Source organism: Rhinatrema bivittatum, chromosome 8 (assembly GCF_901001135.1).
Source record: "Rhinatrema bivittatum chromosome 8, aRhiBiv1.1, whole genome shotgun sequence".
NCBI lineage: Eukaryota > Metazoa > Chordata > Amphibia > Gymnophiona > Rhinatrematidae > Rhinatrema > Rhinatrema bivittatum.
Genome location: NC_042622.1, coordinates 41,363,963 through 41,434,455, shown reverse-complemented (window position 1 = coordinate 41,434,455; position 70,493 = coordinate 41,363,963). Strand labels below are relative to the sequence as shown.

The window sequence follows — 70,493 nt, the reverse complement described above, 5'->3', positions numbered from 1 at the left end:
GGGTATTGTGATCTTCCTGCACACAGTGCCCTATCCCTGATACCAGGGGTGTTGTGATCTTCCTGCATGCAGTGCCCTATCCCTATTAATACCAGGAGTGTTGTGATCTTCCTGCATGCAGTGCCCTATCCCTGATATCGGGATGTGTGCAAGAAGATCACAACACCCCCGGTATCAGGAATAGGGCACTGTGTGCAGGAAGATCACAACACCCCCAGTATCAGGAATAGGGCACTGTGTGCAGGAAGATCACAACACCCCTGGTATTAGGGATAGGGCACTGTGTGCAGGAAGATCACAACACTCCTGGTATTAATAGGGATAGGGCACTGTGTGCAGGAAGATCACAATACCCCTGGTATCAGGGTTAGGGCACAAGTTCTAGTCACATTGACTGATCACATTACTTGTTTTGTCAAGCTACCAACTGTTTCCATTTCCCATCCCCCATATACTGTCAGTAGGAAACTTGGTAACATGAATAAATAAGAGGGCAGCCAATAGGAATACATATTCATTCCTAAACTGACCTTAACTGACCTGAAAAGTGTCAAATTGTATCATTTTCAGTTAGTGCGCACTAACTCCCAGTTAGTGCGCACTAACTCCCAGTTAGTGCGCACTAACTCCCAGTTAGTGCGCACTAACTCCCAGTTAGTGCGCACTAACTCCCAGTTAGTGCGCACTAACTCCCAGTTAGTGCGCACTAACTCCCAGTTAGTGCGCACTAACTCCCAGTTAGTGCGCACTAACTCCCAGTTAGTGCGCACTAACTCCCAGTTAGTGCGCACTAATCGGAAAAAACGATTTTTAACGATTTTTTAACTAAAAAATCGTGCCTAAGACGATTTTCTTGCCCTGCCACACGATTTCTATCGTTAAGACGATATGGAAAACGATTCACATCCCTAGTCATTTTACCTTTTCAAGTAATACTAAAACAAGGGGACGATCCAGAAACTAGCAACAGATTTAAAACAAATTGTGGGAAGCATTTTTTTTTTCACTCTGTGCACAATCAAGCTGTGAAATCTGTTGCCAGAGGGCGTCGTCAATGCGAGTAACACAGCGGGGTTTAGAAGAGGTTTGGACAAGTTTCTGGAGGAAAGGTCCGTAACGGATTTTTAGCCAGGTAGACTAGAGAAAGCTATTGCTGTACCTAACAGGAATTAGATCTACGCTATGGGATCTGCCGGGTGCTTGTGACTCGATTAGGCCACTGTCTGAGTCAGGATGCTGGGCTCGATGGACCTTGGTCTGACCCAGCTTGGAGGTTCTTATGTTCTAATTTCAACTAATACAGCAACAATAAAACCTTACTGTAATACATTAAAAGATGTTACTAGCGCCTCTCCCTCCTTCCCCACCAATACAGCAGACTATTTCATGTTCAATAATACAATGAATTCATAAAAGTCAAGTTATTGTAATGTTGATGAACCTTGGAAGCCACTTCTGTGCTGGGATAGAATGACAGGAGTTTCTGTCTTGGTTGACTGAGCTGTACAGAGTACATCTGAATGAACATATCTGGGGAAAATTATTATATTTTATTATCCATCTTTTTTTCAACGTCAGTCTCTATATATTCCTCCACTTCACCTCTGAGTCTTTAGGAGAAAATATAAATTGGTATTCTGTCATTAATATTTAAAACATGACTTGTCCTCCCATTTTACCATATCTGCTATATTTTCTTCCATTTGCATCTTGGCTCTCCTGACTACTTTGCTATTCCTTTTAAGCTTTTTCCTATCGATCTGTTTGCTTTTTTTTGACCACCACCGCCGCGCGCTGAGCTGAGATTTTCAGTGTATTGTCCATAAGGACTCTGCTGCCCTTTTCCTGGGCGATGACTTCTAATGCAGAACTCGGCCTCGTGTACCTGGGGTTGGGATTATTTTTCCTTATGTGCATCGCTTTGCACTCTTCCACATTTAAATTTCAACACTTGAAAACAAGGTTGGATTATGAGCCTGGACACACTCTCTCTCATAAAAAGAGAGAGCGAGGGGAAATTGCACCTCCCTATTTCCATATAGCGCCTTTTCCACCCACTTCATATTCTGCAGTAAAAGAATCCACAGCCTCTCTTTCTTTCCTGCAGACATAGCCTCTCCCTCCTTCCTTCCATAGATCTCTCTTGCCGAGACGAAGGCTACGACGACTTCATGGAGAACCTCTACAACCACTCGAGCACTGAGCATTTGTTCCTGTGATGCGTCTTTGTTTGCTTAGTGTGTTACTTACCAAGCGTGAAATGTGTGGGGTTTTTGTTTTTGTTTTATCTACAGAGCCAAGCCCACAGGAGCCACAACAGAACAGGCCCCTCCTAACGAGGCAAATTCAGGAATTCTGGAGGAAGTCGCAGACGCGGGCCGTCCCTGAAAGGCTCATCTTTGAGGTGACCAGTGCCAACGTGGTTCGCGATGGCTCCTCCAAATATGTGGTAAGTTGGTGCGTGGGAACAGCCCAGCTCCTGCCTCACCCCCTCCCTCCATGGTACCGGTCATAGCCACTTTCTTCCATAGTCCAGGACACCCCTTGCCTTCTGTTCCCTGCCACTACTGTTCTTGTAGGATTCCCAAATCGGACCCTGGGGTGGGGGGCAGAACGGGGGAGCATGCTTAGAGTGGCCATGGGGGACAAGCTGAGGCAGTCCTGGTCCTGGGCTACTGCCTGCATGTACTTTAGTTCAGATGTTCCCATTAACCCAAGAAGTGCCATGCTGGGCTTGACCGATTGCTCATCCTGTCTCTGCCAGGGGCCAGTTCAGGCTCCTTGGAAATACCTAGGAGGAGAGTCCATTCCATGGTGCTCCCTCCCTGAAGTAAGAGGGAGACAGCCCAGCCCATCTGGCTAATAATCGATTCTGGACTTGTCCTCCAGACCCCTGACCAAACCTTTTTTTAAACTCTGCTGCCCTATTAGCCTTGACCAGATTCTCTGGCAACAAATTCCATAGCTTTAATTGTGCGCTGACTGAAAAAAAAAATTGGTTTCTTAAATTTAGTTTTAAATCTTCTACTAATTTAGTTTCATGAAGTGTCCCTCCGTCCCAATACTATTTAATAGAGTAAATAACCATTTGCTAATAATGTTTCACACCACATATAATTTTATGGCATATCTCCTCTCAAATTCTCCTCTTCAAGCTGAAGAGCCCTAAGCTGTTGAGCCTTTCTTCATAAGGGAATCACTTTTTTTTTTGTCCTTCTCTGCACACTGCACATGGAGTTGATGACTTCAGGGTATTGCCCATGATGGCTCCGAGGTCCTTTTTCCTGGGTGGTCACTCCTAATATGGGACCCAGCATTGTATACCTAGAATGAGGACTATTTTCCCTATGTAAACCACTTTGCACTTGTCCACATTTAAATTTCCACCTTCCATCTAGTTGTCCAGTTCCTCAATTTCACAAGAGAGACTCCTGAAATTCCTCACAAGCCACTCGTGCTCTAACTTCTTTGAGTGATTATTTTTTTCCTCTGCATATTTGATCTCCTTCCTTTTCCAGATTGTTACTGATCTTGGGGCCATGCCACTGTTCACCTCACTCCCTAGGGAAAACCGATCATTTAGTCTTTTCACCGCAGTATGACAGCGTCTCCTATCCCATGACTTTGCAATTCCCTGAGGAGCTTCTCGTGAGGGACTTCACCAGATGGCATTGACTTCCTTAGGAAATTCATAACTAGTGGAGGAGTAGCGTAGTGGTTAGAGCAGCGGGCTGCAAACCAGGGAAGCCAGGGTTCAAATCCCGCTGCCACTTCTTGAGACCTTGGGCAAGTCACTTCACCCTCTATCGCCTCAGGGACAACCTTAAGGCCTGATTTTCAAAAACATTTACCCACTTAAACCTGGGTTGTACATGTGTAAGTGCCCTTGACAAGGGTAAATGGATTTTGAAAATTGCTACGATAATTTTGCATGCATAACTCCTTTTGAAAATCCACCTGTTAGATTGCAAGCTCTCTGGTGATATGGAAATACCTACAGTATTTGAAGTGTCTGAAAAAGGAGAATATAAATCAAATAAATATATAAAATACCAAAACACTACACGTTCACACATACAGAAAAGGAGGAAAAAAACCAGAACTGGATCAGCCTGTCCCCTTTGACATGGAGCTGTATGGTTACCTAAGGCATGCTCTGCCCTAGCTGGTAGTGGGGGAGGGGCGGGTGATAAGGAGGAAGAGGGATTGCAGGCACGAGCACCAATGATCCTTCCTTCTAGAGATTTAGGCCACAGCGTTCTGACCTTTTTGTCTCTCTCTCTCTCTCTCTTTTCTGCTGCCTATCAGAGGAAGCCATCTCTCAGGTAACATGTTCAAGCGACTTTCTGACCAATTCTCCTTTTTCTTTTCCTGAGTGCTGATATTCCGACCTGCACTGGGGAGACTGGCCATGCCTATTTTACTTTGGATTGTGCAATTGTTTTGTTTTGGTTTACTGGGCCAGAAAGGCAACAAAAGTCATCAACTGTGCAAACAAAAAAAAAAAAAAAACAACTTGTAAAACTGTAAATAAAAATCTTCCATGTGTCTTATAAAGTGCTACCAGCCTCTTTCTGTTTTTTTCTTACTACAGACTAACACTGCTTCCCCTCCTCACTTAAACTTACTACTTGTAATGGCTGCCACTTCCTGCATTATTTCTCTCTTTCCCTACCAGCTCAGTGCGCATCTCTTCTTGCCCTGCCAGCTCCTCGTGATTCTCATCTGATCACCTCCCTGCTCCTGATTTGCAGCGCTGCTGGGCTAGGTTGGAGCAAGGCTGTCCCAGCATTAACACATTTTGCACTGCCTCCTTTAAAGGTTTTGGTGGGGGCTTTTTTTGGTTTGTTTGTTTTTTTCATGCTGGGTCTTTCTCCCCCTCCTCAGCTGTACACCATCTACCTGATAAAATCCGGCCAGTTTGACAAAACGCCAGCCACCATCTCCCGCCGCTACTCTGACTTTGAGAAGCTGAACCGGCACCTGCGCAGGCGCTTCGGCTGTGACATGCATGGCATCTCTTTCCCCCGCAAGAAACTGCGCAGGAACTTTGCAGCGGAGACCATCGCCAAGCGCAGCCGCGCCTTTGAGCAGTTCCTGTCCCACATGTACTCCTTCCCTGAGATCCGGAGGTGTCGGGAATTCCTGGAGTTCTTTTACCTGCGGGATGTGCAGGGGGCCCGGCAGCTGACCTGCACTGGGCTGTATCAGGATGCCGTCGCCCTGTGGACCAACGCCTGGCTGCTGCAGAATAAGCTGCACCCTGGCAGCAGTGGGAAGCATGCTCTCCTGACGCTGGCGGGCTTAGCGGTTTGTCACCAGGAGCTGGACAGTCTGGAGGAGGCACAGAAGTACTGTGAGCAGGCCCTTCGGCTGCTGGAAGCGCAGGCCGCTCACCCCTTCCTGATTCCATTTCTCCAAGCCCACATCCACCTGTCCTGGAAGGTAGGGAAGGACAAGCGCCTGTCCGAGGCGCGCCTTCAAAGCTTGCAGGAGGCCGGAGTTAGCATTCAACAGCTGCCCACCCTGAAGGAGTGTTTGATCAAGGAGATCTTGACCTGAGCTTGTCCTGGGTCCTGAAGACATTTTTTGTGTTCTAGCTGCAGCACCATGTCTATCATCGATCCCTGGGACTGACAGACAGACTTTATACGAAGCGCCCAAGACCTCTGCAAAGGGAAGGGTTTTGTTTTTTTTTTAATTGGCAGGGGGTTGGTGCTGCTGAGCTAGCACTCCACACACTACTTGTCTGTGGTGCCGCCACCCCTGCAGCACTCGTCCAGACCTTGAGGTAGTGCAGCTTCCCTGCCACTTTATAGAAGCTATAGTGCAATACAGTAACCTTATTGTCACTGCTATAATCTCAAGCACTGTACAGTTACCTCCTTCATTCTTCCCAGTACATGGTGGTGGTGGTGGTGGTGGTGGTAGCCGAGTGCTACTGCTAAATGGGAATTTTGCCCAAGTACGTGGCACAGGCATCAGCTGAGGCAGGGAACTGGCTAGGTAGGCAGAGCTTTTGGGTTGAGGTGCTTGATAAATGGGCATTTTTTTTAATGTGGGGCTGCTGCTGAATTAAATAAAGTGCTGTATAGACCTGGCCCTTTGGGGATGATCTCTTTGGCACTTGTTAAGGGAAGAGCACAGTGATCAGGAGATGGGACATCCCTGCTAGCAGAGTCTGCTCCCTTTCGGTGATCACGTACAGTATGTGGTGCACAAGTTACTCTCCTTTGTACCCTTTGCACCAGTTGTTTAAAGTATTTATATTTTTATCTTACAAAAAGATTTTTTTTATCATCAGATTACTCTTTATCTTTTGGAGCTTTTAAATAAAGTCTAAAATTGTCTCTGTGCGGAGGGCTGAAAAGGGAAGTGTGAGGAGGTGGAACGTAGATTACCCTCTTCTTGTTTTTTATTAATATTTCATTAAAAAAGAGTGACCCTGGTTGCCGTAGACTGAGCTGTGATTTTATGGGATCTGCCTCCCCCCCCCCCCCCCCCCCCCCCACGCTGAGCTGGTAAGAATGAGAAATACCTTACAGTCTCCTTTGAGGAATGTCACAGCGTAGCATGAAAAGGGACACAGTCCTGTAGTTCTTGCTCAGTAGTCTTTCTGTAACTTGTTACGGCATCCTCCTGCTGACTGGGCACACTCGAAGCCTTCAGCCTGAGCCAGCACGGTGCACCGTCTCGGGGAGAGAGCTGGGTTTGACCGCTGCCTCGAGATGGTCTTCCCGTGGCCAATTCAGCCGGGACTGGGATGCTGTGGTGGTGGTGGTGGTGGTGTTCGCAGTCCCTGATCGGTGAAGTAGGTCGTGGCCACCATGCAATGGCTAGTGGTTGGATTTAGGGGGCCATGATTGCAGAGGTGCTGGAAGGAGGCCTGGAGCATGGCACTCACTGCAATGAGGAAATATAAATAAAAGACAGGAGAAACCCCACAGCTGGTATAAGTGAAGGTTTATGGTACCAGGTCCCAGTCCTGGTTCTGACTGAGCTGGAAGCCCAAAAGAGGAGGAGAAAAGTGGTGAGTCAAAAAGGAAAAAAAATCCCAAAACACCATCCCATACCCAGCATCGCTCTAGCTTGGCAGAAGGGTCAAAGGCATGAGTCAAGCACAAGCCAAGCCAGGGGCTCTTTTGTCTAATGCTGGGGTTCTCAATGTGGGCTGCACAGAGCTTTGATTTTTTTTTTTAATTTAAGATTTTGTATTGGGGAACACGTCTACAGACAAAACCCCCAGTGCTTGGGTCAGTTTGTAAATAAACTTGTCCATAGAATAGAGGAGAATAACTTCTATCCATTAGCTTGCTCAGAGCTGTTAATGAATACTCATCACATGCATTGACACATACATGGGTTAAGAAGAAGGCTGATAGATAGACCTCAGGTACCCTGAAAACCAGCCCTATTCACGGCTCTTGAGAACTGCAGTTGTGAGCCCTTGCTCTAATGCATCTGTTGGTAAGTTGTGAAAGACCCATTCTGACGCCACCCTTCATATCTAACATAGAGACCTGGATCATAGCTTCTGCTGCAGGCCGCCTGCACATCTTACAGTCTGAACGGCAGGCGGGCTTGATGGACCCTTGGTCTGACCCATCATGGCAATTTTTCTTTTCTTTTTTCTTTCTTTGACGCAATGCAAATATTACGAAAGGCATTAGTGGTGAATTTGAGAGACTGAGATCATCCCCCAACATGCGCTGGCTTATGAGTGAGGTTCATTCCTGTCAAGATATGCACAAGAACTGCCTCAATAGGAGACACTGCCCCAAGTGATGCCACGGTTGGGGTAGATGAACGTTTGAGGTCCCTTCTTGAGGTGTTAATATCTTTTGTGAAGGGTCCTTAGGTCCTTGAAAATTCATGTAGGTCTGCCTCATGATCATCCTTGATTCTTTTGATTCAGATCAAGTCCAGTGCATTTAGAAAGTATTCAGACCCCCCCCTCCCCTTTCACTTTTTTTGACTGTTTATGTTACAGCCTTATTCTAAAATGGATAATATGCAATTTTTCTGCCTCAAGTCTACACACAACATCCCATAATGACAAAGTAAAATCAGATGTGATATGCAAATTAATTGGGGGAAAAAACCTGCAGTATCACATTTACACCGGTATTCAGAATCTTTGCTATGACACTCAAAGTTGAACTTGGGTGCATCTGTTTCCATTGATCATCCTTGAGATGTTACTCCAACTTGCTTGGAGTCCACCTGTGGTAAATTCAATTAGTTAGACAGGATTTGGAAGGGCACACTCCTGTCTATATAAGGTCCCACACGTGACGGTGCATGTCAGAGCAAAATCAAAGCCATGAAATCAAAGGAATTGGCTGTGGACCTCTGGGCCAGGATTGTGTCAAGGCACAGATCTGGGGAAGGGTACAAAATGATTGCTGCAGCATTGAAAGTCCCAAAGAACACAGTGGTCTCCATCTTTCTTAAGTAGAAGAAATTCAGAACCACCAGGACTCTTCCTAGAGCTGGCTGCCCGCCCAAACTGAGCAACTGGGGGAGAAGGACCTTGATCAGGATGGTAACCAGGAACCTGATGGTCACTCTCTGACAGAGATTCAGAGTTCCACTGTGGAGATGGGAGAAACTTCCAGAAGGACAACTATCGCTGCAGCACTCCACCAATCAGGCCTTTATGGTAGAGTGGCAAGATGGAAGCCACTCCTCAGTAAAAGGCACATGACAGCCTGCTTGGAGTTTGCCAAAAGACACTTAAAGAACTCTCAGAGCATGAGAAACAAGATTCTCTGGTCTGATAAACCAAGACTGGAGGCTTGGGCCTGAATGCCAAGTGCTATGTCTGGAGGAAACCAGGTGCCACTCATCACCTATCCAATACCATCCCTACGATGAAGCATGGTGGGGGCGGCATCATGCTGTGGGGATGTTTTTCAGCTGCAGGCACTGGGAGATTAGTCAGGATTGAGGGAAAGATGAACGGAGCAAAGTACAGAGAGATCCTTGATGAGAGCCTGCTCCAGAGCGCTCTGGGGCAAAGATTCACCTTCCAACAGGAAAACGACCCTAAGCACACAGCCAGGACATTGCAGGAGTGGCTTTGGCACAAGTCTGTGAATATCTGTGAGTGGCCCAACCAGAGCCAAGACTTCAACATGATCGAACATCTCTGGAGAAACCTGAAAATAGCTGTGCATTGACGCTCCCCCATCCAACCTGACAGTGCTTGAGAGGATCTGCAGCGAAGAATGGGAGAAAATCCCCAAAGCCAGGTGTGCCAAGATTGTAGCATCATACTCAAGATGACTTGAGGCTGTAATTGCTGCAAAAAGTGCCTCGCCAAAGGACCAAGTAATTATGTAAATGTGATATTTCAGTTTCTTTTTTAAAATTTGCACAAATTTCTACAAACCTGATTTGTTTTGTCATAAATGGGGTATTAGTTTTAGACCTGAGGGGGGGGAAAAATGCATACTATCCATTTTAGGATAAGGCTGTAACGTAATGAAATGTGGAAAAAGTGAAGGGGTCTGAATACTTTCTGAATGCACTGTATAAGGGCCGAGCTGTAGCGAGCCCGTCCCGGCCTTTTTGCTACCATGCCATGCTCGTGGGAGCACTGTGCCCCAGCGTGGGTGGACATGGCACTGCTGCCAGTGTTAGGAAAGAAAGCAGGAGCTGTCGGGGTTGCCGCAGCGCTAACATTACTTGCATACTTGGTAAGATGGGGAAGTGGAAACACTGCTCCTTTCTTTAGGGCTCCAGGCTGCTGAACTATTTTGAGCCTTGCTTCCTTAAACAAGAGAAGTCATTGAACGAGGAACACAGCCAAGCACAGGAAGTGCGTTTTTTTTTTTGGAGGGGTAAAACAAGAAGGGAATCTTCTCCCTGTCCCTGCTGGTTACACAGCCTGTCAAAAAGGGTCTGTGCTGTTCCATGGCTTCCTGTTGATTGTAAAACGACCTAGGGACAGACTGGCGCTGCTTCTGGTGTGCTGCAGTCCTGTGGATAAAACAGCGTGAGGGTGCTACTGCTGCCCAACCTCTTCCTGAGAATATTTTCATGTGGACACTAAATAGGTCATATATTTATTTTGCACTTTGAATGCAAATCTCTACTCCTCTGCCCCGAGCGGGATAGGCTCCCACAAGGCTGCTCTTCGGCGCCCCCTAAGGATCGCCGCTTGCCTAGTTCACCTAACAGGATGCGCAGGACCTGCTGCCGTGGCTGGACACCGCTGACCCCTCTTGCGAGAGGAGGCCACCGAACGCCGCCAGCTCCTGCCTCTTCCTGCACCCTCTCCACGTCCGGCTTCTTAAAGGGACCACGGTGGGAAAGTCCCCGTGGCCCCTACTAATGACATCATCCTCTTTACCCTTATCCCAACACACTGTGCCTCAGCAACAGGTCCTCCTACGTTGTGTAGTGCATGTTGCTTCCAGTCTGTTCCAGTCTTCATCTGCCCAGCCTGCTCCAGCGCTATCCTTCCCTCTTCCTCGGATGGATATACTTTTTTTTTTTTACATTTATTTATAAGATTTCAATCAATAATACAAATAAAATATCTTTGCGCAGAAACATCATGAGGGATTTAAACATCCAATTGAATTTAAGTAATAGCAGAACTGAGATTCTTCCTCCCATTCTATCGTTCAACAAGGTGGGGGGAAGGAGAAAAAGAAAAGAGGAGTAAAGAACAATAATTAGAGGAGGAAAAAGCTTTAACACAAGCATTTGCCTAGTCCCACTTGACAAATGACAGACAAATGAACTTGAAGCTCTAGGAAGGTGGAAGCATAGTCCCTGTGCTTCCGTCTAAGAAAATCCTTAAGCTGCTCCGGGAGAGAAAAAAAAAAATCGAAACAATCTGCATTTAGCTTCACTCTACATTTACAAGGGCATCTGAGAAGGAAGGAAGCGCCGGATTCTCGATGCACCTGATCGCTGTCCATCTCTGACCCTCGCCTGGACACGCGAAACTCCTGTATGCTGCCTGTCTACGACCTTTAGCCTGGCCTTGGACCACGTCCCTTGTCGTCAGCAGAGACCCTCGCCCAAGTCCTTACTGGCTCTGGCACCCAAAGGCCAAACCCCGGGGGAACGTGGGCTGCTAAAGCTTTGCCTGGGACCGCCTGCTGGCGCCGAAAACCTGCAGGGCTCCTGCCTGCAAGTAGAGCCAATCTCACCCCAGTCCAAGGGTCCACAGATACAACAAAGATACTAAATTTGTAGAGTTAATCTCGAAACAGGATGCCTAATTCTATCCAGGGCAAGCATTGGAGACACGCAGGCATGGATTTTTCTAGATTAATGAACAGAACATGCAATATGAAAATTATGCTTACAAAGCATTTCTCAGAGGTGAAGTAAGTTACTCGGCACCTGGGCTCCCCAACCTACAGCCCACAGTAGCCGCTGCAGCGCAGGAGGAGCAATGACAGGAACACATGCCCCCGCTGCCACCCATGCCATGACCCTGCTCAAAGCGTGTGGCCACCTCATCCTCTTCTTGCTGAATTTGCAATGCATGAGATTAATGAGGAAAGATGTGCCGACCGCAAGTTTTGAATGTGGTCATGGTGCAGGTAGCAAGCATCAGAGTGGGTGGCAGAGCTGGAACACACTCCCATTGCTTCTCCCGCAGCCACCACTCGCTACAGCCCAAACAGCCTCTGTTCATGTGGCCCTTGTTACCCCCAAAATCCAGCAGTCCCTCTTCTCTGGGTAAGGGATCAAGGTAGGAGACAGATGCTGGGGAAAGGGATAGGCCGGGAGAGGGAGGGGGCAGACACTGCAAAGAGGGAAGATCCCTGGGGTGTATGGCAAAAATACAAAAATAATTATCATAAGAACATAAGACTTGTCATCCCGAGTCAGACCAAAGGTCCATCCAGCCCAGTATCGAACAGTAGCCAATCCAGGCCACTGTTGGATCCCGACAAGGTAGGATCCCAAAAAGGTAATGTGCTACACCCCCAGGGCCCTCCCCTCTCCCCAGCATTTCAGATCACTAAGACTGCTCCTCCCCTCCCTTGTGCTGAGTGAACTCTCTCCAAGGGGATTTGAAATGTTCAGTGTGATCTTTTCTTGCCAAATGTTTGGGGACCCCTGCTCTGCACCATAAAAAAAAAAAACCCCAGCAACTTTAAGTCTGTGCAGGATTTAAAGGTTGCATGGGCAGCCTAATGATGATTTCACTATTATACAACAGTTATCCCGGCTGAAATTTCAGTATCATTCCATCCTTAGTCAGATCATGGCCGGAAGAGCTCTCTTTGTGGTGATTCCAAAATATTATTGTGATGCAAACAAACAGGCCGATACAGTACAGTGCGCTCCGGCAGAGCACACTGTTAACCTGCGTTTGGATGCATGTTTTAGACGTGCTAGCTTTACCCCTTATTCAGTAAGGGGTCGAAAACGCGTGTCCAACCCCCCCGAAACTAATAGCGCCCTCAACATGCAAATGAATGTTGATGGCCCTATTATTTCTGCACAATTCACTAAGTAAAATGTGCAGCCAAGCCACACATTTTACTTTCAGAAATTAGCGCCTACCCAAAGGTAGGCGTTAATTTCTGCTGGTGCTGGGAAAGTATACAGAAAAGCAGTAAAAACTGCTTTTCTGTACACCCTCCGACTTAATATCATGGTGATATTAAGTCGGAGGTCCCAAAGTAAAAAATTTAAAAAAAAAAAATTAAAATCAGCCCGCGGCTTGCGGATTGAAAACCAGACGCTCAATTTTGCCGGCGTCTGATTTACAAACCCGTGGCTGTCAGCGGGTTTGAGAACCGACACCAGCAAAATAGAGTATCGGCTGTCAAAATCGCTGACAGCCGCCGCTCTTTTTACCACGGGCCCTCATTTAAATACTGAATCGCGCGCACAGGAGAGTGGCCTGTGTGCGCACCGGGAGAGAAGGCGCTCGCCCGCTCTCCCGCGACTTTAACTGAATCGGCCTGAAAGCTGGTAGAACCTTTTTGCCAATTATTTGAAAGCCAAGCGAGGTGGAAGCAGGATTCACGCCAGTCGTAAATGGGAGGTGCTTTTACTGCAGGATTCAGATATAATCGGATCAGTGGAGGTGGTGGAGACTAAGGGCAGTCAGTACCTGTATGCAAGAAAGCCTGGGCCAAGCATGGGGGATCTCTGAGGGAGTGGTAGGGGTTGTAGTTGGTGTGTGGACAGGAGGACGAGACAGGCCGGATGCTCGTCTTCTGCGGGCAAGTTTCTAGTTTCTGGAGGATTATTCTGAGCTCTACGAGTCTGACGGCCCCATAAATCAAACAACCTTCAATACTTTTCATGGTCTTTCAAGGCCGACCGTTTGAATCAGCCCATTACGTTGCAAGAAGGGGCTGGTGCTCTTAATTTCCTTAATATTCAAAAAGCTCTCCTGGTGGTGATGGATTTAATGCCAAATGTTACCAAAAAAAGGTATGAAACTTTCATTTTCTAAATTCTGGCATCCGAAGCTGCAAGCACTTTCTCAGAGGACCCTAATCATTTTATTGGATATCCCTGGGAAAGATTTATTGGACTGTTAGCATTGTCGGCCTGCTGCTCTTATTAAGTCTGATTGCACAATTTAGGATAAGAATCTGGCTCAGAGACTATCTGATGTACTGGATAATATCATTCATCCCGATCGAGCAGGCCTTTTGAAAGGACAACTGGCTGCAGATTAACACCAGACTTTTTATTTGTCACATAATACTTGTGGCTCAGTCTTTGTCTTCCTCTGCTGTAGCCTTGTCTCTGGCTGCAGAGGAGGCACTTGCTAGGATCCAGTGGGGGTTCTGGTTTAATGTCCTCCATTGGTTTGCGCAGAAATAAGTCCACACAAATATATACCTATATATGTATGTAAGGTGATACCTTTTTATTGGACTAGATATGTTTCTTGGCAAGCTTTCCAGAGCTAATACGCTCTTCTTCAGGTGAGAATTCAAATAAACAAAAAACGTCATTACCAGGAAATACAGTGTAGTGTGGCTGCTGTAAACGAATCATTAAAGGCGTTCCAGTGAGGTGGGGCTTCATGGGTGATCAGAAGGTGGCAGGCAGCATATTTTTATGGCTCATAATGTGATAGGAAACCTATGTCTCAGTGGGTGGGTTTTTCAGTTCCTAAATGTTTGATTTCAAAAATCTTGCATTCCTGGATGGTTTTAAATTTTTCTTTGATTATCCTGAACATAAGGTCATGGGGTTTTGGCTGGATCCTAATTTTCTCAACATGGTTAAAGTGCTTTATTTTCTTCTCCGACAGGTAGGATTATAATAGTTTTGCACCACCGGCCAAGGGTGCTCTGTATCACCTTTATTATTTATAAGCGCATTGAAACCCTTGGCAATTGCTATTAGAGATCAGATTTCTGGAGTCAACTTTCATGGGAAGTGCTGTAAACTATCTATCTACCCTGATATTCTTTTATCTCCTACCCAGCCTCTTTCTTTCATTCTAGCTTTGTGTCTATTATGGGACAGTTCTCACACTCCTCAAATTAATTGGAATAAATCTGAGCTTATGCCTTTAAATAGTTACGGCTCACTGATGCCCAGATGGATTGAAAAAGTGAGGGATTTGCTTTCAGGATAATCTGGATGATACTATTTTTTGTAATAAGGAAGATTTATTAAAGATCCTGTTCGCAGTAGTCCCCCCCACTTTGTTTATCATGGTAGGGAACAGCTGAAGTCATCAAAATAGTTATCGCTCCTCCTGTGAGTTACATCTTGGGGTATGCTGAGGGCTTTATAGGAGGATTCACTGTTTTCTTTCTGAATTTTTATGGAACTCTAAATCCCTCCAGATTCCTTTAAATTAATAAAAATTAGATGGGAGGGGCGGGATTAGGTTTCCAAATTTTTCTACATTTCTTATGAGCCAAGAATGGCAATAGGTAATAGATGCTCCAGGCTTGGAGCTTCAGTGGTGGCAATTGGAAAGCAATGCCATGATTGATTTCCCTAAATCATGCTCTGTCCTCCGAGACTATGTGAATGGCTTGTTATATTGCAGGGATGGCCAACTACGGTCCTCAAAAGTCACAAACAAGCCTGACTTTCATGATAATCATAATAAATATGCATACAATAAAGGCAATGCGTGCAAATCAATCTCATGTATATTCACTGTAGATTCCCTGAAAATCAGGACTGTTTGTGCTTCTTGAGAACTGGAATTGGCTGCCCATGTTATATATATAACTCACTGACAACTGGGGAAATTCTCTGGAGGCTCCTAAGAATTGCCCAGTGCCAGCACAGCCTTCTCCCCCCCCCCCCCAGCCACAGGAGCAGCACGGCCTGCCTCCAGCCCAGGCTACCCCCCTCCCAACACCAGCTACAGCGCAGTTACCCGTGGAAAGTCCCTAGGCTATTTATTGCCCTTCTCTCTCCAGCCCAGTCTGCCCCCCTCCCACCCCTGTAACTCCAGCATAGCCTGACCTCACCCCCAGCCTCAGTACAGCCAGCACCCCCTCCAGACTGATCCCCTCCCCCAACCACCACACAGCCTGCCTTCTCACCCCAGCCACTCTAGCCTCTAGCTATCAGCCCTGTTCTCCGAAGGCTAGGAGCTCTTTGCACCAAATGCACATACAACCTCTCACCAACTGGTAGATAATTATACATGTGGCACTCCATACAAAAGACTGGATAGCTTCCGTTCATTGCTGGACCACTCTCTGCCTCTTAATTTTGTTCGGTGATTTAAAATTTCTAACGGGCCGATACAGTACAGTGCGCTCCGATGGCCAAGCCGCATGTTTTGCTTTCAGAAATTAGCACCTACCCAAAGGTAAAACTGCTTTTCTGTGCACTCTCCAACTTAATATCATGGCGACATTAAGTCGGAGGTCCCGAAAGTTTCTAAAAGTAAAAAAAAAATAAAAAAAAAAAATGAAGTCGGCCCACGGCTGTCGGGTCGAAAACTGGACGCTCAATTTTGCCGGCGTCTGGTTTCCGAGCCCGTGGTTGTCAGTGGGCTCGAGAACCAATGCCGGCAAAATTGAGCGTCGGCTGTCAAACCTGCTGACAGCCACCGCTCCAGTCCAAAAGGAGGCGCTAGGGCCATTCTAGTGTCCCTAGCGCCTCCTTTTGCCTGTTTTTACCTCCGAGCCTAATTTGAATAGTGAATTGCGTGCACAGGAGAGTGGTTTGTGCGTGCGCTGGGAGAGCGGGCATTACTGTAAAGTCCTCACATATGGGTGACATCGCAGGATGGAGCCCAATCACGGAACACTTTTGGCAAAGTTTCTAAAACTTTCGCTGGCACCTACTGGACATGCCCAGCAAGGCACTAAACCTGCAGCCAGCAGGGGTCCCCCTTCAGTCTTTTTTAAAGCTACAGGAAGTGCCAAAAAATAAAATAAGAAAACGTTACGAACCCAACCCCACGGGGCAGCAGGCAGGTTTCATGAGGACTAACATCCTGCTGTCCTGTGAGAACACCTGTTACAGGTAAGCAACATTTGCTTTCTCACAGGACAAGCAGGATGGTAGTCCTCACATATGGGTGAGTACTGAGCTGAGGATGTTTGAGAAATGCACTAAACGTACCCAGATGTGCAATAGGCACTAGGACTGGGGTGGGATTTGGTAGAGGGCATCCTGAACCCTAACGGGCAGGTGGAAGGTTGTTGGTAAGTCAAGTTGTAAAAAGGTTGCGCAAGACAGATTGGCTGAAGATGGAATCTTGTCTAAGCTATAATGGGCTGTAAAAGTATGCAGGTAGCAGCCCTGCAAATGTCAGGAAGCAGCACAGAGCGTAAGTGTGCTACTGAAGTTGCCATGGCCCTCACAGAGTGTGCTTTAACACGGGCTTGAAGTGGAATACCTGCTTGCTGATAGCAAAAGGATATGCAGTTCGCTAACCAGGAGGAGAGAATCTGCTTACCCCGAGGCTGCCCCAATTTGATGGAATGGAAAGAGCCAAACAATTGAGTGCTTTTCCTGTGGGCAGCTGTACAGTCTAGATAGAATGCTAGAACCCGTTTACAGTCAAGGGTATGCAGAGCTTGTTCTCCTGGATTGGATTGGGGCCTGGGAAAGAAGGTAGGTAGTATAAAGGATTGATTGATGTGAAGGTCCGATACTACCTTAGGTAAGAACTTTGGGTGAGTGCGGAGTACTGCCCGGTCCTGCAGAAGTTTAGTGTAAGGCGGATAGGTAACTAGGGCCTGTAACTCACTAACTCTGCGAGCAGATGTTATTGCCAAAAGAAAGATCACTTTCCATGTGAGATAGCGAAGATCACAGGATTGGAGAGGCTCGAATGGTGGTTTCATGAGCCGACCCAAAACCAGATTGAGGTCCCAAGAAGGGGCCAGAGGGTGCAGATGAGGCTTGAGGTGAAGCAAGCCCTTCAGAAAACATGTTACGAGGGGTTGTACTGAAATAGGAACATCCCCGACACCTCTATGGAAGGCGGCTACCGCTCTGACATGCATTCTGATGGAGGAGGTTTTTAGACCTGATTCTGACAAGTGCCAGAGATAGTCTAGAAACTTCGTGGTGGAACAAGTAAAGAGATCAAGGGATTGAGAAGAACACCATGATTTAAACAGTTTCCATTTGTAAAGATAAGATTTTCTCGTGGAAGGCTTCCATGAAGCAATCAGGACACGGGAAACTGGCTCCGAAAGGTTAAGTGGCTTAAGAATTAACCTTTCAACATCCAGGCCATCAGAGACAAGGCCTGAAGATTGGGGTGTGTAGGCACCTGTCGTTCTGAGTGATCAGAAGCGGGTCCTTTCCCAAAAGAATGTGCCTGCGAATGGAGAGGTCCTGAAGTATTGGAAACCACACTTGGCGAGGCCAGTGAGGTGCTATCAGGATCATGCGTCCCTTGTCCTGTCCTGTTGCCCATGAGAGGGAGAACGCATCTCTTGGCTGCGAGTGAGAGAGCAAAAGTTCTCTACTTTGCAGTTCTGAGGTGACGCAAAGAGGTCTATGTGGGGGTAACCCCAACCTTGGAATACTGAGTCTGCTACAGTGGGGTTGAGGGACCACTCATGCGGTTGAAAGGTGCGACTCAGCTTGTCTGCCAACACATTGTCCACTCCCGGCAAGTAGGTGGCCCTGAGGTACATCGAATGGGAGAGGGCCTCCGCCCATATCTGTGCAGCCTCCTGACCCAGTAGGTAGGAGCCTGTCCTTCCCTGTTTGTTGATGTACCACATGGCCACCTGGTTATCCATCTGAATGAGGATGATCTAGTTGGAAAGGTGATCCTGAAATACCCTGAAAACATATCTGATTGCACGCAGCTCCAGGAAATTGATTTGGTGTTTGGCTTCCTCTGGAGACCAAGTTCCTTGTGTCTGCAAATTGGCGACATGGGCTCCCCAGCCGAGGTTGGAAGCATCGGTGGTGAGAATTATTTGAGGGTCTGGAGCCTGGAAGGGCAGGTCTTGGAGGAGATTGATCTGATTTTGCCACCAGGCTAGAGCCTGACCAAGTGTCAATAGAGATTGGATGGATTGAGTCCATTGTGACCTTAGAGTCCGCTGCATGACTCTCATGGCCAAGCGGGCCATTGGGGTAACCTATATTTTATTTTATTTATTTATTTAAAGCTTTTCTATACCAGCATTCATGATGCAATCATAGCATGCCGGTTTACAAATAACAGGGGGGTGCAATAACTTTGTTCTTTTTTAACCAGTGCAGAGGAAGTAAAAAAGTTACAATATAACAAGGTTGTTGAAACTGGGGGAGGAAGAAGACAGGAATAGACAAGAATAAATATAAATCTTTACAGAGGTAGATTATTTACATTGTGCAGTAATGTCTCTTTATAGAATTTATTTACATTGTGCAATGGATAATACATTGTGGATAATACATTGTGCAATGGATAATAGACTCTGGAGTGCTTGAATGCTGTAGGATCTCTCCTTGGATATAAGTTTCAGGAAAGGCTTGTTTAAATAGCCAAGTCTTAAGCCTTTTTCTGAATGTTAATAGGCAAGGTTCAAGTCTGAGATCAGGTGGTAAGGTATTCCAAAGAGTGGGTCCCGCTGTAGAGAAGGCCCGGTCTCTGAGTGTAATATGGTGAGTAGATTTAATTGGGGGAACAGTCAGTGATCCTTTGTAGGCTTCTCTGATAGGTCTGGATGATGTGTGTAGTCTGAGGGGTATTTGGAGGTTGAGGGGGGCTAGGGCGTGGATGGATTTATGGATGATGGTGAAGGACTTGTGTAGGATTCTGTAGTGTATTGGCAGCCAGTGTAGGTTTATTAGAATGGGAGAGATGTGGTCTCTTCTTCTGGAATTTGTAAGGATTCTGGCTGCCGCATTCTGGAGCATCTGAAGTGGTTTAATGGAAGAGGACAGGAGGCCCAGTAAGATAGAGTTGCAATAATCTATCTTGGAGAATATAACGGATTGTAGGACTGTTCTGAAGTCCTGAAAGCGTAGGAGTGGTTTCATTCTTTTGATTACCTGCAGCTTATACTGAGGACGCCATGTGTCCTAGCAGGATGAGGAAGTGGCGTGCAGTCGTGTGGTGCTGAGACTGTAGCTGGTGTGCGAGAGAGATGAGAGTGAGAGCTCACTGTCGAGGCAGAAATGCCTTTGCCTGCAAGATGTCCAAGTCTGCCCCTATGAATGATAAAGTTTGAGATGGGACTAAGCAGGATTTCACGTAGTTGACGAGAAATCCTAGCGCAATCAGTGTGTGTAAAGTAAGACGTAGGGACAACAGAGCAGCTTGCTGAGTGGGAGCCCTGATCAACCAATCGTCTAGATAGGGGTAGAAGTGAACACCTTGAGTCCTGAGGAAGGCTGCTACTACTACGAGGCACTTGGTAAAGGCTCGTGGTGCAGATGCCAGGCCGAATGATAGCACTCGGTACTGATAGTGCTTGGGGCCTACCAGAAATCTCAGGAACCTGTGATGAGATGGAGTTATCACAATGTGTGTGTACATATCTTGGAGATCGAGAGAGAAGAGCCAGTCTCCTTTTTGCAGAAGAGGAAGGAGGGAACCCAAGGTCACCATTTTGAACTTTTCTTGGTGGAGGTACTTGTTGAGGGCGAGTAGGTCCAGAATTGGATGAACGCCGCCTGATTTTTAGGGGGTTAGAAAGTACTGGGAATAGAATCCCAGGCCTTGTTGGAAGTAGGGCACTGGCTCTATTGCTCTGGACTGAAGGAGGAGGGAGACCTCCTGCTCCAGGAGAAATGAGTGGTCTGATGTTCTCCACGTCGGTAGAGGTGGGGAGTCCGGTGAGATGGAGAGAAAGTTCAGGTGATAACCTTGCGAGATTATGGCAAGGACCCACTGGTCAGAGGTGACCATGTGCCACCTGTTGTTGAAATGGCACAATCGACCTTACAGTGGTATCTGAGGCAGTGGAAACTGGCTGCTGCTCTCTATGCAGGAGTCAAAAGCCGGAAGCAGGGCCCGGCTGAGGAGCTGCCTGCGGCTTTTGTTTCCGCTGTTTTTAAAAAAAACAAACAAACAAGGTTTGGATAAGTTCTTGGGGGAAAAGTCTATAAACCATTATTAAGGTGGAGTTGCAAAAATCCACCGCTTATCCCTGGGATAAGCAGCCTGGAATCTATTTACTCTCCCTTGCGATCCTGCCAGGTACTTGTGACCTGGTTTGGCCACTTTTTGAAACAGGATACTGGGCTTGATGAATCTTTTGGTCTGATCCAGTATGCCACGTTTTATATTCTTACAATGCAATGCTAGTATAAGGCCAAAAACAAATACCTTATGTAAATGACGAAGCAAGCGAATCAGTTCCCGCATTGTCCAGTCTGTGCATCGCCTTATCGATGGCCTCCTGAACCATCCAGTCCAGTTCTTCACGGAGACCTGGAGCAAGCAGCCCTGGCTCCGGAAGGGAAAAAGGAGGCAGAGGCATAGCCGGAGGGATCACCAAGAACTTATCCAAATCTTTTTTAAACCCAGCTACACTAACTGCACTAACCACATACTCTGCCAACAAATTCCAGAGCTTGATTGTGCATTGAGTAAAAAGTAATTTTCTCCGATTAGTTTTAAATGTGCTATTTGCTAACTTCATGGACTGCCCACTGGTCCTTCTATTATCTGAGAGAGTAAAGAACAGATGTGGGGGGGGGGGGGGGGGGGAGCGAAAAGAAAGTTCCCTCCGAGGCCGCTCTGATTTCGGAGCGGCCTCGGAGGGAACGGGGAAAGCCATCGGGGCTCCCCTAGGGCTCGGCGCGCGCAAGGTGCACAAGTGTGCACCCCCTTGCGCGCACCGACCCCGAATTTTATAACATGCGCGCGCATATTATAAAATAGGGTATACATTTGTGCACGCCAGGTAGCACGCATAAATGTACCCCACACGTGCTGTTTTAAAAATGTATTTATTTTATTTTTATTTAAGGTTTTTATATACCAGCATTCATGATAAATCGCCAAAATAGACTACTGCAGCGCCCTCTTCCTAGGCCTCCCCAAATCTACCACCAAACCACTGCAGATGATACAAAATGCTGCAGCGAGATTGCTGACCAACACCAGCCGTGGTGAACACATCTCACCCATCCTCAGAAACTTACATTGGTTACCAGTGAATTTTAGAATCCTATACAAATCAATCACCCTAATACACAAAACCATCCATCATCAACTTCAACTCGACCTGGAAATCCCCTTCAAACTTCACTCCTCCAACAGACCAACTAGAGATATTCACAAAGGCACTCTGAAATTTCCCCCTACTGAAGCCACACGCCTCTCCTCGACCAAAGACCGAGCGTTTTCGATAGCAGGACCTTCTATCTGGAATAACGTCCCATCAGACCTCAGATTGGAACCCTACCTTTTAACATTCAGAAAAAAACTCAAGACGTGGCTCTTTCACCAAGCCTTCTCTGATCCGCCAGACAATCACTAGTTGCCCTTATTCTTACCTGGACTATGGTCTTTTATCTTCATGAACGATGGACTCTGGCACTTCCAGGTTAAAGCACTTTAAGCCTTAACCCGTATTCTCTATTGTATCACTTTATAATTACTACCTGCCTTTACCTTCCTTCCAGCTATTTAAGCTTCCAAGTTCTTTACTCCTTGTTGATTGTAACTTTGCCTTATTCACATCTATTGTTTAATTTACTTTAGTTGTCGCTTCAGTTATACCCTTGTTAAATGTAAACCGATCCGATATGGTTATTACTATGAAGGTCGGTGTATAAAAAAAAGTGTTAAATAAATAAATAAATAAATAAATAAAATCACATCATGCTGGTTTACATTAAAACAGTGGTGCATAAAAAAGAAAAAACAAACTGGAACTGTAGTGCAGAAGAAAGCAGTTACAAAAAACAGGGATGCTTAAACTGGGAGAGGAAGGAAAAAGAAAAGGTTAATAGCATTTTAAATATTTACAACGAACAGTTAAATGAGCTGGTTGTGTTATAGAACTTGAAATTGAAGGACATCTGCCCCTATATCTACTGGTTCACCTTTATCCACGTTTATTAACCCCTTAAAAAAAAAAAAAAAGAAGATTTATGAGGCAAGACATCCTTTGGGTAAAGCCATGCTGTGTTCCATTAAACCATGTCTTTCTATATGTTCTGTGATTTTGATCTTTAGAATAGTTTCCACTATTTTTCCCGGCACTGAAGTCAGGCTCACTGGTCTATACTTTCCTAGATCAACCCTGGAGCCCTTTTTAAATATCGGGGTTAGATTGGCCTCCGTCCAGTCTTCAGGTAAAATGGATGATTTTAATGATAGGTTACAAATTTTAATTAATAGATCTGAAATTTCACTTTTGAGTTCCTTCAGAACCCAGTGATTTGCTACTCTTTAGTTTGTCAATCTGGCCTACATCTTCCAGGTTCACCCTTGAAAACCATCTCCAGAACTGTATCTCCCCAACATCCTCATTAGTAAACACAGAAACAAAGAATTAATTTAGTCTTTCTGCAATGGCCTTATCTTCCAGTTAAGTTTGACTGGGTATTCCCAGCAGCACCGAGCTGGCTTTAGTGAGGCTGTCATCTTTAAAATTGTTAGCTTAAAACAGAGCTGTCTAATTTTAGTTGCTCAGCAGATTTTTCTTTTTTAATATTGACATGGCATTTATACATAAATTTTGGTATTTTTATGGCACCTTAACCACAGCACTCTCAAAAGACAGTGATAAAAATATATGATTAAACAGAAATAAGTGCTGAAAATAAGTTACAAGAGATCCAAAATGTAAGACAAAATTTGAACAAGTAAATCAAATACAATCACACAAAAAAAATACAGAACAGAGAAAATAAAATACTGTGACTATGTACAAGCTGGACCTTCAGATGCTACAGCGATCTATGGTCCTTGGATACGGTATATAGGACAGGAAAGGATGCAAAAAAAACTTTCCTGCAGGAAACAGTTGTTCTGGTAAAGGCCAATGAGAAAGTAAACTCCCAGAGAAACAAATGGGTTGATCTTCAGCTGTGAGAAAATAAAAGGAACTCAACTATATTTTGAAACTCACAATATAACAAGATGCCTGGTGCTGCAGCCACCTCCGTAAGCACTTGTACAAGCCAGTGCCATGGACCTCAGTCAATATGCCTTATGTAAAACTATAGTGCTCCAAACTTCATTCGCCATCCTCCACATGAAACTGATGAACATTGTCTTGCTAAGATACTCAGCATAAGAGTTGAAAAAGCAGCAATTAAATCTGATGCAAGACAGAATGCAATCCTCCCTACACAAGAGTTTGGGATGGGTTATCTAGCAGTAACTTACCTAAACAATTCAGGAATGAATTATAAACAGGGAAGAGGTATCATTACTGCTCTTATCAAAAAGGAACTTGCCAGTCTTGTCTCCCTTACAGATGTGACCCCCAGGCAGGAGCTAGAACAAGTGGCTCAATTACTCAACAGGCTCATAACATTCAGGATAGCGCATGGAAAGCAGCAGCCGAGTCTTCAAGTTTCAGTTATGTATCTCAAAATATCTTCAGAACTAAAAAGGCTTTTGTTTCCTCGTGGCATTTCTTTATGGGCTAATGAAAAGCTGAAATCACATTGCATATTTGCAGGCAAGATATGATTTTCTGCTTCTGTACCTTCACCAGAAAGGGCATTTGTATCAGAAGACCAGGTTTTCAAACTGGTTAGCCCAACCCTCCCCCACCCCCATTTACTAAACACCTGACTTTCAGATGGATTTATTGTGATGGGTACATTTACAAGGAAGAAAAAGGTAGGGTTAACTCATCACCAAACCATCACAGTAAGATCAAGAATCCAAGAAGAAATGTTTCCATTACATGCAGAAGCCTCAGATGATGAGATGGAGATGGGGACTGAGCCTTTCCCAATGCATTTAAGGTTTTTTTGGTCTTAATATACAATTGGTGATTTAAGATTGGGAGCGAACTGATTTTAGACCAAAGAAGGGTCAATGATTTGGTTAAGTTCCAGTTAGTATGGCGGGACCCCTTTTCTCATTTTAGCCCTTACTGTAAATACCCCCCCCAAAAAAAGGATTTGATTTTCAATCAGTGCAATATTTATACAAACAAACAGTTTTTTCATGGATTCAGTCAGATGGTTTTCCTCAGGAACCTAACTAGCGATTTAATATTTTAACCCACAGATGTTGTCAGCTGATTCATCTACACATCATTTTTTAATGTTATTCATAATATAGTACTGTAAGATTTTGCAGTGGCAATTTTACATTTTATAAAACAGAAAATACAGACGGTTAATAAAATGCATTTTGATTTTTGCAGCAAACAGCAAAAACTTCTCTTGCAGTTTTTTAAAAAAAGCAACTGAAATGTTTCCTATGGGTGAAAAGCTTCTACAGTGCACCACTGTGAGATGCAAATGTCTCTCCAAGGGATCTGGGCAGAAGCCAGCACAGCTGGGCTTCCCGCACCATTCAGTCCCATGACTCCCGCGGTGACTACATTTTGCTCTTGAGATCATTCTCCTGCACCCTGAGCACACCCTCCTGTGCGCAGCTGGCGGCAAGGACACCATCCCTGCGCCAGAGGCGTCCGTGCACCAGGCCCCGGCAGGCACCTGCAAAACACAAACCATGACAGAAGCTCAGGGGAGTATTCAGCTATCAGTGTGCTTCTTACAAAAAACCTGATTCAGCCAAAGATTCTTCTCCTACCAGCAAAACATCTATTTCCACGCCAAAGGATTTAAACATGGGGGTGGGCAATTTTTAAAGCAATATACATGGCTAAGAAGTGTTTCACCTGCATTCGGCCACTGTCTGAAAGAATTCACCTTCCCTCAGTGCAGTTAAAGTTTCATGCACAGTCCTCGCCACAGAAAAGGGGAGGAATTCTTAGGTGGCAGGGAGGGACAGAATTTAGGCTAAGAGAAAAAAAATCCATGGCATTTTCAAATCTAAGCACCTACTTTTTGAGAAAAAGCAAGTAGGACGTGCACTTTGACCCTGTGGCAATTTTCAAAAAAAGGAAAGTGGGCATGGGCATTTCCTTTGAAAATTTTACAAAGCCCACGTGTAAAAAAAAAAATAAATAAAATAAAGGACACAGACGTTTTCAAAAAGTAGACAGTTGAAAATTGACCCCCCCTCCCTGTTAATGAGCCAGTGGGGAAAATCATATGGATTCCTGTTGTTTCAACCCAAGACACTGGCCCCAAGAATAACCGCCTCATTGCCAGTTGGGATAAGAGTGGCATACTCAGAGCACAAATCCCAACATCTGCTGCTGTTTGTCCTAGCCCACTGCTGCAGAGCTGCCAGTGTCCAAGCTGGCTACTTAACCCTGGCCATGCCACTACTGGTGAAGCACTCACCTGCCCAGGGACTTTCACACTCGTACAACATCCAGTCGTCCGAGCGGAAGGGGGCATGGAACCACATAGAGTGATCAAGGGAGACCATGAACTTGATGGAATGCTGGAGGTGCGGCAGCAGAGCTGTGCCCAAGAAGGCGTAATCGGAGATGTAGGCAGCAACACAGCAGTGCAGCTTCATGTCACCTGGACCTGAAAAACCAATGCACAACTTCTCCATTAGAGCCCCTTCTTACGCAGAGAAAGCAATCCATAGACTACAACGATCTCTGTAGGGGACAGCTTCAAGGAACATCATTGTTCAGGTATTTTATGGTAAAGTAAAAATGCCCATAAGGGCTTTTATTTAAAAAGGACTTTTCCACAGTCCGTAACTGAGAAAAAAAAACTCTCTCTCGAAAAAGGCCATATATGTTTTAATAGTTAACACTTACTTATAAGAGAAGATAGTTTCATTATGTTTAAAATGGTAAGATTACTATGAAGTTTAAAAACGTACGGCTGTTTTGACTATTAGAAGTTAATAACTAGCGGAAGTGCCCATCAAGATTACAGCAGAGAACTGCCACTGAGGGAGGCACTGCCTGCCAGACTGCAACCTGCCGTACTGCTTAATAGGTCACAGACTGGCAAAGATCCCAGCAGCAGGGAGAAAAGTACAAAAGCTTTAAGGAGAAGAGAATCATAATGCACGCAAAGGAATTTACCAATGTAACCTCTGGCCCGGACCCAGAAAAGCTGTTTAGGATCCCGGGGCTCGCGGTGAAACATATCAGGGGGATTTACCGGTTTGATCTCAATTGGCACCTCCTGAGCAAGCATTTTGGTCAGACCCCGACGGTACTTTTCCACTAAATTGGGATTCCTTAAAAAAAAATAAAGAAAAATTATTGCTTTAAAATTTTTCATTTTCAGCAGCCCAAGTTGGACCACTCAAGCAGCTCAGCAGGTTGGGTCCCCACCCAAATCACAATCTTCTTCCAGTGCTAGTAGCAGGAGAGAAAAAGAAAGAGCGGGCAATCTCACAGGGTCTTCTTTGCCCTAGTTCTCTCACTGTAAATACTTCTCAATCAGTTGCTCGTGGGTGAAAAGCTGCTCAGGTGGCGGCACCGAGGGCATTGGGAACTGGTGCTGGAGGGGGCTGGGCTGCAGCCTCTGGAAGGAAGCCTGGCAGATGAAGATGGGCTGTCCATGCTGAATGGCCTTCACTGAGCGGACTGAGAAACTTGCCCCATCGCGGGTTCGGTCCACTTGATAAAGAACCGGAATCTTTGGATCTCCTGGAAATAGGGATCACCATCAGGGTATGGAAGTTTGACTTTACAGCAGCCTTATATGTCTACATTACAGACCTATCATTAAATACAGAATTAGTAAGTAAGCAAAAAAAAAACAAACAACAAAACCCATTTAAGGAAAAAAAAAAGACATTTTCTTTGAACCACACCAAAACACAATACATGAAAATATAATAACTAAAACCTACTTAAAGCCTGGTCCCTGTGACCCAAGGTGTAGTGCAGAAGTTTGCAACATAAGTTATGGGGCTTGGCTGGCACTGGGCACACGCCTCAGAGGAGGCACCCCTCGGGCTAGCATGAGTCCCCCAAAACCGCTTGGGTAGGCTGCCTTGGGATGGAAGGGGAGGGTTGAAGATGAAAATAAAAAAAAAAAAAGAGGGAGAAAGTAAACATTAAAAAAAAACAAAACCCCTAGTTCACAACAATCTTCCTAGGTATAACAGGAGTTGTACTGGGATCAAAGTCTGCTGCAGCAGGTAGCCTGGCATCCGGCTGCTTTTTAAACAGCACTGCACGCATCACGGAATGGGGAAGTACAAAATACGTCTTATGCCAAAACAAATGTTGGATGAATAGAGAATTAGAATACAAAATAGTGGCGTAGCAGCCTAGTGCTTACAGCAGTGGGCTATGAAACCGGAGAATCCAGGGCTCAAATCCCACTGCCGCTTCTTATGACCCTGGGCAAGCGACTTTACCCTCCGTTGCCTCAGGTACAAACCTAGAGCCAGATTCATTAAAGCTTTTCTCCCATGTTGTGTCCTATGGAAAAACCCTTAGTGAATCAGGTCCTTAGACTGTGAGCCCTCTGGGGATAGAGAAATATTTACAGTACCTGAATGAAATCCGCTTTGAAATGCCAGAAAGCGGGCTATAAGTCAAATAAATAAATGCAAATTTTTTTAAAAGTGCAGACGAAACTTTCTTCTTTCAGCCGGCACTCGGGTTTACCTGCTCGGACAAAGTAGCAGTGCAGTGAGTGAGCCTGGACGTCGTCACTCACTGACTTCGCAGCTGCAACCAGAGCCTGACCCACGATCTGCCCTCCAAACAGCCTCCGAGTGACAGGAACCCAGTGATGGGTGCCTCTGAGGGAAAGCAGAAAAGACATGATTTCACTGACCAGGATGACAGGGCTCCAGCATCGCCACCCGGATCCTGATGCCAAACTCACCCCCCTGACCCCCAAATAAGTCCCCAGGCCAATTTCAGTTGTCATTTTTTTTTTTGTGGAAATGCCTACTTGTGTGGGTCCCCCATAACCAAGTGAGCACTGCACATGTTCTGTGGATGCCAAAAGAAAATCTGTCACGGCCCACACACAAAATTCAGTCCTCTGCTGAAGGGGAGAAACCAGTCAAGAACTAGATCTGACCAATATCTTCAGCATTAGCAGAAATCAAGAAGGAATTCTATCTCTGGAGCACTGCCGCATTCCTCAGGCCTTCTTCCTGGAGTTGAAAAACTTTGCTGTTTCCTTCTTGTGTACAGCATCCTGGAGGTCTTTTAACATTTATTTTAACTTATGTAGCTGGGTTTTTTTGTTTTTTTTAGTATTCATATTAAACAAACAAGAAAGAACTGTCATATTCAAGTTTGCCAGACTCCTAATAACTGATGGTTCAATTAATGCACTATAGTCAACCATTTTAGTTACTTGTGTATGCTTCCTATAGCGCCAAGTCCTAAAACTTCCACACCAGGACAAATGAGGGATGTTCACCAATAGCTGACATATACTCATGCCATGTACGGTATATCATAACATACTTCTCAAACTCCAGGGGTCTCCCTGGGATCTGCACTTTTGCAGGGCACAGTACAGCTTCAAATGACATTCGGTTTATAGTCACTAAAAATAGGGACAATATTCCCAATGGAAAAGCATGACCTAGTTAACACCTATGTAATGCAGCTCCCCGACCTTTGTCAGAACCAACTATTATCTATGCATTCCACCAAGCCTGTAAAACCAAAGGCTGCAGTTCACTACAAAATCTTGGGTTTGCATACAATTATGCAGGCTACAGTAATTTGTTTAGTCTTCTTTAAGATCTCCATTTGAGTGGACAGAAAACAGAATCTTTCAACTCAGAAACAGATCTCAGACAAGTCAGACTTTGAATCTGAGTCAGGCCAGAACTGGAGAGAATTCAGTTTCTGTCAGGTATTGGTGGGAGATTTTTATCCCATGTAAACTAGTTCACCCAGTTCCACTACAAATCAAAGTCTAGCTAAGTGCCATACTCCCATTGGGTGTGTGTGACTGCATTACCATCAATAGGCACCGCCAGCTGGCTATTTACAAGCAGAACTGTACATTTATTTTCCTGACGACAATGGGCATAAACCATTGAGGGTGTGTGTCCTTATTAAATGACATACACGCATGTGATCCAGGCCACACGTGATCAGTTTTGTGGCTTCCTTAGCAGCCAGATACTGCCAAGGCAACAGTGGAAAAGCAGAAGCACAGCAAAACTGCAACGTTTACTTTTTTTTTGGTTTACATTTTAACAGAAAAATATCCACCCACTGGACACACAGCAACAGAAACATAAAGGGCCGGATTAGTAGAAATCTGAAACTTGTCAGCAGTGGCATCAGCTGGTTGAAGTTCTAACTGTGGCATAATTCTTTCTTTTTTTTTTTTTGGCAATTATTTGTCTAGCCTTTTGCCACAATCTGTCGCTTTGGCAGCTTCAGCGCATGTGCATTGGATCAGACTTCACCTAAGACAGTTATTCAAGGTTAAAAATATTTGAACTGTGAGGCATAGGAGTGATTCTGGCTCTGAAGGAAAGACTCAGCAAGAAATGGGTGTAAAGCAATCCCTACAATTTTAATACAAAAATGTACCCTCTGTCCTAGTGACTGTGAACACTGAGAAAGTGGCCACATGCAGACCCCTTCATCCTCAGACCCTGCCTCTAGGTCGTTCAGTTCCCCTTTAGTGCAATTTCAATACACCCACAAAGAAGGTGTGGCCCTTTTGTAGGTGCAATTTTAAAAGGCGTTGCCACCCCCCCCCCCCCACCCCAAATTGTGTGATTTCCCAATTGTCTTCACTTTACGCCACCAATGAGAGCTGAATAAATTGGTGGCCAGTGGCTTCAGTTTCAGGATGCTGGTCCCCAGCGAGCTGCAAAGATCTGGGAAGGGCAACTTTAGTTCCGCCACTGGGCTCACATCAGCTTGGGGCTCCGGTTTTTGGAATTCTTTCATCTCAACTACGACATCACCCAATATGGTCACATGACCAGAAACCGGCAACAGGACCATTACCTAGGTTTGACCGACTGCTCCACTAGGATTGCCCCTTCACGTAGCAGCACACTAGGCTCCACCCCCCACCCCACCCCCTTTCCTAGTTCATCCCTAATGCACGACGTCCATGGATACCTGAACAGGTCCACATCCAGCGGCTCCAGATTCAGGACGCTGGTCACCAGCACACTCCGGAGGTCTGGGGAAGACGAAGCTGCTTCCGTCGCCAGATCGGTTTGAGGCTCATCGGGCTCTTGCAATTCTTCCAAATGCATGGAAGCTGCCATCCTAACTAAAACGGGAGGTGATTTAAGTCATGTGATTGTTGGCCCTTTCCCAGAAACTGCTGCTGAAAGCCATTTCCCCCTCCCCTGGCTCATGCAATGCTATGAATCCCTAACCGACGGTGCTGGAAGGGAAAAAGTCATTAGGGGGTCAGTGACTCCGCAGTATCCAAACCTGAACTGCTACATTATTTTGAGCACACAAAACAAGGGAAGGCTTGCCTTTGCCCCCTACCCCTTGCCTCACCCCTTCCCGCTCCACACCCACATTACAAAAACAAAAATCATTTCCCCCAAAATTGCTTGCACTTCTATTATTTATTTTGGTATTTTGGGGATGGGGAAAAGGGATCTTAAGTATCAGCACAGGGAGGGGGTTCTCAAGGATGGAGAGAGTGGACCAGAAATGGGTAGAGGAGGAGAGACCGAAGATTGGAGATGGTGGAGGAGGAGGAAGAGACAAGACTTGGGAGTGAGGAGAGAGAAGACCAGAGATGAAAGGGGAGAGAGCTTGCACCCTTCTCTGCTGCTGTTAAGGCCCCAGTCTAACCATGCTGCACCAAGCTGTCTCACGTGTTTCAAATTGTCAATTAGACCCCGAGATGTAGAGGAGGAAGGCAGGGCCAGAGACACTGCCAAATCACTTCCTTCTCTCGCCAGCCCAGATCAGCGGTGGCGAGAGATTTGTGGATCTGTGGGAGGCTTGGGGACTCGGTTAGAAGAGCAAGTCTAAGTCTTTGGCTCTGCAGGCCACATTGGTTGGACGGGGGAGGGTGGTGCATACTTTGACCGGGTGGACCACATCGAAGGGGGAATGGCATTTGTATCACACGAAAGGAACACACACAGGTGGTTGCACTCTTTAGGCCCTTGTGAGGCCATGGCATGGCCAGCTCCAGAGCAGCAGAAGATGGAAAATCTTCCCAATGTGTTACCCCCATATTAATTTTTTTTTGCCCTAAGCAGACCTGAAGAGCACCCCCTCCTGCATCCCCTCTCCCCCCCCCCCCCATATACACATCTTCTCAAACTGAAGTTGCCAGCTGCCCAGTTTTGAATCAGACTGTACAGTGTTCAGTCAGAGCTACTGACCAGACATTAAAAAATCTCCCCCAAAAGGCGAAGGCAGGATGACAGGGGAGGCACCTCTCAGCAAAGACCTGTGCTGCGTCCCTCTGCTCCCTGCCTCCTTTCAATATGCTGACACTGGACATCATGTGAAGGGGAGGCAGGGTACAGCACAGCCTTCAGCTCCCCAGAAGCAATGGCCCTCTGGCTCCTACCTTCTCTCCCTCAGCGAATGCTGGGCCAAGATAGCTGCTGAAGCAAGCCAGGAGAGAGACAGAGAGAGGGGGTGCACGGTCAGAGGAGGAGGAGGAGACGACACACACACGGGAGGGAAGGAAAGATACAAACATGGGAGCATGGTAAAAAAAAAAGAGACAGAGGAGGCATAAAGGGGAGGAGGGGGACCTGGAGTGAAGGATTTAGGAGAAACAGGATGCGGAGGGTGCATGGAGGGAAAGGCGAGATATACAAATGGGGGGGGGGGGGGGGGAGGGCAGAGGGTGGGGAGAGAGACAGAAGAGGCGTAGGGGAGGGAGAAGCGGGGAGACACGGGAGGGAAAGCAGAGAAGGGCACCAGGAAAGAAAAGGAGAGGGAGGCAGGAGGGCACAGGGAGGGGGAGAAAGAGGAGGATATAAGAAGATGGGGGTTAGAGACAGGATAGCACAGGAAAGAGGGGGTATGGAGGAGAGAGAAAGAGGAGGGCATATTGAGAGAGGTGTCACAAGGGAGACAGAGATGAAAGACTTGGAAAGGAGAAAGAGCTCAGGGAGGGGTCCGAGAGAAAAAGAGAAAGAAGGCTGATCCAGAGACACTGGAGAAAGAGGGCTGGGATGAGATGATGTAAGAATAAGATAAGAGATATGGGAGTGAAAGATGAAATAGATGAGACAGCAGAATGAGAAAAGTGACATGATGGATGGAAAACAAAAAGAGAAGAGATAAAGAGAGAAGTGATATGGGGGGGCGGGGGAGGGAACTGTCAGCTGTGGGTGGGGCAGCTGGAGAAATAAGGAGAGCCATAGAGAGGAAAAAATAGGAAAAAGACTCAGTAAAGACAGAAGAGTGAATGAAGAGAACAGGAAAATTAGTTCTTATCTACTAGTTTTCGTACCTGGAATACCACAGATCAGTCCAGACTCCTGGGTTTTGCCTCCCTGCCAGCAGATGGAGTTAGTGAAACTTCTCTCTGACACTGCCATATAACCTAGTGTGCCTCCTGCAGTCCCTCAATATTTCTCTGTACCCAAGCCAAGATAATAACAATCAAACCAACAGTAAGAATCATGAATCCAAACTCCCATAATGAGCAGTAGGCATGTGAAGTCACAAACAATAAGGAAACTCATTCCAAGAACCCAAACTGGAACAGCATTGAATTAAACAACTCTGCATTATACACAAAATCATCATTACGAGCAGATTACTCTCCCCACCCACTGGATGGGTCTCTGGACTGATCTGTGGTATTCCAGGAACAAACATTAGCAGGTAGGAAACAATTTTCCTTTCCTGTTCATACCCCAGATCAGCCCAGACTCTTGGGATGTACCTAAGCTCTCCTAAACAGGGTGAAATCATGAGAGTCCCTCTCGTAGAAAACTCTCCCCAAAGCACATAGAGTCCAGAGCCCAATCATCCAAGCGATGCCTGGCGAAAGTGTGCAATGACTTCCAAGTTGCGCACTGCAAATCTCTTGTGGAGACACTTGTTGGGATTCGGCCCAAGAGGTCGCCTGTGAACGCATCAAGAAAGCCCTTAATCCTTCAGGCACAGGATGACCCTTACCCTGCTTTGAGGCACATGAGCAGGAGTTGGTGACCCTTGGTGGAAGCTCGGTACTGGATCCTGTGCTGGTGTAGATCTGGGGGATCCCTCACCCTTCACAAAGCAGCATCCAAATATCCTGGTTGAGCAGAGAAGTACTTTGCTTTCTTTTCTGTTTCCAGTGCTTGTGGTAGCATTAAAGTTTATTTAAAAAAAAAAAAGTTTGGCTGCTTTGTTGTATGTTTGCTGATCGAGCAATCATAGCTCTTGACTCTTATATCCCTTCTTTGGACCACTCCAGAACACACAGTTCTGGAGACCGTATCTACAAAAAGACAAAGACAAGATGGAAGCGGTACAGAGAAGGGCGACCAGGAAGGTGGAGGATCTTCATCGCATGACGTACGAGGAGAGATTGAAGAATCTAAATATGTACACCCTGGAGGAAAGGAGGAGCAGAGGTGATATGATACAGACTTTCAGATACTTGAAAGGTTTTAATGATCCAAAGGCAACGACAAACCTTTACCATAAGAAAAAAATCAGCAGAACCAGGGGTCACGATTTGAAGCTCCAGGGAGGAAGATTCAGAACCAATGTCAGGAAGTATTTCTTCACGGAGAGGGTGGTGGATGCCTGGAATGCCCTTCCGGAGGAAGTGGTGAAGACCAGAACTGTGAAGGACTTCAAAGGGGCGTGGGATAAACACTGTGGATCCATAAAGTCAAGAGGCCGCCAATGAAGAGTGGGTGACTCGCCAGAATGATGGCTACTGCCTGGAGACAATACCCTTAGTCAATAAACATACACATGGTTACTGTGACTCCAACATCACTCTAAGATTCAACAGCAAGAGGAAATGTGGAAAAAAGGATTTGCACTCACAATGACGGGAGTAGCTGGCTTGTTACGGCGGTTACTACCCCAAACCAAATATCCAAATTACTACCTCCACCTTCCTCTATTCCTGATGCCTTTCAACTAGCTTGATCACTCCATTCTTATACTTCACTTTCAATGCATATCCAGCATAGTTCTCTGCTTCAACAGCAGGGGAAAAGAAAAACTGTTACTTCACACATCCAGCAGAGCTCTCTGCTTAAACGGCAGGGGAGAAGAAAAAAGGGTTCGCACTCACAAAGCGGGGAGTAGCTGGCTTGTTACGGCGGTTACTACCCCAAACCAAATGTACCTGATACTTCACTCTCGACGCATATCCAGCATGGCTCTCTACTTCAACGGCATCGGAGAAAGACTGATACATCACGAATTTCCAGCATAGCTCTCTGCTTCAACGGCAGGGGAAAAGAAAAACTGATACTTCACGCATATCCAGCATAACTTCAACGGCAGGGGAGAAGAAAAAAGGATTCACACCCACAAAGCGGGGAGTAGCTGGCTTGTCACGGCGGGTTACTACCCCAAACCAAATGTGCCTGATACTTCACTTTCGATGCATATCCAGCATAGCTCTCTGCTTCAACGGCAGGGGAGAAGAAAAAAACTGATACCTCACGCATATCCATCATAGCTCCCTGCTTCAATGGCAGGGGAGAAGATAAACAACCAATAAGGGCTGTATAACATAATCTGGGTAAAAACAAATAAGCATGGGTGTAGCTTGCTTATTGCGGCGGTTACTACTCCTACTACCTCTAACTAATCAAGCTAGATATTTCACTTGGATGCAGCTCCTCCACCGCTCTCTACATTAATGGCGGGGGTGGAAGGGAATTAGAACCAAGAGCTAAGAGAAACAGATAAGTATGGGAGAAGAAATGAGGGAAGCTTGCTGGGCAGACTGGATGGGCCATTTGGTCTTCTTCTGCCGTCATTTCTATGTTTCTATGTTTCTATGAGGTAATCTGATCTGCGGAAATCATTAGCAACCTTTAGATAACTCAATAATGCCCGCCTTACACCCAGTACTCTAAGTTCCTTCGCGTGAGGCATGGACACATCGAAATCCAGAAAAGCCAGAAGTTCCACTGTTTGGCTAAGATGAAACGCTGAAGCAACCTTATGCAGAAAGGTTACACACCCTACATAATGATATCCCAGATTCTGAAATCTGTAGAAAAGGATCTTGACATGACAAAACCTGAAGTTCCAAAATTCTCCTGGCCAAATAGCCACCAGAAAAGTCACCTTCAGAGTTAAATTTGTTATGGTTGCTCTCTTCAGCAGTGCAAAAGGAGCCTCACGTATTCCTCTAAGCACCAGATTAAGGTTCCAAGATGGACAGATTTTCTGAACCAGAGGATGCAAATTCTTCATTCCTTGAAGAAAATGCATCACATCCGTATTCGCGGACAGAGGATATCCCCTGTACCTTACCCAGAAGACAGCCTAAAGCTACTACCTGCACTCTCAGAGAGTTAAAGGCCAGGCTCTTAATCAAACCCTCCTGCAGAAAGCCCAAAATATGTGACACCATAGGCAGAACAGGTTGTAATCTATTAACAGTATATTAAGACTCAAAAACTCTCCAAATCTGCACATACGCCAAGGATGTGGAAGGTTGCCTGGCTTGCAATAAGGTGGTAATGACCTCATTGGAATACCCCCTCTGCCTCAGCCATTTCCTCAAACACCAGGCCGCAAGACAGGTGAGCCACCTGATCCAAAAATATTGGTCCCTGGCAATTCAACAGATGGCCAAACCATAAATTGTCCGTCTAATACCATGTTGACCAAGCCTGAGAACCATGGAAGATGAGGCCACTCTGGAATCACCAGAATCACGTCGCCCGGATGTTTCTTTATCCTCTAAAGCACTATGCCCATCAGTGGCTATGGAGGAAAACAAAGAAGAATGCCTCGAGGCCATGGGAGAACCAGAGCTTCGATTCTCTCTGCCCCATGTTATCTTTGGTGACTGAAAAACCGAGGCTCTTTTGCGTTTTGTCTGGACGCCATTAAGTCCATGTGGGGAAACCCCCATTTGTTATAATGAGATGCATCGCCGCCTCTGACAGCTCCCACTCCCTGGGATCTAACTTTTTCCGACTAAGAAAATCTGCCTGAACATTGTCCACTCCAGCAATGTGAGTTTGTCAGTTGATTCAAATGTTGTTCCCCCGAAAGAATCAACTTCTGAGCCACTGTTTCACTCTTGGTTCCTCCTTGCTGGTAGATGTAGGCCACTGTCATTGCATTTTCTGACAGAACCTGCACTGGATGGTTACATAACCATAGCAGAAAGGCAAGTAACTCAAAATGCACCACTCTAGTCTCTAACCGATTGATAGACCATAAGGCTTCTTGTTTTGACCACTGGCACTGCACCAACTGATCCTGGTACACCACCCCCAACCAGAAAGGCTGGCATCAGTGACGACTATCACCCAATCCAGAATTTCCAGTTCCACACCATGCTCAAGTGGTGTGAATAAGCCACCATGAAAGACTGTCTCTGCATTCCTCACTCGAGCGGTAGGGTAAGATGGAAGTCAGACAACAACGGATTCATTGGGAGAGAAGAGCTCTCTGAAGAGGCCTCATATGCACAAACACCCAAAGCACCAGCTACAATGTTGATGCCATAGATCCCAGAACTTGCAAGTAGTCCCAGATGCTGTGCATCTACCGCCCTAACAGGCAACCAATCTAACACTAACTTCAGTATCCTCTCCTCCATGAGAAACACATTCCCTTCCTGCATGTCAAATTGAGCCCCTAGATACTCCAAGGTTTGCGAGAGAATGAGATGGCTCTTTGCTAGATTTACTACCCAGCCTAAGAGATCTTAATTGCTGCAGTACACGGTGAACTGACTGCCGATAGTGGTCCTCCGACTTCGCCTGAATGAGCCAGTCATCCAGATATGGATGTACTAACACACCTTCTCATCTGAGGGCTGCCATCACCACCATCACCATGGTGAACATACACAATGCCATTGCCAATTTGAAAGGAAGGGCCCAAAACTGAAAATGTTCCCCCTAGGATCATGAACCACAGAAACAGCTGGTGCTCTGGCCTGATGGCTATGTGCAGATTTCCTTCTGTCAAGTACAGAGACGCCAGGAGCTCTCCCTTGTGTACTGCTGCTAAGACAGACCTCAGAGTCTCCATGCAGAAATGAGGAACCTTGAGGGCCCCATTTACCTTCTGTAAATCCAAAATCGGCCGAAACATTCCTTCCTTTTTGGGCACCACTAAATAACTGGAATATCTTCTTATTTAATCCATTCAAGGAACTGGGGATATAGCCCCCAGGCGCCACAAGCAAGATATCTGCTTGGTGTTGAGAATGCAAGGAGAAACAATGTAAGCCTCTCATATTGGCTGAGCAAATTCTAACACATAGCCATCTCTTATCACACTTAGGACCCACTGGTCTGTTGTAATTTTGAACCACTTCTTGTAAGAGAGCGCTAATCTCCCTCCAACAGCCAGAACAGAAGGGTGGGCCTGCCTTGACTCAGGGCAAGGACTTTGTACCCCCAGTTCTCTTACTGTCTCGAAATCGTGCATTAGCAGGAAAAAACGTTTCTGCCCCTTGGTTTGTCCTCTGGAAGCTTCTGCCCTTTAGACTCTCCCAGATGTTTCATTATCTGTTCCAAATCCTTGCCAAACAAGAGCTTATCCTTAAACGGAAGAGCAACCAGCTGAGAATTGGACCAAACATCAGCCGACCAATTTTGTAATCACAGTAACCGCATGGCCAACACCACGGACATCATAATCCTAGCAGATGTCCTAATCAAGTTATATAAGGCATCCACCCCATATGCAATCTCCACTTCCAAACATTTCTCTACAGCCGGTGACATAGCTTTCGCCGCCTGCACCTGTTGGACCCACGTAAGGCATGCTCTTTGCAAACAATTGCTGTAAATCACAGCCCATATGCCCAGAGCTGAGATTTCAAAAATCTTCTTGTGGTGGACGAAGTTTGAAGGATACTTGGTTAATTTGCCTGTCAATATGAAAGGGTCCGATAAATCGAGGTGCAAATTTTTGGCATGGAGTACGTAATTTGAGATTCCGTGTACTCAGCCACACTAAATCACCAACTTTTAACCGTGGTTCTGGTCTTCTTTTCTTGTCAGCTTGAGTTTTCATTTTGCTGGCTTCCCGGCACAATAAGCCTTGTGTCTCGTCCCATAAAGTTGTCATGGAACGAACCGTTTGTTCAACTGCTGGACAGGCAGAAGTGGTTGGCATAGGAAGTGGAAGTCTAGGGTGCCTCCCAAAGACCAAAAAGAAGGGTGATGAATTAGAAGCCTGGTGGACGTGATTATTATGACAGAGCTCAGCCCAGGATAGTAAGGATGCCCAGTCATCTTGACGTTGATTTACATAACAAAGCAGAAATGTCTTTAGAGTTTGATTTGTTCGTTCGGTTAGTCCGTTGGACTGGGGATGGTAAGCAGAGGAAAAGTTGAGGTCTATCCCAAATTTTTTACAGAGATCCCTCCAATACCGTGCCGTGAACTGGACTCCTCTATCCGAGACAATGCTGGAAGGTAGACCATGGATTCGGAAGATGTCCTGAAGAAATAACCGACTTAACTCAGGGGCAGAGGGTAATCCTGGCAGGGGAACGAAGTGTGCCATGTGAGAAAACCGATCAATAACGACCCAGATTACGGAATTCCCCCCTGAAAGAGGGAGATCTGTAATAAAGTCTGTGGCGATGTGGCTCCATGGTCGATCTGGAATTGGAAGAGGTTGCAAAAGTCCACTTGGTCGTTTGTCTAGACTACTTTTGAGCCGCACATGTAGGGCACGAGACCACATACTTTTTGACATCGGCCGCCCAATGTGGCCACCAATAATGACGGGACACGAGATTCTTAGTTCCGAGTTTGCCGGGGTATCCGGCAAATAATGAATCATGGGCCCAGCATAACACCTTTTGTCTAGAACGTTTAGATACTACTGTTTTCCCCACCGGAACAGTAAAGGTGGCTGCCAGTATTATGTGGGCCAGATCGATTATATGTCGGGGTGATTCAGGAATGTCATCAGGAATAAAACTTCGTGACAAGGCATCAGCACGAACATTCTTCTCGGAGGGTCGAAAATGTAACTTAAAGTTGAATCTGGTAAAAAAAAGTGCCCACCGAGCTTGAAGTGGATTAAGACGTTGGGCATGAGATAGGTAGGCCAGATTCTTATGGTCCGTATAGATCTCGATGGGAAATTTAGCCCCCTCCAAAAGATGTCGCCATTCCTCGAGCGCCCTTTTAATAGCCAAAAGTTCTCACTCCCCAACGGTGTAATTTCTTTCTGCTGGAGAGAATTTCTTGGAAACGTATGCACAGGTACCTAATTTCCCTGAATCGGAAGGTTGTAAAAGAACTGCCCCAACTCCTAGGGCTGAAGCATCGACCTCCACAATAAACGGTTTCTCCAGGTCAGGACGTCGTAGACATGGATCTTTCACAAATTTGTTCTTCAAGCTTTGAAAGGCCTGGGTTGCTTCAAGAGGCCAATTACGATTTGGGGCTCCTCTCTTGGTTAAAGCCGTCAGTGGAGCCACTATCGTAGAGGATCCGGAAATGAATTGACGGTAATAATTGGAAAACCCCAAAAATCGTTGCAAGGCTTTTAGTCCCACTGTTTGCGGCCAATCCATAATGGCTTTAAGTTTTTCAGGGTCCATGCGCAGGCCTTCACGAGACACAATATACCCTAAGAAGGGTAGTTGCTGCTGGTGAAACAAGCAGTTCTCCAATTTGACATATAATCTGTTCTCCCGCAGTCGTTGAAGGACCTGTTTAACCTGAGTTTGATGTTGAGTCTCATCTTTAGAAAAAATCAGGATGTCATCCAAGTAAACGATAACATGAGAGTAAAGAAGGTCTCTGAAAATATCATTAGTCATAGTCTGAAAAACTGCTGGAGCATTACATAGTCCAAACGGCATTACTAGATATTCATAATGTCCGTCATGAGTGTTGAACGCCGTCTTCCATTCGTCTCCCTCCTGAATTCTGATTAAATTATACGCTTCCCGGAGTTCCAATTTGGTGAAGATTTGTGCTCCTTTCAATCGATCAAATAGTTCGGAAATCAGCGGAATTGGAAATCGATTTTTCTTAGTGATAGCATTAAGCCCCCTATAATTAATGCAGGGTCGTATTGATCCATCTTTTTTTTTTTAACAAAAAAAAAATCCAGCCCCTGCCGGCGAGGAGGAGGGTCTGATAAACCCTCTATCCAGGTTTTCCTTGATATACTGTTTCATAGCTTCTGATTCGGGTTCTGACAAGGCGTAAACCCTGCCCCTGGGAGGTTCTTTCCCTGGAAGTAGATCTATCCCACACTCATAAGAGCGGTGGGGTGGCAATATCTCCGCTTGTTTCTTGCTGAATACGTCCCTGAATGCTGTATGAACTTGTGGTAATCTGGATGAGATGGTCAAAGAACAGGAGAGCATGGTGGTAAGTGGGAAAATCTGTTTTACACAATTCTGATGACAGTACTTGCTCCAAGTAGCAATTTGTGAGGTACCCCAATCAATCTGGGGTTGATGAAGTCTCAACCATGGTAAACCAAGGATTATCTGGTTGACTGATGAAGATAGCACATATAGTTGAATAGTTTCTTGATGAAGAATTCCGGTGGTGAGACTGATAGGTTTAGTGATTTGACAAATTCTTTTTTCCAATGGTTGTCCTGAAACAGATGACACGGTAAGAGGAACTGGCAGTGTCTCAATGGGAATCTGGTATTGAAAGTTACCAGCCGCCCCCGAGTCCAAGAAGGCTTGCAGATGAACAGTCTTATTAAGAGGCGCTATGGAAACTGGAATTAGAATTTGTGGAGAGGACACAGCATGACCCAGGGAGGCCTCTCCTACCAAGCCTAGGTCCGGGAGTTTCCCGACTTGTTTGGGCATTTATTGATAAAATGTCCCGTGCCGGCACAGTAAAGACAGAGGTTGTTCAACCTTCTCTGTCTCCGTTCTTCAGGAGTTAAATGACACCGATCAATCTGCATAGGTTCCTCCTCGGTTACCTGAGGTTCTGAAGCTCTTGAAGTTAGAAAAGGTCTCTGAAACGATGGTGCTAGTCTCATAGGCCGCCTTGCGAGACGTCATTCTTGAGATCTTTCCTGAAATCTTAGATCATTTCGGATCGCCAGCCGAATTAATTCCTCTAATGAATCTGGGATTTCACGGCCTGATAACTCATCTTTTATAGCATCAGAAAGACCTTGTTGGAAGATAGCAGTAAGGCTGTCATTACCCCAGTGTAATTCTGCTGCTAGTGTTTGAAATTGAACTGCATACTCTCCCACCGATCGGGACCCTTGTTTAATCTGTAGTAATTCTGAAGCTGCTGAAGTCGAGCGCCCAGGTTCGTCAAAAATCAACCGGAAGTATTTTAAGAATTGTTCTAGATTATCCATTAGTGGGTCCTCTCGTTCCCAAAATGGTGACGCCCATGCCAAGGCTGGTCCCTCTAAGAGTGATAAGATAAAGGTGACTTTTGTTCTATCCGTGGGAAACGATGCTGCCTGAAGTGAGAAATGCATTCGGCATTGATTCAGGAACCCCCGACAGAGCTGAGGATTCCCATTATAACGTGGTGGGGGCTGCAAATGAATGGGAGGAGGCGGAGATGAAGGAGCGGGATTTGCAGAAGCGGCCAAAGAAAGGGCATCCATTCGAATCACCAGTCTCTCTAGAACTCCTGAAACTTGGTCCAATGTTCCTTGTTGCTGTTGGATTCGTGTAGCTAGCCCTGGGATGGCCTGTAATGCTGAGAGATCTACTGGATCCATGGCCTCAGCTATCTGTTATGGTTAAATGTGAATCCCAAGTAGTCAAGGATCTTACCTTGCGAAATGGTAGATCTGAGGGGTTCTCAGCCAGTGGAGATGACACACTGAGCACAGACCGTACTCAGAGCAGGCTGCAGACAAGGCGGTTCAGGAGCAATCCGAGTCAGTAGACAGGCAGCAGGCAACAGGTCCAGGAACAATCTGAGTCAGTAGGCAGGCAGCAGGCAACAGGTCCAGAAGCAGTCCGAGTCAGTAGGCAGGCAGCAAGCAACAGGTCCAGGAGCAATCTGAGTCAGTAGGCAGGCAGCAGGTCCAGAAGCAGTCCGAGTCAGTAGACAGGCAGCAGGCAACAGGTCCAGGAACAATCTGAGTCAGTAGGCAGGCAGCAGGCAACAGGTCCAGAAGCAGTCCGAGTCAGTAGGCAGGCAGCAAGCAACAGGTCCAGGAGCAATCCAAGTCAGTAGGCAGGCAGCAGGTCCAGAAGCAATCCAAGTCAGTAGGCAGGCAGCAGACGGGAACCAGAGTACACACAGGAGCACCAGCACAAGCAAGCCTGTAGCCGAGGCAATGCTGTGCTGGGCTCAGCTTGTTAAATACCCGAAGTTCCCGCGTAAACGCGGGGACTTCCAGGTTAAGGTCCGGCGTGCCGCGGGGGGGCGGAACTTGCGACTGCGTCGCATTGACCCGCACTGCAGCCAGAGAACGTCGCCGAAAGAGGCCGGAAGCCTGCGCCCCTGCTGCCCTGACTCGTCGCGAGGTAACAAACTCCTTTGAACACTTGTGGACCGCTTTTCCTTTGTAAGCCTGGATCTCGTCACCTTCCTAGAACCTTTGGTGGACTGAGGATGGACATCCCCTGCAGCTCTCCTGGCTAAATATAACCTGTGCATCAATAGCACAAAATCTGCAGAAATGTCCTAGGACTCATCAGAATCCTGGTCCAAAGGATCGTCTGTGCCAGAGCTACTCTGACCCTCCCAAGAATCGGATACTGCAGGCAACAGCTGAGGTGGAGATCCCCATGTTTCTCCCACTGACTCTGTCGGTGTCTGAAGGGAATTCAAAATGTCCACCATTCCTACGCTAACAGGGAAAGCCTCAGCAGTAGAACCCGACACCTGTAGGGCTCATTTAGGCTGTTTTCCCTTCTTGCTTTGCTGACCTGATGGACCTTCACCACCTGAGATGCAGTGAGTGCATAATTCGGCTTGCGATAAATTGCGAACGTGGATTCCTACAGGACTGGCAAGCCGCACACCACATTAATTATGTGGCACCAAGAGCCACGCACCACTGGTGTTACCTCTGAGCTTGTAGAGAATCAGAAAATTAGAAGGGGAGAAGCTCTGCACACCTCGATCGCCCTCACCAGAGACCCAGCGGCTCGATCAGCAAACATACGACAAAGCAGCCAAACTTTGTTTTTTTTTTTAAACTTTAATGCTACCACAAGCACTGGAAACAGAAAAGAAAGCAAAGTACTTCCCTGCTCAACCAGGATATTTGGATGCTGCTTTGTGAAGGATCCCCCAGATCTACACCAGCACAGGATCCAGTACCGAGCTTCCACCAAGGGTCACCAACCCCTGCTCATCTGCCTCAAACCAGGGCGGATGGCCCCCACCAGGACCTTACAACCCCCTGGGAGGAACTGGAAACCTTTTTTTCTTGTTCCTATTTTTTCTCTGGGTTTGCTTTTTTTCATACTGCACCATTACCATCTTCTGGAGACAGAGAAATACTGAGGGACTGCAATTGGCACACTAGGTTGTATGGCAGTGTCAGTGAAACTTCTTGTCTCCATCTGCTGGCAGGGAGGCAAAACCCAGAAGTCTACTCTGGACTGATCTGGGGTATGAACAGGAAAGTATGATATGGGAGAAAAAGGTAAAGGTATCTTAATTAGGTATGTGCATTCGTTTATGACGAAATAGGAAATAGAGACGATATTTCCTATTTCGTCATGGTTCAGGGGGCGAAGAAACGATGAGAAGAAAACCACACGAAATTCGTGGGTTTTATCATATATCGGGGGGAGAAAGGGCACATTAAAAAAAAAACCCAAAAAAACCCCAAACCCACCCCTTCAAATTTAAGTCCATTGCCCCTCCCATGTAACAGAGGCCAGCCAATGGCACCAATAGCCCCTGTCACATGGTAAGGGCAAAGGGCCATCGGCGCCATTTTGATTAGTGGCAGCCGACAGCCCGAGAGAGGGAGATCGCTCCCAGGACCACCAGTGATTTTCGGTAAGTCTTGGGGGGGGGGGGGGCTGCAATTAATTAAATTTGAAGGTTTGGGTTGGTTTTTTGGGGTTTTTTTTTACATTTGAAGGGCCAGGGGGCGGGTTTCGTGCTTCGGTTCAGGGTCAGACGAAATAAAATCAGCCCGAACCACAGGAAAACAAAATTTCCCACAGCGGGCTGATAACAAAGGTCAAACCAAAAGTTTCGGCTGAATCACATCTCTAATCTTAATTTCAAATTATCTGATTGGAAAGATGTTAATGATTTATAAACTTTTTAATTCTAGCTATAATTTCCAACACCTGGCACTGGTCTGCATTTTAGCTTTGTCCTGCCATTTAGTTGAGGAATGTGGTGCACTCTAACTTTTGCTCCCTAACCTTGTTTTCCTGAGGCTTCTGCGGAGGGGCGATTTGGAAGGCAGAGGGAGAGAGAAACATGTTGGATGTGCATTAGACTGTCAGAGAGGAGGCTGAATGTTTGGCAGTGTATATGTCCTTTTTTATTTGATTTATAGCTACTTTTCGGGCACTTCCAAAAGGAGTTAAGGAGTTTGTACATTTGAAAATGTAAAATGGGTGTGAAGAGGCTGTGTATATGCATTAAAGAAGCTTTAACTGTGATATAAAAACTGTGTGTAAGAGAAGTTGTGATTACTGTACTTATGAGAATTGTTAAAATAATTAAAACAACGTTAGGAGCCTTCGTTTTCAGTTTTTATTTTGCCTGGGAATTTTATTATAACAAAAATAGGTCAATGGAAAAATGACTTTGATGTAACACGGGAGAAAAAGAAGTGTAAGAGTATTTTTCCATTGATTTATTTTTTTGTTCTAACACTGAAATTTCCATAAACTGAAAAAAGGCTCCCAAAAAGAGCTAATGGGGGGGGGGGGGGCGCGGTTGCTTGGAGCCCAAGTGATGAGAGGGCTATGGATGGACAACTGACAGGTCCTCAAACTCGGAAAGCAGCAACAACCCCTCAAACCTGCTCTCAAGTTTAGTGGGGTGCTCAGGTAAGGTTCACGAACAAGCTGGTCGCCTTGTCAAAAACAGGAGCCATTCCTAAAACGCTCCCCCTTTCCCTGGACCGAGCCACCCACCCTCCACAGTCTCTCCCCCGTGATCCATCACTTACAGAGACCTCTACGTACATATCGCTCTCCCCCCCAATTCGGGCAGGAGGCGCATTTTAGCCTTTACCTGCTTCACTGGCATGCACTCTCGGCTCTAGAAGTTAGTAGCAGAAGACCGAGAAGGAGGAAATGCCAAGCCGACCCCCACCGCGATTTCCCACTCTTTTTGAGCTCAGGAAAAGCTTCCGCTTCTCGCGGGCACAATGCAGCAGCAGTAGCACGTGACCTGACGTACCGTACGCCATCACGCTCCTCCTCTGCGGGACTCTGACGCAAACGGCAAGCCACGGCCCCTGCCACACCGTTATGGAGGCGGGGTCGGCGACGCGTACCCATGACGTCCGAACGTGTACCGCTGTGCCTACTGCTTTGACGCCCGCGCTATCCTGCACCGTTTAAAACCGACAGCCGCACCAGATACCCACTTTTTAAGCTGCCGTTTTAAACCTCTGCCCGTAGCCGAACTGGCCGGAGGAAAATCTGCCATTTGCCAAGTCTATTCGTTGCCTAGAGCCTCTGATGTTTCCGATCGTGAGAGCAAATTGGAAGATTTACCTGTCAGTTACGCATGAGGTTAACGATTGGCTCCTAAATGCGCCTATCTGCGCTCCTTTGCCTGCGCCAAACCAAGGGGCGGAAGGTGGATACCAATTGGCCTGGTCTCCGATCAATCTCAAGTCACAAGGTTCTCTGAGCGCGCTGATGATTTGCTACCGGGCTTGTCATTTTCCTTCTGTTGTTTCTGATTGGTTTTTGGGGTGGGCGGGCGGTTTCACTAGCTAAGATAAGTGCTAGCTGATGAAGGGTGAGGAGGCGCTTGCAGGGTTTGTGGAAGGGAGTAGCTGGGTGTCTTATATGATTGTAGAGTTTTTAATTACATAAAATCCAATTAAATTCTGTTGTTGTTTTTAGATAAGTTGCTAGTGTTCAATTAGTATGTTTTGTGCTGGGGAGAAGTAACTAGGCAAAGAAGAAAAATCTGCCAGAGAAAGAGGTGACCTGGCCCTGGAGAAGAGGCTGCAAGATGTCTCGTGAATGGTTTAAAGGCAAGGGAGAATCATGAATCTCTAGTGACAATCATCAGGAAGCATGACATGCTAACAAAAAGGTGCAAGAGTTGATTTATTCACTTCCTTAAGAGAACTTACCAGAGGTGGTAGTTATGTGATTTCTAGCCTTGTGCCTAGTGTACTAAGGTGGTGATAGTGATGGAGTTTTTTTACATCATAACTACATTCCAGATCTTTTAAGGCTTGGGTGAATCTTTCACCCAGAATTCTCTTCTGTTCCCAGTTCTGTAGGACTTTCAGTGTTATATATTGTATAGCCATGGAAGCTGGCAGCTGTTTCCGGAACTACGAAGACTTCAAGGAAAGTTTTATTGCCTTCAAGAAGGAAACCAAATATCATTATGGCTTAAAAAACTGCATATCTGTCCGATTCTACAACAGGAAACATGGAGCTAACATTCGTGAAGATATCACGTAAGGACTACTTGGTATCGTATTTGTGCCCATGGGAGCAATCCCTATACACCTGCATGAGAGCATGTGTGTACATGGATATCTCCTGTGTGCGTGTGTGTGAAAATGTTCACCATGTGTGGGTGAAGGACTTATTTTATTCTCATTTTTTTCTTCTCTCACTTGCTCAGACAATATGAGTTACCTTAGACAAGGGACATCTACTCTGAGGCTGAACCAGTAGTAACTGGTTCAGCCTCAGTAGTAACTGGTTCAGTCATGAAACAGATGGGGTTGATACTTGTAGTGTTTTAGTGTTTTATCTTATTTCTCTCCTGTCTTTTGCATCATCCCTCTTTCTCTCTTCTACACCCCCCATCAATCTCCTACCTTACCCTCACATCTTCACTTTTTCCCTGTCCCCCTTTCTGGTATAGTTCTGTCATTCTCTCTATTGATCCCTTCTATATATCTCTTGCTCTCTCTTACCTTAACTAGATTTCAGTAACAGGCAGACAGGACTGCTGAGGTTCTCTTCTATATGTGCTCAGTTAATTCCTGCTCCCTTCCTACTTCAACCTCTCAAACTTGGGTCATTCCTCCTCCACTGCAGAAACCTGATAAGGTAGTAGCAGCAGCAAAGGCTTTGTTCTTTGCTGCCCCCTCTTTTACCATGGGGCCCCAGTTAACAGGCCTGGTTTTCTACTATCTCCCCCATAGAATGGGTCAAGGCCCCAGAGCAGCAGTAGAGCCTCCTGTCCTTCTGATTTTCTTTCTCTTCTGTCAGCTCCATCAGCCTTCCTCAGTGTCAGCAGCTTTTCTGAGTACACTTTGCCACACTTCTTCCTTTCCCTCATGCAAGACAGTTTGGTTTTGCTTCTACAGCATATAAAAATCGGAAGGAACTGCTGATCTCACCAGAGATCCCTATGACAACAATAACAGTATCTATTGGTCTCTCGCATCATTTTTGCCCATGTGACCCTTCTCCCCCACAGTTTGACACAGCAGCTCAAGGAATGCTTCTCAGCATTGCTGCCATATGGGAGAGATCTTGGGCTGTCTCTATGGAGAGCTGTTCTATCTAATTAGGAAATGGCTGGGTTATTTATGGTGGTGCAATTTCACCCAAGTACCAGCTGCCACCAGGCTAAACCCTTCATTGCTGTTTGTATGCCAGCACGCCCAATCCACAAGAGCCAAAGTGCCTTCAGGGAGGGAGATGACTGGAGATAAACTGGTGACTAGGGTGACAGTAGGCAGGGAAACTGAATAGAATGAGTGGTCCCGGAGTTATGGGGATTTTTATGGAAAGTTTTGAATTACAAAATTTTCCCATGCAAATATTTTTCTAATTTGCATAAAATATCAAATTTTCCTGTGCAAATTTTCCTGATGTCCTCAATAGATCTGTGACCTGATTTGGCATATTTGACTTATACATTAAAAGGAGTATTGGATTCAGACAGCAACCAACGAGGGCCCCAAAGTTTATGATCTGGGGAACTGATAAGCATGGGAGTAACCTGCGCAGAGCAACAATTACTGCTCTTAACAGAAGGCATGGGATTACTACTCTTAACTAGAGATGTGCATTGGATTTTTGTTTTCGGGCCCCGTGGGAAATTTAGTTTTTCCCACGGTTTGGGTTGTTTTTCTTGTAGGCCCCCGATTTTCGTGTTAGCGCGCACTAACACGAACTATGAAATTTTTCCGAAATTTTGGAAAAATTCTGTTTTTCAGCGCCCCCGAACCATGATGAATTGGACAATTTTGTTGAAATTGTCTAATTCGGGGGAAAAACAAATGCCCATCTCTACTCTTAACCAATAAGCCTTGATGCTTTTGATGCAACTGCAACACCGCTCTCTGCTTCAAGGGTGGGGGTTGGAAGGAAGAGGAATTTGGATTCAGAGACAACCAACACGAGCCTTGACCTTTTTTTTTTTAAGTTTAGGGTACTGATGCGCAGACATTAAGGAAAAACACAGGACTGCTTCTACGGCCAAGTCTATAAGCAAAGCAAGTCAAGCAGTACTGACGGATACATGGGGATAACCCGCACGGCAGATATCACCATGGGAGCTTGCTGGGCAGACTGGATGGACCACTGATCCTTTTCTGCCATCGTTTCTATGTTTAATGCTATAAAGTTTTTCAATTACCTAGGTAGTTGAACTGTTTGACTGGGGGGTAGGGGGGGAATTAATACAAACTTTAAATATTATACTGAAGTAAATTAAAAGCTTGAAATTGCCAAGCTTGATTATATTACATTGGTATCCATTCACTGAAACAACTACTTTTTTTAAATGGGAAAACTCTCCATGGAAAAAAAATGCATGGGAATACTTTGCACCCCACATCTTTTGATAGCTCAAATGGTCTTTAACTGTCAGACTTCTGTGGTGTATCACTGCCATGATATGCTTTGTTTGCTGATGGCGCTGGATAAATCCAAAATGTCTTCATCTTGTTCCTGGCCCCTTGTGTTTCTATGCATTTGTAATTGTGCCACATGTATGTATTGAGTGGGAAGGAGGGAGAGTGCACATGGTAGTCAATTTGAAGCTTCTCTTACTATCTGTTTAATACAAAGTTGAATTTGTTCATATTCTACAGCAAGACTTCCCATACTGTGGATTGGGACCCCGGATGGGGTCACAAATGCTTAAACTGGCTGCACTTTTCAGGGCCAACAGCATTAGCAGTGGAAAGCAGTGTGCCTGTGAATCAGCATGCACTCATAGGACCTGCAAAGATCACACCCTGGCATGAGTTTCTATCTTAACAGAAAGACTTGCATGAGGTGGGATCAGGGCTGTTGTAGGGCCAGTGAGCTTGTACTGGCTCATAGGCACCACTCTGAGTTTTATTACTAATTCTGCTGCTACTAGCCACAGGGGGAGGGGAGGGAAGAGCTGATTGTGCACAGGCTGCTGGAAATTCCCACTGCTTCCCTCTCCTTACCCACTGAACCTAGCCAAGAGAAAAATGTTGGCCTTACCAGCCTGCACGCCCCCACCCCCGGGCTTCTCACCAGTTGTCAACCACCTTTGGCATGGGGCCCAGAGAAAAATGTTGCTGCTGACCCTGGCCAGAGGGATATTTGGAGAAGGGGCTGTTTAAAGGGAGGGATCAAGTGCAGGAAGGCTTTGACTGTTGGATTTCGCTGTAGAGAGGGTAAGAGGGGGAATGACAGAAAAAAATTGACTTGCAGGTAAGAGGGGATTGGCTGGGAAGTAAGAGATGGAGATGTATGGAGAGGTGGGATGGTGCGATAGAGGCTCAGTTGTGGTTATAAGAAGGGGATAGAGTAAGGATCAACTGGGGGATGTGAAAATGGTTGGAGGGGGTGAGGAGAAAGGGGATGGGGAGATGAGATTTGCTGGGGGATCGACGGGAGAGAATGGAGGTTGAGAGATGTGATAAGCTAGAGTGCGGGGAGAGGGACCACATCCCTCGAGGGCCATGTGATTTTTTTTTTTTTTTTTTTCAAGTGCTAAAATGGAGTCATATTGGCTAAATCTTTTGAGAAGCCCTGTACTAGAATCAACAGTGCTGTGCCTTGGCAACTAGTAAAGCTGTTGCTGATCAATATCGCTAACATAAGAACATAAGAAATTGCCATGCTGGGTCAGACCAAGGGTAGAAGAGATGCACACTGAGCTGATCCTACAGCACTTATTGGACTACATTCAAAACTGTTCTCGTATCAAAAAATCTTGTTTCATCAGTATAAGTGCACAGCACTGAGGAGCAGCCACATTTGTGGTGGTTGGCAAGATGTGAAAGGTCCCAGAGCTTTGCTTAGACAAATATTAGTTGAATGTTTGCTTAGTAAAAGCAGCTGCATCATTAAACAGCTTCTGAATGCCAGCGCATTATGTAGAGCGAACGGGAAGAGGAGGAAGCTAGGGCAGGGCACTTGATTTGCCGCCTATTAGTGGTAGTTCTACACATACAGACTTGGGCTATGATGATTACACAACAGACATTGGGTTTCATTGTTCTATAGTCGGTCACTGCAGTGCTAATGTGCTTGGCAGATTATTATAGCTATGGGAAAACTTGAGCATGTTTATAGTGGACATGAAGGTCCCTAGATATTTTTCTGTTTTGATTTATATGGAATCTTTTGCATTTAATGAGTTTATCCTGTTGGTTTTGTTTCGTTGGACATTATTCTCATGATGCTGACTCTAGATTCATCTACTACTTGATTTTTATACTATGTTGAGGTTCTGTCTGTGACCACCTCCTTCTCTCATGCTGATTAAAAAGCAGCACAGCACTCTGAGGTAGTGCAAAATTGGTAACCGTATTGCTGGGAAAGGCTTAGAGAGTCAGTGCCTAGTAATGTTTACAACTGTTTCTTTCCTTTCTAGGTTTATGCAGGTGAGATTTAACTGCATCCAAACTCAGGGACAAAATAAGAAGAGAAAGTCCTTGCCAAGTGCCTGCCCCGCTTACTTTGTTCTGCAGTATAATGAGGAATTGGACCGGCTGGTGATAAGCGAACAAAACAGCAACCATGTACATGCAAATTCAGAAAATCCCTCAGTCCAAAACTGCTCTTCTCCTTCAGCTAGGACAGCTATAAATATACCTCCTGCTAGCCCCCCACAAAAACGATGGAAGGAGAATCCAAATCCACTGTCTGAAAATGCTGCAGAAAAGCAAGCCTCTGCTGGGTCTGCCATTCCTCTTACAGAAGCAAATGCAGCCTTAGAAATGCCGAAGCCGGCCACCTCTGGGAATGCCTTGATGCGGGTGGCAGAGGTAATGAAGAATTTCCTGAGGGTGGACATGGGGTCCATGGCCTCTATTAGTGCTGGCAGCAGCCAGGATCTGAACAGACTTAGTTTCCAGACCAGCAAAATGCGTGGCCTCTTCATCAAGTTCCCCGAGAGTTTGCTGCTGCACCGTGTGCAGAGCGAGTACGGGCACGTGCTCTATGCCTTCCTCGTGGAGAGCAAAGAGCGGGTTGGGAAAGTGGTGCACTTTGCAGTCCTGAAAGAGGACACCGTGGAGAACGTGGCAAAAATGCTGAAGGTCTTCTGTGAGTTCAACCCTGAGTGGCCAAAGATTAAAGTCGTGTTTACAGATACCTCCTTTCTCCATAGCATGGTGCTGAAGGAATCCTTCCCCTCTGCACAGGTCTTGCTCTCTGTTTACCATACTGTCCGTCTGATTGAGAGGAAGGCCAAGGAGGCAGCAGCCTTTCGGGAGAGCTTGGCTGTAGCGCTAAGGGATGTGGTTTTTTCTACCTCCAGTGTAAATCTATTACTCCTAGCTGAGATGTTGAAGCCAGTGCTAGAGCCGGAGTTCCATGATTATTTACAAGCCAACTGGTTCTCCTGTGAGATGCTCTGGTACATGCACGTGAAGAAAGGTCGCCATTCCTGCAGCACCTATATTGACAGCCTGGAGCTGATCACGCACAAAATTGTCAGCCTCTTCAGCCGGCAGACGTCTTTGGAAACCATCATTTTGCACTTTGTCGAATACGCGGACTGTTTTAATACCAAAAGCTTGGAGAACTTGTACAGGGGTTTTTCAAGCATCACAAAAGAGAGTCCAAAGAGCTCTCTGAGAAGTAGTAAGGCCAGCACCAGTGATTCCATGCCATTCCGTTTCCTCCCACTGCCTCAGACGGCGACGCAGCCTCTTTCAAAAAAGCTCGAGAGTGTCAGTCCGAAGCTGCTAGAGGTGGTGAGTCCCATGCTGGTTGCTCTAAAAAACATCTGCACAGAACTGGGATACCAAATGTGTAAAAACGAATGGGAGGTTGTGCAGAAGTCTACGCAGCTCATCAATATCCAGAAAACTAATATTAGTGTGCAGCTTCTGGAAGATACACACCAGGTCAGCAGTAACTGCCAGAGCTGTAGCTGCTGCTTCTACAGTCGCTACAGACTCCCCTGCCGCCATATCCTGAGTGTCCTCCATGCTAATAAGAGACCATTGGAAGTTGCCATGGTGAATCGCTGTTGGCAGCAGAAGTACCATCGCCATTTGGTGGAAGAGGAAGATCTCTTAGATCAGGTGAGATGCTCGGTAGAATGTCTAATGGCTGAGGAGAGGTGTACCAAAATTAAGAACTTGAGCAGAGAACTTGCCAACCTGCTGCAGCAGTGCGAGGGAGCCGAATTTGCAGAAAGGTGTTCTACCCTGCAGATGATTGTAGATATATGGAATAAACCTTCAGAGCAAGCTGAAGAGGATGAGGCAGCCCGGGTCGTGGAGAACATTGGGGATCTGCCATTCCTTTGGGTGAAGCAGGAGGCTTCTGAGGCAGAAGAAATGGACATCATCTTAGAAGACTTGCTAGTTGCCAATTCACAGTCGCTTCCAAGTTGAAACTTGAAGTACAGGACTTGAACCCTGGGGCAAGGGAGAGCAGCAGGACTGCAGCCTAAAGCGTGAGCTACTGATTAATCTTAAAATGAACTTGGCTTATGAAACTATTTAATAGTTGGGCCAGGAGTGGTGAACTCTAGAACAGATTTACTTCTTCTCTTCAGTCTTTTGGTCTCTTAACGGAGTCTAAAAACTAATGGTAGAAAAAAAACACTTGGAAAGTGTGTGCCCTGTCCTGCTATTGGTGATAATCCTATAAATGGTGGGCAGAGCTGCTGTAGATCAGACTGTTAACTACATTTTTATTTTATAAAATAAAGTCCCAAAGAGGTCCTCTGCATTTCACATCAGCTTAGACTAAAACAGATGTAATCTGGAATAATGGTGGGGAGGAACAGAGATCTTGATCCCATCCTTAGTGGACATGTTCTCTCTTTCTTCTGGATTATTTTCCTTGTGCATAAGATCAAGCTCCTTGACTATTTAAAATATGAAGCCTCTCTGACTCTTCTTTTGTCATAGCTGTGTGCTCTGACCTGCTCCACTGCAACTTTAAGTATCGAAAGAATCAATCCAGCAAGAACTATTTGCCTCTCTGTAAAATTTTGTCCTGATTTTAGTGTGATAGGCCGTTGCCAGTTAAGTTGTGGCAAACAAATGATCAAGCTTCTACACGTGGTGCAATCTGTATTTCAATCCTGTCTCCCCAGTCTTAGGTATTTCCTATGCAAAGTAATCTCAAGGTACCAAGGATGGAATGATATTGTGAAATGGACAACATTGTTTTTGGAGATGAAAAGTCAGTATATGTATGTATTCACCTCTAAGATCCCTTAATCAAGTGTCTTCACTACTGACTGTTCTTGACTTGACCATTATATTAGCCTTTAATCGGCAGGATGGAAGTGCAATCGGTTTTTATTTACTGATTTTTGTACAAAATGTTTTTATTTAATTCAGAGAAAAAGGAATGAAAGTCTTCATAGAAGATAACAGATGTTGTTCTGTTTGCTTCAGTGGTTTTTGACCAAACCTGGTTTAGTTAGAACTTTTATCTTCTCTTTTTAAATACATTTCCATTGTCTATTGAATTGACTAGAAATAAAATCATTTTGTGATGCTGGCATCTATTTTTAAATTTTGATGAGTCCTAAATACTTCAGCCATATGGAAAAGTACCTGCAAATGTCCAGGGGCGTACCCCAATCTGTGTGGCCTTAAAGTACTGCATTGTCCCATTTTCTTCTGTCTAGGTCCTGCTACTGTCATGCTGAACTGAGAACCTATGAGTTTCTTTACTTCTAAGTTACCTCCAAGGCTGCGGGAGGGGTGAATTTGTCTGCTAGAGGAAAAGAGGCTGCTGTGAAAGAAGAGAAGCCTCTCGATGCCTTGCCCCCTCCCCACTCCTGCTGAACCTGCCCTGAGGTCCACCCCACTGTTTGCTGGCCACACTGCAGCCATCCCAATAGCCATGTTATGGACTCATGGATTAGCCCACAGAGACCCCTTTAAAAAATTACCAGTTTCATATTGCTAGATATGAGGCCTTCTTGCTGTAGTATCCCATAATGTTAAAGCCTATTCCCTGTACGTACCCAGATCAGTCCAGACTGCTGGGTTTTGCGCCGCCCCCCCCCCCAGCAGATACGGACAGATGTTTTAAAAACAAAGCTCCGCCTTATATAGGAGAGTGCCACCTACAGTCCGCCAGCATTTCTCTGTCTCTAGCAGATGGTGGAGGTGCAAAACCTATAGTCTGGTCAGAGTCTTTATTTTGGGCTTGATTAATTTTAGTTAGAGGTTCTTTCTATGTGCTTTCCTGAATTTCAGGGTTTGTCTCTTTAAATTTCTTTAAAAAAAAAAAAAGGAAGATTCCTACAGTCCACCTCCCAGAGAGTTGTTAGGCTCTGAGACAGCCGTCCCCTGCTGGTCTGAGGCAGCTGCTAAAGGGGGTTGAGGACCCTAAATGTTTAATTGAGGCAGCGTGGGTGCAATACCGGGGAGCCCTGCTCACTCCACCCCAAGGATCAGCACCTGGACCATGGTAGACTGTTTTTGCGCCTTAAGTTTAGTTTTGAGGTAATTTTTCTGTACTTTCATTTTCGATCGGGCTGGCTCTCCCTCCCTTCCTGTCATCGCAGGGGGGGTTTTCGCCGTGTTTTCGGCCTCGGGGGGAAATAGTCGAAATGTTTTCAGCTTTTTTATCTTTGCCTTCCTCAATGCCGCGGATGGCCGAGTGTCACACATGCGGCTCGGCCCGTCCACGTCTCTCCCGCCAGAATTTGTTCACAATGCTTGTCGGGGGGGGGGGAGAGGGTTCCTCTAGGGCTAAAAACATTGCAAAAAGCAGGCCCCCTTCGCCTGCAGCAGGGGATCCTCAGTTAGCTCAGGATCCCTTTCCCTTAAGTGCAGGTACAGAAGCCATTTTAACTCCCTCCGTGCTGCTTCTGTATCTGCTGTGGGGGAGGAGTCCTTCCCTCCTCAATTATCTCCTTAGCCGCGGCCCCCAGTAAATAGAGACTCGCAACAGCCTGTCTCCCCTGGCCCGGACGACAGTCCTGAGGAGACCTCTGACACCTCTTCTGAGTCGTCCTTCATTGTTTTTTTTTTTTTTACACAAAGCCTTTAAGGCAAGGAAGGCAGGCAAACTGATTCTGGGGGGGGAAATTAGATTCCCATAAGACACGGACGACTAAGTGCGCAAAGGTGGATAAGGGGACGGAGCCTATTAAATCTAAATGCCCTCCGCACTGGGGATCCTCAGGGGAATACAGACTCTGATCTGGATTCAGATCTTGGGGACCCGGATTGTCAACCCCAGATCCACCACTGGCGGAGAGGAGCTCTCAGGCGGCTGAGGGGTGATGATCCTAAGGTGGTTCGCCTTTTCCGTAAAGACGAGTTGGCACTCCTTATCCCAGCTATCCTCTCTGAACTAGGCATTGACAGCCCTCCCGAGGAATCCAAATTTGGGAAGATGGATCCTGTCTTGTTGGGCCTGAGAGATCCTGCTACTGCCTTTCCTTTTCATTTCTCGGCAACGGACTTGTTTCGGGAATGGGATACCTCGGATTAAAGGTCAGTAAAGCCATGGATAAACTGTATCCCCTGCCAGAGGACGCCTTGCAGCTACTGGGGGTCCCAAATGTGGACTCTGCAGTGTCCGCTGTCACAAAGAAGACCACGATTCCTGACACAGGAACGACTGCGCTCAAGGATCTGCAGGGTATAGGAAGTTAGAGGTACAGCTCAAATGGATTTTCGAGGTCTCAGCCATGGAAGTCCGGGCGGCTATTTGTAGTAATTTTGCTATGTGAGTTGGACTTCGCTGGGTACAGCAATTACAGGCCAATGTAGATTTCTCAGCCGAGGAAGCGGCTCAGGCGAACCGTTTGGAATCCTCAGTGACTTATTGTGCTGATGCCTTTCATGACCTCCTCCGGACATCCGCCAGGTCCATGGTGTCTGTCGCAGCTTGCCGGCTCTTGTGGTTGCGCAACTGGTCTGCAGATGTCTTCCAAGGCTCAACTGGGGTCCTTGCCCTTTAAGGGTAAGTTACTTTTTGGTAAGATCTTAGACGACATGATTCAGTCGCTGGGAGAGAATAAGTTGCATCGCCTACCGGAAGACAGACCTCAATCACGCAGTTCCTTCTCTACTCGAGCCAGATTTAGGGGGAATCGGAGATATCGACCTCCTAAGTCACCCGCTTCGTCCTTTTGTTCGGCTCCGGCGAAGCAGCAAACCTACTCCCAGTCCTTTAGAGGTCGAAGATTTGGCAGACCTGGGGTGACTCTCCCTTCCTCAGGAGCTAAACCCTCCCAATGAAGGAGCACTGGTCTGCTCCTCTACCCCGGAAGTAGGAGGCAGACTAGCCCTGTTCTTCGAGGAGTGAAACAAGGTGACCACGGATCAGTGGGTCCTGTCCGTGATAAAAGGCTATGCTTTAGATTTTGCACGGCGCCCCCAAGATCAGTTTCTCATCTCTCCCTGCGGGTATACCGCAAAAAGAGCAGCGGTTCGGGACACTTTGCAGCGGCTGCTAGAATTAAGGGCCATAGTTCCCATTCCTCCAGAGGAACAAGGAAGGGGACGGTACTCAATGTACTTCGTAGTACTGAAGAAGGAAGGATCGTTCCGTCCCATCCTAGATCTCAAGGAGGTGAACAAGTGTCTAAAGATCCCACGATTCCGCATGGAAACTCTCCGGTCAGTCATTACCTCAGTGAGGCAGGGAGAATTCCTAGCTTCGCTAGATCTCATGAAGGCTTACTTCCATATAGGCATCCGTCACGACCACCAGAGGTTTCTGCATCCTGGGACAGCATTTTCAGTTTCGAGCTCTACCCTTTGGCCTGGCGACTGCACCACAGGCTTTCACCAAAGTGTAGGTGGTGGTGGCAGCTCATCTCCAGAGGAAAGGTCTCCTGGTACATCCCTACTTGGACGACTGGCTGATTCGAGCAAAGTTGGAAGCCTTAGCCACGGAGGCGATTCACAGAGTTCTACAGGTTCTACGGTCGCTGGGTTGGTTGGTCAATCTATCCAAGAGCAAGCTCATTCCTTCTCAGTCTTTGGAGTATTTGGGAGCACTCTTCGATACCCAGTGGGGCCGGGTTTTTCTCACCATGGACTGCATCATCAAGTTACAAGCTCAAGTTCGAAGTCTGCTCCAAGATTCTCCCAGGGTTCGGGAATATCTACAAGTTCTTGGGTCTATGGCGTCGACCTTAGAGCTGGTGCCATGGGCATTCGCTTATATGCGGCCCTTGCAGTATGCATTACTGTCCCGTTGGAACCCAATATCCGAACAGTTTTTTCTTCCATCGCCACTTACGCAAGTGGCGAGAAACAGCCTAGCGTGGTGGCTGGAGGACAATCTATCCAGGGGAGTTCCCCTGGAGATTCCCGAATGGACAGTGGTCACCACGGATGCCAGTCTCTCCGGCTGGGGAGCGGTGTGCCAGAGGAAGTCTGTGCAGGGCTTCTGGTCCCCCGATGAGTCTCTGTGGGCGATCAATCGGTTGGAGACCCGGACAGTACAGTTAGCGTTACAAGCCTTCAGTCCTCTCCTACAGGGGAGAGCAGTCTGGGTGTTATCGGACAATGCAACCACGGTGGCTTATATCAACCGTCAGGGTGGGACCAGGAGAACATCACTTACTCTGCAACGTGGCATCTCATATTGCCAGCGTGGACAACATACAAGCGTATTTCCTCAGGGTACACCATCTCAATCCCGGAGAATGGGAATTGTCGGACGACGTGTTTCAGCATATATGCTTTGCGTGGGGGACGCCCAGCATGGATCTCATGGCGACGTTTTGGAACGCCAAAGCCCCATGGTTCTACTGGCGCCGCCGGGAGCGGAAGGGGTAGATGCTCTGGCTCTACCCTGGCCCATAGACGTTCTTCTGTACTTGTTTCTACCCTGGCCATTAATCGGCAGAGTGCTCCTTCGGATAGAGCATCATGCAGCGCCGGTGATTTTGGTGGCACCGGAATGGCTGAGACGTCCTTGGTTCGCAGACCTCCTCAGTCTCGCATCGGCGGTTCCCATTCGGTTTCCAGGAATCCCAGATTTACTTCACCAAGGGCCCATTTGTTTGGAAGAAACCGATCATTTCTGTCTTGCGGCATGGCTTTTTAGTGGTGCCGTTTAAGTGACAAGGGTTATACTCCCACGGTAGTGGCTATTCTTCTCCGTTCGTGCAAAACTTCCACTAACCTGGCGTACGTTTGGGTTTGGAAGGTTTTTGAGGCCTGGTGTCTTGATCACAACGTTTCACCTATCCGGGCTTCTGTATCCGATATTTTGTGTTTCCTGCAAAAGGGGCTGTCCATGGGTTTATCGTGTAGCTCCTTACATGTATAGGTAGCAGCCCTTGGTTGTTTGTGCGGCAAGGTGCACGGCAGAACCTTGGTGGCGCATCCTGACGTGGTGCGATTTCTTCGAGCAGCTAAACATTTACGTCCGCTGCTTCGCCAGCCTTGTCCTTCTTGGAGTCTGAATTTGGTACTTACAGCTCTGTGTGAGGCGCCTTTTGAGCCTTTAAGAAGGTCAACTCTGAAGGATCTTACATCGAAGGTGATTTTTCTCGTCGCTATCACTTCAGCTCGGCGGGTGTCAGAACTCCAAGCTCTTTCTTGCAGGGAACCTTTTTTGCGGATCTCCGATTCGGGAGTTTCCATCCGAACGGTTCCTTCCTTTCTGCTGAAGGTGGTATCTTCTTTTCATGTCAATCAATCGGTGGAGCTGCCAGCCTTTGGGGATCTTGACCATTCAGATCCTCTGTCCCGTGATTTGAAGAAGCTGGATGTTTGTAGAGCACTTCTACGCTACTTGGAAGTCACCAATGATTTTCGCATGTCGGACCATCTCTTTGTACTCTGGAATGGTCCCCGATGGGGTCACATAGCTTCAAAAGCTACTATTGCTCATTGGATGAAAGAGGCTATCAGCTCCGCTTAATTGCTAAAGGGCCAAATTCTTCCAGTAGGCCTCCGGGCTCATTCTACTCGGTTGCAAGCAGCGTCCTGGGTGGAGTCTCATTTCGTGTCTTCATAGGAGATCTGTCGGGCGGCGACGTGGAAGTCACTGCATACTTTCACGCGGCATTACCGATTGGATGTGCAGGCTACTAATTTGGGAGGATTCAGAGAAGGTGTGCTGCGAGAGCGGGCCTCTCTGGATCCCACCCCGGATAGGTATAGCTCTGGTGCATCCCAGCAATCTGGACTGATCCGGGTACGCCCAGGGAAAGGAAAATTAGTTTCTTACCTGATAATTTTCGTTCCTGTAGTACCACTGATCAGTCCAGACGCCTGCCCTGTCAGAATGGTTCAAGTGGGGGAGAGTCCGCTCGCCATTCATTTCTGCAGATTTTTGAATTTTTCCTGTTCCTTCTTGCCTGTGTGGTTCTATATGTTCCGATCTTTTTGGGTTTAATTGACCCAGTGGTACCTTTTTTTTTTTTCTCATTTTCTTGTTCAGGAGTTAGTGTATATAGTTATGGTATCTTATGGGAGCCATCTTGCTTTGTCATTACGAAATACTGGCGGACTGTAGGTGGCACTCTCCTGTATAAGGCAGAGCTTTGTTTTTAAAACATCTGTCTCTATCTGCGGGGGGGGGGAGTGCACGGATCAGTCCAGCAGTCTGGACTGATCCGTGGTACTACAGGAACAAAAATTATCAGGTAAGAAACTAATTTTCCTTTCTTCCAGCTGGGCAATGTCTCATTCTTTAATTCTCTTGTAATATCTTTTCTTTCCCTAGTTTCTAAAAGGGGGGGGGGGGGGAGGCTTACAAGATCACTGGAACATTATAAGAGGTGTCATGCTGAGTTCAGACTAAGGCTTCTGCATGCTGCCTCCAGCAGTGGCCAGTCTGAATTGCTAAAAAGTACCTGACAGTTCCCAAAGAGATTGTGTTTTCTTGTTGCCTACACCTAGGGATAAGTGGTGGCTTTCCCCAAGCCTACCTGATAAATAATATTTTGTGGACGTTTCCTCCAAGAACTTGTCTGAACCACTTTTAAACCCAGCTAGGAAAAAAGACTGTTACCATATCCTCTAGCAACACATTTCACAACTTGATTGGGCTTAGAGTGAAAAATAGTTTTTTTACAATTTGTTTTAAATCTGCTACCTACTAGTTTCATGGCACGTCCCCTACTTCTGGTACCCGTTCCACTCCATTCATGATTTTGTAAATCTCAATCATATCCCTTCTCAGTTGTCTCTTTTCCAAACTGAAGAATCCTAACCTATGTAGCCTTTCTCCATAAGGGAGCCATTCCATCCCCTTTATCATTTTTGTTGCCTCTCTCTCTACCTTTTTCCACTAAATCTTTTTGAAGATGGGGCAACCAGAAATGCACATAGTTCTCATGGTGAAGTCGCACCACGGATTGATAGAGGCATTATGATATTCTCTGTTTTTATTCTCTCATTTTCAAATAATTCTTAATATTAAATGTACTATTTTTTTTAACCTATGCTGCAATCTGAGCCAAAGATTTCAAAGTATTGTCCACAAAGACCCCCAAGTTCCTTTTCCTGATACGGAACTTGGTATTGTACCTGTTGCTAGGATTATTTTTCCCTACACGCATTGCTTTGCACTTTTACACATTAAATTTCACCTGCCATTCCGATTTCCAGTCTTAGTCTTGCAAGGTTCTTCAAAATTCCTAACAATCTGCTGTGTAAGTTAGGAACATAAGAAATTGCCATGCTGGGTCAGACCAAGAGTCCATCAAGCCCAGCATCCTGATTCCAACAGAGGCCAAACTAGGGCACAAGAACCTGGCAATTACCCAAACACTGCTGGAAAGTGGCTGCAAATAATTTTGCCCTGATGTCTCTCTAAAGTGTATAGAAATGGCATGAGTGCTTGCTAACTAATATTGCTTTTCCCATGAGTTATTGCTTTATTATATTTAAAACATTTTAGTAAGTGGTGCACTGAAATGTTACAAGGGCTTTGAGGCAGCTCAGTGCTATACTCATTGATCTAAGTTGTTTCCTTTCTCTGTTTGTTTAAAATGTAATCGGCACACAAGGCTCTAAGCGATTTACAGGAATAACAAACATAATTAAAGCAAAACATATGCATAGTCAATAGAATAAGAGCTGACAAAACAGGGTAAACTAATATTCTCATATTTAAAACCAAAAACATATCAATAAAAACATAAAATGAAAAAAATAGCTCTAATCTCATCAGCTACCAGAATCTTAGTGTTACTCTTACTGCCACTATCTTCGTATTTATATGCCAATTCAAAGAAGTGAGTTTTCAGAGGGCCTTAAATGATTTTGGACGAGACATGGTCTATATTTCTAACAGAAGAAGGTGCCACAGCTTGTGCGCAGCTACTGAAGAAGCCCTTTCTTGTGTCTCATGCAAGCACTGGGCTTCACTGCTAATGTTAAATATCTAATGCACTATTTCTCACACCTAGTTTTGAAACAGGGAATGTGCCATATGTGCTCTTATTTCAACCCTTTTCTTCCAAATATTTTTGAAAGAGTGAAAAAGGAAAGCCAGAGATCAGCTGCAGTGTATGGTACTGTAACTGAAAGTATTGCAAACTAGATGGTCTAATGCTTATTTTCTGTCAATCTGCATTTCTATATTTATAAATACTTATATTCTGCATATATAGAACTTGTACTATGTGGATTATAACGTAAATCTTTATATAGATTACATTAAAATAAATTTCCTAGCATGTAGCCAGATAGACTCAGGACCAAAGGGTTATTTGCTCCCCCACTAGCAGATGGAGACTGAGTCAGGTTTCAAAGCTGACATCACCTTAGATATACCCATGCAGTGACCTCGGCCCTCTAGTATATCTCCAACTCTTTGCAGATGTGGACATGCTTTCCATACACCAGCATTGGTGGAATTGCAGTAATCATTAGAAGAGGAAAATTTACCTTTAAATTGAAGATCGGTTGAGCCTTGCTCTCCTGTGGTGATACCTTAAGGTCCCTCCCTCAGTCGAGAATTCCTGAGGCGATTTTAGAGATCCCTTAGAGGCGTGCCTTGGTCCGGTAGTCGGCGCTCAGCATGGACTTCGCTGTTGAAGCAGATGAAAGGCAGCAGATGCAGGAAGCCGAGTGCGGTGGTGACAGCCAAAGCCCTCTCCCCCTGCAGCCAGAGACCATGTCTGTACTCAGCTGGTAAGCACTGAGCCCAGGTAAGTAAAAACAAGAAGAGGATTCCTCCAATTCAGAGACATGGAAGGGTTTCGGTAAGTCCTCCGGTCTCCTTGATCGGCATGCTGTACTGATGACATTCTCGATCCCATCAGGGCTAGGGAAGGGGGCTTCCAAGTGGGTTGAATGGCCCTCCGATGGGCTAGGCCCCACTTCAGGCTCGGTGGGCACACCATGTGGCAGACCTCGGCAGTGCCATCTTGCACACTGTTTTGTGCGTCATCGCCATTGTCCCCCATAGACCATCGGTACGCATGGTGCGAGTTGGCTCTGTACACGCACTGCACCTAACTGCGCATACATTCGCGCTTAGAGGTGCTTATACTTAACACGCACAAGGACAGATCCATACGCACTCGAATTCAGATGTTAGCCAGCTGAACGCACGATTTACTGTTTATGGCTCCGGCAGCAAAGAAGCACAAGCAACAGTCTCTGTTGCTTGTCATATTAGGGCTGCACAATCTGTCCTGGAGTCCTTCCTGTGTCAGCACAATGAGGAGGTCCAGGAAGATATAGACTCCCAGAACTTTTCCAAGCCCGGCACCTCCCATTCGGAAGATGGATCAGCCACGATCTTATCTGGTAACACTCCAGATCTGAGTAATCCCAGGTCTGCGTCTGCCTCAAGAGGGCAATTCAGCGGCACCTACCCCCAGTTCCTCCCAGGCTAGGTATGGACCCGGCAGCCTTTTCCTGGGTAGAATTTTTTTCAAAGCCTTCGTATAGGTAAAGACGGTCCCTTCTGCCCCTTTCCAAACCAAACCCATCCTGGTGTCTCTACGGAAATTCTCTTGCTATTTTCATATGCTGGAAGCCATCCAGGAGTTGACTGACCTGGAATGGAATGTCCCCGAAGCCAGCTTTAAAGGAGATCGGGCATTGGAAGCTCTGTACCCCCTGGATCCGGCGGCCAGAGAACGCCTGCATTTCCCCAAAGTGGATGCCCTGGTCTGCGCCATTTTCGAAGCAAACTATCATCCCAGTGGAGGGAGGAGTGGCCTTAAAGGATGCACATGATAGGCATTTGGAGTACATCTTTAAGCAAGCCTTTTACGCAACAGCAATGACATTACAGATTGCTTCCTGATGTGCACTGGTGGCTCACTCGTGCCTGCTTCTCTCTCGAGAGGCAGATAGCTCAGGGGTGCAATCCAGAGAGGTTATGGAGCCCACCACAGCCTTCATAGCGGGCGTGAGCTCTGACCTAGTCCATACCTTGGCCAGAGGAGTGGCCTCAGTGGTGGCAGCCAGAAGACAACTATGGCTGTGAAATTGGTCAGCAAATGTGACCTCTAAGGCAAACCTTACAAAGATGCCCTTCAAGGGATCCCTCCTATTGGGTAGTGAACTGGAAAAGCTGGCCAGTAAGTGGGATGGATCCCCAGTGCCTCAGCTAATGGAAGATACTGGAAGGAGGCCATTGCACCCCTTGCCTATAAGGGGTCAGGCCAGGGGCTCCCAGTGCTTCTGGCCATACAGGAACTAGTCATTTCAGGTGTCTTGGCCCTCAGGGAGGTCTCAGTCCTTTTGGAGTGGACAACTGAAGAGAGGGGCTGGTGTGGGCTCAGGTTCAGGCCAAACTCCCCAATGACGTTTTGCTGACCCATCCATGGCACGGGGAAGTAGGGGGTCAACTATTCCTCTTCTACCAGCAGTGGGTCGAGATCACATTAGACAAATGGGGACTGGATATCATACGAGGAGGATATGCGCTGGAGTTTTGCAGCATCCCACGGAACATATTTATGATTTCTCCATGCCACTCCCAGCACAAGAGGCTGGCAGTGGAATCTATCTTGTTAAGGCTCCTCAATTTGAGGGCTATAATTCCAGTGCCTGTGCTCTAGGAAAATACGGGGCATTATTCCATCTATTTCATCGTACCAAAGAAGGAGGGTTCCTTTCGCCCCATCCTGGATCTCAAGAGCATCAACCATCACCTATAGGTAGTTCATTTCTGCATGGAAACTCTATGCTCCGTCATAATGACCATACAACCGGGGCAGTTCTTAACCTCCCTGGACCTCCCGGAGGCCTACCTCAATGTTCCAGTCCGATAAGACCACCAGAGTTTCCTAAGCTTTGTGGTGCTAGGCTGCCATTATCAGTTCTGGGCACTGTCCTTCAGCCTAGCTACCGCCTCCAGAACATTTTCCAAAATTATGGTGGTCGTGACAGCGGCACTGAGGGAATCTTGGTGCATCCATACTTGGACAACTGGTTGATCCGGGCAAAGTCATTAGCGGAGAGCCTCCAGTTGACCTGCAGCATGATGTCCCTGCTTCAGGAGCTTGGTTGGGTCGTGAACATGGACAAGAGCAGTCTCAAGCCCTCCCAGTCCCTAAGAATATCTGGGGGTTCGTTTCAACACCCAACAGGACAAGGTATCCCTTCCACCCTTGCGGATAAGGAAGATGTCAGTCAAGTGTGGAACTATCTTCAGGTCCTCGGGCTTATGGCATCAACCTTGGAGGTAGTACAATGGGCACCGGCACACGTGTTCACTCCAGTGCTCCCTGCTGTCACGTTGGAATCTGCTGCCCTAGGACTATTCAATTCACCTTCACCTACCAATGGAGGTATGTGATTGGCTTCAGTGGTGGCTGCAGGAAGTCCACCTGAGCAAGGATATAAGCCTGTCCCCTCCGGAAAGGCTAGTTTCACAATGGATGCAAACCTCCTGGGATTGGGAACTCACTGTCAGGAACTGGCGATCCAAGGGCATTGGACCAAAGAAGAGGCATGCTCGAACATAAATAGCCTGGGCAGTCAGATTAGCTTGTCTACAGTTCAGCCACAGGCTTCAAGATCAGGCGATCCGCATGTCGTCGGACAATGTAACAGTAGCCTACACCAATCTCCAGTGAGGAACCAGAGCCAGCAAGTATGCCTGGAGATAGACTTCCTCATGGAATGGGCAGAATTGAACATACCGATCTCAGCCTCCCACATCGCAGGAAAAGACAATGTCAGAGCAGACTTTATAAGCAGAGAGAGTCTGGATCTAGGAGAATGGATGTTGTCGTCCAGAGCCTTTCAGCTGCTGGTGCATCGCTGGGGCCTCCCATCTATCGACTTGCTGGCCTCATCTCACAATACGGAGGTCTCCCATGAGTTGAATCTCGATTCCAATAGGTTACAGGTAAGCTGCACCCAATCCCTAGATCAGGGCATCTAATCTTGCTGGGATTCAGTTCTTATGTTTGGTTGAGTAGAGTTATGGTGGTTTTTAATTGTTTTAATCAAATTTGTAATCAAGTTTTTCAATAGTTTGTCTACAATGGCTTTTGAAGAGAATACTGGAGGGCTGAGGTCATTGCAGGGGTATATCTAAGTTGACGTCCGCTTTGAAACCTGCCTCAAGTCTCCATCTGCTAGCAGGGGAGCACAACCCATTGGTCCTGAGTCCATCTGACTACACTAAGGAAAACTATTTTTTCAGGTAAGTAATTTCTCCAATACACATGCATTAAAATGTAAATAAAAATATTGCTACTAGCATCAGCATTGTTCGGGAAGTAGTATGCGAAACCAGAGTTTGCTACTTAGAAAAAGTACACTCTTCAGCTTTTGGAAATAAACAATGTCCTCTATAGCCCATACTGATTCGGGGAGGGCATTCCATAAAATAGGGCCCTGGACCGAGAGAGTGCAATTGTGTGTTTGAGACAATTGGGCCTGTTTGAGGGCACCTGAAGCAAAAAGCTTATTTTAAGATCTCAAGCTAATTGTTGGCTCATACCAAGAAAGTATTTTAGCCAGATAAGGGAATCACATTTTAATGTTATGGTTATTTAGTCTGACATTCAGTTTATAGTTAACCTGGTCACAAATGTTACTTCAGTTAAGAAACCCAAACTATTTTCACTAGAAAACAGGAGCAGGGAAGCTGATCTATGTGCCCAGCAGCTGCAGGATGAGGCCAACAAGTCATTAAAAAAACAAAACACTGTATGACTGTAATTGGATGAAATTGGTGATAGATTCTAGAATGCAATTCTATCACATTTAATCTGACATACATCCAACTACCCAGGATCTTCTCCATTGTTAGAGATAAAGCTGGTAGGCGTGAGGATTGCATGGTAACATGCCTACCTAGTGCGAAGGTGGTGGACCTCATGCATCACACAGATAGGATTTTAGACAGTGCTGGGGAGGAGCTGACTGTTGTGGTATTTGTGGGCACCAATGACATAGGAAAATGTGGGAGGGAGGTTCTGGAAGCCAAATTTAGGCTCTTAGGTAGAAAGATGACATCAGAACATCCAGGGTAGCGTTCTCTGAAATGCTCCCTGTTCCACACGCAGGTCCCCAGAGGAAGGCAGAGCTCCGGAGTCTCAATGCGTGGATGAGATGATGGTGCAAGGAAGAGGGATTTCGTTTTGTAAGAAACTGGGGAACCTTTTGGGGAAGGGGGACTATTTTTTTTCCGAAGGGATGGACTCCACCTTAACCAGGGTGGAACCAAGCTGCTGGCACTAACCTGTAAAAAGGAGAGAGCAGTTTTCACAGTGAAGTGCCTCAGGGACCGGTACTTTTAAATATATTTATAAATGATCTGGAAAGGGGTACAATGAGTGAGGTGATCAGATTTGCAGATGACACAAAATTAAGCAGAGTAGTTAAATCTCAAGCAGATTGTGATGAATTGCAGGAGGACCTTGCGAGACTGAAAGACTGGGTTTCCAAATAGAAACATAGAAATGACGGCAGAAGAAGACCAATCGGTCCATCCAGTCTGCCCAGCAAGCTTCACACTTATTTTTTCTCATACTTATCTGTTTCTCTTGGCTCTTAGTAACCTTAGGTTCTATTTTCCTTTCACCCCCACTATTAATGTAGAGAGCAGTGATGGAGCTGCTTCCAAGTGAAATGTTAAGTTTGATTAGTTGGGTAAGCGGCAGCATAGCTCTCTGCCGTTGAAGCAGAGAGCTATGCTGGATATGCGTGAAGTATTAGTTTTTCTTCTCCCCTGCCGTTGAAGCAGGGAGCTATGCTGGATATGCATTGAAAGTGAAGTATGCCTTGAAAGTCACATTAACTATCATCAAATATTGAAAAGCCTAATAATTGGTAATACCTATAGCCCATGAACCCATCCCTGTTTTGTTTTTTTTTCTTTTTTTAATTGGGAGATGGCAGCCCTCCATCCTTCTGCTCCGTGGGACACCAACCACTGGCCACTGGCATCCCGCTCCGTGAATGCCTCTGTGGCTACTGCCGCTCCGTGCAGTGTTTTGCTGCCTGCTCTTTATACGCGTCCTCTAGACCTGATGGATCCACAGTGTTTATCCCACGCCCCTTTGAAGTGCTTCACAGTTTTGGACTTCACCACTTCTTCCGGAAGGGCATTCCAGGCATCCACCACTCTCTCCGTGAAGAAATACTTCCTGACATTGGTTCTTAGTCTTCCTCCTTGGAGCCTCAGCTTGTGACCTGTGTGTGTGATATGAAACCATACCGTTTGATCACTGGTGCTGAGGTGGGCGCCCACTTGGACATCAGAGACATTACCTCCATTTGTGAGCACTAAATCAAGTATAGCTCCCTCTCTCGTGGGTTCCATTACCATTTGTTTGAACAAAGCCCCTTGCAGGGCATCCACTATTTATGTACTATTGTTAGATTCTGCAGAAGGGATTCTCCAGTCTACATCTGGCAGATTAAAGTCCCCAACGATCACCACTTCTCTCTTTTGGATTTCTTCAACCAGATCTGTCATGCTCTTCCTTTTGGTTTGGAGGCCTGTAAACCACTCCAATATAAATGGATGTCCCATCATCTTTTTTTAGGTTGGCCCATAGTGCTTCTTCATTGCCCCATCTTCCTTGCAGCTGGATGGAAATGGAGCAAAACCTGACATCACGGCCATATATTCCCACCCTGACATCAGCCTGCTAGTAGTCTCCAGCAGATGGTGGACATGCATTTCACTTTTGGGGGAGTGCCTGTGAGAGGCTCAGCGGTGAAGGCTTTAGCCTTCTTCCCACCCCATAGCTGGGACCTATTTCTGTTCTCAGCCAGGGAAGGTTTTTGCTATATACATAAAAAAAAAAAATACAGCAGCGAGAGGAAAGCAGGAGACAGGATCTGTTACCTCTGCGTTCACCTGTCCAGCTCACATCTCTGGAGAGTTCAGTGAAGTGAGAAGGTAATGCAGGCACAGCGGGATGAGCAGCCGTTTGGCTAGGCCCCACTTCCAGGCTTTATTCTATTGCCATGTGATAGGCCGCGAGGTTATTTCGCACTTTTTTATGCTGCCGGCCATTGGCATGTTTTTGCGTGCCCAGTTGTGCACCCAACTTTGTCTTTTTGGGACGAAACTGCTATATAGCGCTGCTTGCCTCCTGAGGGATTACATGTGGTTTCTCCCTCAGTTCAGTAGCCTTGAGGGGCCTGGCTCTGGCGTTCAATTAGCAATTGCAGGCTGAGAGAGGCTTGGTGGTGTGGCTTATATCTCTCCCCCCGGTAGCTGGGACCCATTCCTGCTCTCAGCTTTGGTGGGTTAAGCTCAGGTGAACGTTTCTTTCTTAATTGGGGGGGGGGGGAAGTCGTGTCTCTGGGGAGTTATGTGAGCGGAGGAGGCAGTGCAGGCATGGCAGATTGAGCAGCCATTTTTACTAGGCCCCGCCCACAGGCTTTTCCCTTTTTGAGTACGTGGTAGGCCGCGAAGTGTTTGTGCACATTTTTGTGTCGAGGGCTGCTCGGCGCATGCCTAGGCACCCGTTTGTATCCTCCTTGGGCACCTTGATGTATTGGGCGTCCAGATTGGGTGCCTAGCTGGGTTTGTGGCCTAGGCATGTATACTTACGTGTGCTCACGCTTTTTGGGCACCCATTTTGGGCATGGGTTTTATGCACGCATATTTTAAGCATGAGGTTTGACCTTGCTGCACGCTTACAACTATGATGCTCGTGGCGAGGAAGCCTAAGTGCTTATCTATTTGTGTGGCATGGCATTTCAGGGTCATTCAGCCACAGCTTTCTTTAAGCCTGGGTCAGCGTTGCTTGGATGCTCGGGATGATCCCCCCCCCTTCTGATTTTACTGGCAATGGTCCATCTCCAAGTCTGTGGAAACTGGGACTGAGGGAGAAACTATGAGGGTATCCCCTCCCTTGATTGATCCATGGGCCAAATCGTCACAAACTCTAGCTCTCAGGACGTCACATTCGAGCCTGTGAGACCTGGAATGGACCTTCTTCCAGGGCCCGTCTTCTGTATTGGCAGTGCCTACGAAGGTTGATCTGTGCATTCCAAGTTCTCTCCCAACTGGCTCTGCAGCCTGGCACTGTGACATAATATGGTCTGATTTGAGCTCAAATGCAGGTGGATCAAAAT

The 70,493-nt window shown here is 46.4% G+C and overlaps 3 protein-coding genes across 12 annotated transcripts in view; 2 read left to right on the top strand and 1 right to left on the bottom strand.

The window, feature by feature from the left end:
* Positions 1–6,450, top strand: part of SNX21 (sorting nexin family member 21) — a 14,941-nt gene extending 8,491 nt beyond the window's left edge. For all 4 annotated transcript variants that reach the window (XM_029612738.1, XM_029612737.1, XM_029612740.1 and 1 more), the window contains exons 3-4: positions 2,295–2,449; positions 4,888–6,450. In XM_029612738.1, coding sequence (XP_029468598.1) covers positions 2,295–2,449; positions 4,888–5,562 — 830 coding nt within the window. In that variant the 3' untranslated portion in view covers positions 5,563–6,450. The remainder of the gene's footprint in view (positions 1–2,294; positions 2,450–4,887) is intronic.
* A 16,582-nt stretch (positions 6,451–23,032) lies between these two features.
* On the bottom strand, positions 23,033–46,261 carry ACOT8 (acyl-CoA thioesterase 8). Of its 4 annotated transcripts, none has more exons than XM_029611399.1 (7): positions 46,147–46,261; positions 30,486–30,642; positions 28,035–28,171; positions 26,837–27,062; positions 26,490–26,647; positions 25,783–25,974; positions 23,033–25,026 (listed from the first exon to the last, which is right to left on the bottom strand). In XM_029611399.1, the coding sequence occupies exons 2-7, from the start codon at positions 30,635–30,637 to the stop codon at positions 24,908–24,910; spliced, it is 984 nt and encodes a 327-aa protein (XP_029467259.1). In that variant the 5' UTR covers positions 30,638–30,642; positions 46,147–46,261; the 3' UTR covers positions 23,033–24,907. The 4 variants fall into 4 exon arrangements, with proteins under 4 accessions (XP_029467259.1, XP_029467258.1, XP_029467256.1 ...); XM_029611398.1 differs by having other exon boundaries at positions 46,017–46,147; XM_029611396.1 differs by lacking the exon at positions 46,147–46,261 and adding an exon at positions 45,827–45,924.
* On the top strand, positions 46,158–54,543 carry ZSWIM3 (zinc finger SWIM-type containing 3). Of its 4 annotated transcripts, none has more exons than XM_029611392.1 (3): positions 46,158–46,276; positions 46,885–47,075; positions 51,443–54,543. In XM_029611392.1, exons 1-3 carry the CDS (start codon positions 46,184–46,186, stop codon positions 53,415–53,417), a joined length of 2,259 nt encoding a protein of 752 aa, XP_029467252.1. In that variant the 5' UTR covers positions 46,158–46,183; the 3' UTR covers positions 53,418–54,543. The 4 variants fall into 4 exon arrangements, with proteins under 4 accessions (XP_029467252.1, XP_029467253.1, XP_029467255.1 ...); XM_029611393.1 differs by lacking the exon at positions 46,158–46,276 and adding an exon at positions 46,312–46,699 and having other exon boundaries at positions 46,866–47,075; XM_029611395.1 differs by lacking the exon at positions 46,158–46,276 and adding an exon at positions 46,313–46,699.
* The last annotated feature ends 15,950 nt before the right edge of the window (positions 54,544–70,493 follow it).

What these genes read in the sequence shown, in the direction of transcription:
- ACOT8 (XM_029611396.1), bottom strand. An exon ending in CTGCTACTTTGTCCGAGCAG is followed by an intron (nt 27,063 to 28,034) that starts GTAAACCCGAGT and finishes CCCTATTTCCAG; the next exon opens with GAGATCCAAAGATTCCGGTT. An exon ending in GTGTGAAAGTCCCTGGGCAG is followed by an intron (nt 25,027 to 25,782) that starts GTGAGTGCTTCA and finishes TGTGTTTTGCAG; the next exon opens with GTGCCTGCCGGGGCCTGGTG.
- ZSWIM3 (XM_029611392.1), top strand. Translation starts at nt 46,184, where the DNA reads ATGCGCCTATCTGCGCTCCTTTGCCTGCGCCAAACCAAGGGGCGGAAG. An exon ending in GATCAATCTCAAGTCACAAG is followed by an intron (nt 46,277 to 46,884) that starts GTTCTCTGAGCG and finishes TTCTGTTCCCAG; the next exon opens with TTCTGTAGGACTTTCAGTGT. An exon ending in AACATTCGTGAAGATATCAC is followed by an intron (nt 47,076 to 51,442) that starts GTAAGGACTACT and finishes TTTCCTTTCTAG; the next exon opens with GTTTATGCAGGTGAGATTTA.